We start from the raw sequence: 60,948 nt of genomic DNA on the forward strand, positions 1-60,948 counted from the left end.
TATCCTTGTAAGTTCTGATACAAGAACCTTTTTTGTTTTTTAAAAGAAAATAGAATGTTCACTAACTATATTTTAAGCTGTATAGCTAGGATAATACAGGATCCAATTGTAATCAAGATTATTAGAAAATTCCTGAATGGTCGAGTTTTCGTCGGATCATCTAGAGTCGATGATTCTTTGATTACACATTTTCGAAATACTTGTCGATAAGAAAATATCTAATCTATTGACCAAATTAACGAATAAAGCCTTGAAATTAAATAGTTTAGAATTTCATTTCTCAAAATGGGTACTATTGTTGAATCTTTCCTCTCTAGGTATGGCGTACATCTGAATAAACAACTTTAAAACAATCACTTTGAAATTCGACGTGATGGCCTGCAAGTTCCACTTCCCATTGAAAAGCTGCTTCAACTTGTTCTTGTTCTAACCGTTTGTTTTAATTAAAGACATTATTAAATAATACTATGATACTCCATAGTTAAGACATTTTAATTAGCATAATACCGTACTAAAGTTGATGAAACGACCATTATAATATGATATCATTATTGAAGAGATCAGCATGATATCATAAATAACTGCTAATCAGATGCTTGCAATACGGAAGAGATCAGCATGATATCATAAATAAATGCTTATCAGATGCTTTCAATTAAAGATAAAATTTGATGCATCCACAAATTTAATGTAACCAACTATATTTAGATGCCGGAGTGCATAAATAATGCCAATTAATTAACTATAAAACCAGTATTAATGAGGTATATTTATTTTATCTAGTTATTTACTAGAGCAGTTATGATCTGGAAATAGATCCGGGATAAAACAATTCCCAATCATGATCATGATCATTGCGGATCGGATCATCCGTAAAAGATACAAAATGAGATCTCAATTCCAGTTACGTTTCCCTAACTAGATAGCCCCTCAACAGACTCTCCCAGCCGGCCTGACCATAAATGATATCTTTCTCTTTATGATAGCACTTAAATGCAGTAATTGTGAACACAATTATGTCGAGGCCATCCGAGTGTTCACAAACAATATTCGCATACGTCCTAATTCTAGAATTGTACATCGTATGCGTAACGGGGTGATTATATCGATTCATCGACTCAAAGTCTTCGGGCTTGTCGTTGTCTAGTCGAATATTATCATAAATAATGTTCGTATAAGGAAATAAATCAGGAAACAAGTATAAATATAAAGCGTATGAAGTTTAACGCAGAATGTAAGATGCAGAAATGTAAATGAGACAGATTTACGTGGTTCGGCATTAAGGCCTACGTCCATGGGGTTTGGTGTTTCACTATGTACTGAATGGTTACAAAGATAGTCGAATGACTTTAGAATATACATGGGTTTGCGGAAGTAGGTGGATTACTTACTCTTCCTATTTCTCTCTCCTATCTTCTCCTCTAATTGCTCTCTAAAATGGTCTGCCCCTTCTCTCTTATTGGAGAGGGGTATTTATAGGGAGAGAACGTGGGTCCCATCTCTGAAGTGCCGTTGTAATTTTATCTTCTTGTGCTTTGTGCCCATTACGCAGAGGTCTTCGGTATATGCCGCGGCCTGAGCTTGAACACGAAGGGTTATCCTCGCTTCCTCCACGAGCTGACCGACACGTGTATATCTCTTTGGTATTTAATGCGGGCAGATGGATGTCTGCTCATGTCAGACAAGTGTCTCTTTGTCTGGTCACATCTGTGTCAGCCAAACTTCCTCTCGGCCGTTGATCTGGGATCTTCCTTGGGATTGGGCGCGTTAATATCCAAGGGGTATTATCTGGTGCTCCTATGTGCCATCATACCTCTGTGGTCCTCTGTCCCTGACCGTCAGATCTGCTGACCGATGGCATCTTCTGATGAAATGCTTGCTATCATGTTTTGATGTCTCGCTTCACATGCCTTCCACATGTCTCTTTCTATACACGTGGAGGATGATGAGAGTGTACATACAATTTGCCTCTCTTCTTCTAACTTGGGCGTATTTTGCAATTTTGAAGAAGAATGGTAGTCCTACACGTTTCCCACTTTGCATTAACTTCTCCCGTAACCGCTCCTTGGTACGAGGAGCAGTTATTGTCTTCTCTAGCTTCATAAATTGGAAAGAGAATGTGAAAAAAACTTTTATCCTCTTCTTGTCAGTGTTCATTCTCTTCTTGTTTTCTTGTTCTTTAGTCATTTACTATCACCGTCCTTGTGAGGAATATAGCATTCAATTTTCTGTTTCTTTCTTATGCTTCTTTCGTTTTTGATTGTTGCTGCCCCTGTATCTGTCGATATCTCCGATCCTCCTTTCTTCTACTGCAGTTAGTGCTTGTCGTCCTCTTTTATACAGGTATGGGATTTTCTTATCAGTTGTTCACCATTGTTTTATCTGTATTTTTATCCGTTTGTCTCCTGCTGCTGTGTTCTTGGTTTTGTGATGAAGATCATACATGTCGAAGCATATATGCTTGCCCCTGTTCTTTGTTTACAGCGTCTGTGAGTCTGTGTATGAGTATTATCCCTGGATGGAGTATTTTTTAGTTTATTAGGGTTTCTCATGTTTATCCGGATGAACCACCAATTATGGATTTTTTGATCTTTAGTGATCTCCTCGTATTCTTCTCTAAACTGTTTTTGTGTTTCCTTGTAGATATGTCTGATCGTCCGCGGGCTCCTTACCAAACTTCGCCGTCTAGTCCGCCAAGATCCCTTCCGCGTAGAGATCCTGATAGATCTCCATTTGGGGAAGGTCCTCACAAGTCTTCGCAATATGATCCTCGGGGTCATAGGGTTTCGTCTTCCTCCGGTGTGAAGATTATGCCTTCTAAAAAAGGGGATATGCCGAAGGGTCCCTCTGGGTCTAGGTATGCTGTTAAATGCGCCTCTTCTCGTCCTCGTGAAGATTCTAGGAGTACGCAGGCTTCTCCTCGTGATGACTCTAGGAGTACGCGGGCTTCTCTTCCTCGTAATGAAGTGGTGGATGCTCCGCCCCTTCGTTCAATGGCTCCTCCTTCAGTGCCTCCGCATACATCTCTGCCTCCTCCTCCCGCGGTTTCTTCCAAAGGGAATTACTCCAAGGGTACCATATCGAGAGCTGATCCGTCTACAAATCTTTCTTCTAAAAGGAAAGCTTCGGAATTGGGTCCTACTTCTGATTCCGCAGACGAGGAAAAAACTGTCCACGTGATCCGCAGCATTTCAGTGGGTAAGAAGAAGGTCACTTTCAAGCATATTGATCTTGAGATGTTCAAGGAAAAACATGAACTCCAAGCTTTTGAGGTTCGCTTCTATGCTCCCGACGATGATATCACCTACGAGCTCCTTGATAATTATCAGTTTGACGAGTTTCATCTGTTGACTACGGTTGGAGCCTTCGAGGCGGGTCTTATGTTGCCCTTATATAAGTCGGGTGACTCCTTTTATTATGACGTGTTGGATAATTGCGAAGGCTCTTCTACGAACACTCATAATCGTTCCGTATCACAGCTATATGGGAATTATCTTCGTTCACTGAAGGAATGTTATCTGCGGAGCAAGGGAGAGACTATGATGACCTGCTATGTTCCAAATCCCGCTGAGAGGGAGTGGTACACTCCTCAGAACTTTAACAGTTCTTTTGGGGATTATGTCAACAGCAGAAACCGTAAGCCGTGGAGTGTTAGTCTTCGTAACATTGCTGCTCCCCATGGTGAAATTCGTCTCTTGAGTGAGGTGAGTGACGCCAAGCTGAAGTATGTTCCTGGTACTGAGGGATCTGCTAAACGGAAGCTCTTTCCTACTCGTGAAAGGATTAAGCGTGACCATGATTATGAATGGCATGCTACTGTTATTGAGGTGGTTGGTCCTTGGGCTTACGGATGGATTCCGGGTCCACGTGGTTGGCGTCCTTATGACAATAGAAATTCTCGTGAAACTCCTCCTGCTCGTTATGGAGATTTCTGTCCTTGGCGTCCTAATTTCGTGGGCATGAACTTTCCTTATGCTCTGGATGTCGTTGATGGAGATGAGGAGGAGGGTTCTGGTGCTATCCTTTCATCAAAGAGTGCTGTTGTTGCCAAGGTATAGTTTCTTCTTGTCTTCTCTATCTTTTTGCCCCTTTTTCCTTGCTTGAAATAATTTTCATTTTTGAAGTGAGGGAAAAAATGAGTCTTTGTGGGATGTGTACTGGTTTGTAGGTGTCGAAGAAGAAGAAACTTGGATCCAAGCAATCTTCTACTGCGGTTATCGGTGAGGTTGAGGGTAATGGGGAGGTTATGAGTCCCGTAAACCAAGGGTATGGTGAGGATGAAGACATGTCCAACGGAGAAGAGCGTACCGACACTTCTTACCCTGATGAAGAAGGCGGTAATGAAGAAGAGGTTGCCGCGGGTGGTGATGGTGAGGCTGAAGTTGCCGCGGGTGGTGATCTTGAAGAAGAAGTTGTCGCGGGTGGTGATGGTGAGGCTGAGGGTAATGTTACCGTCTGTGGTACTGGTGGGAGTGGATCTGCCCCTGCTGGTGATGACATTGTTGGTGTGGGTACTTTCCCCGTAATTTCCCCAGAATTCTCTTTCGGTAGGATATATTCCGCGGGGGAATCCTTCGATGTGACTGCCGCCATGGGTCTTGCCGAGGACTTCTCATTGCTTTCCCCACATGATGATTGGGATGTGCTTGGGGACCTTGGAAAAGAATGTACCACTGATCAGCAGGCTGAGAACGCAGGTGGTTGTGCTGAGGTTGGTAATGTCGAGGCTTGCGTGGGTGAGGAGATAACCGCCAAGGGGAAGTCTGCGGTTGAGTCTTCTTCCGAGGATTTTCCTTTCTCGCTAATGCCTGAAGGTGAAGATGCCATTTTGGATTGGCTAAGGAAGAAAAACCTGATGTTCGTCCCTAACCCTGCCCCCGTGGTCACTGGTGAGAAGAATTCCGACGCTTATACTCGTCGAATGATGCAACTGTCTTCTAAAGCCCGCGTTGCTGAGATGTGGAAAAAATATCTTAGAGCTTCAGAAGATAATTTAGTGGTTGACCCTCCCTCATATGTTGCTGATATGATGACCATAGCTGATGGGTACCAGTACGGTTATCCCCAGCAGCGTGTTTTACAGGTAAATCCTTGTACTCTTTTTATGATATCCGCGCATTGTGTTCTTCGTGATATCTGATTCCTTTGGTATAATAATGTTTGTTGATTTTGACGTAGATGATGAGGAGCGAACATTGTAACCATGTTCTATACCAGTTCTTTAAAGCGAAGTCTCTAAAGTTGGAGGCCAAGCTTCGTCATAGGGAAGAGGAACTGTCTGCGGTTGAAGCGGAAATAAATGAACTGAGGGGCCGTCTGAAAGAAAAAGAACAGCTGGGCAATGCTGAGGAGAGTCTTCGTTCAGAGCTTGCTATAGTCCGCAATGAGTTGGAGCAGACTCGTAGAAGTGTCTCGTCCTTCACAGGTTTGTATTTTACGGATTTTTCACTCCTTGTGATTCTATATCTGTATTTTGGTGTTCTGTCTGAGTCTCCCCACCCTATCTTCAGTGGGTGGAGTCCCCGAGTTGATATGGCTTCGGAAAGAAAGGGAACGACAAAAATCCCGTATTGCAGAGTTGGTGGGTAAGTTGAAGAGTGAAGCCGCAGAGTGGAATGCTCGTGCTGATGAGCACAACGCCTTAACAGCTGAGTGGAGTGAAAAGCGAACATTGATGGTTGATATGCAGAATAAGTACAATCATGATCGTTGTTTGTTTAATGGTACGCTGCTATGGACGCGTGACAACCTGCGTGATGCTCGAGAACATGCTTCAAACTTAGAGGCTAGAGTGCGCTTTTTAGAAGGAGAGTTACAACAGGCTCGTTCTTTCTTAGGCCCTGGGGTTAGGGATAGTATGCTGCGTCTTTCCGAGGAAAGAGATAATGCTAGGGCCGAGGTTGGTGCACTTACTAAAGCCCTAGCAGCGTCTCGAGCGGATGTTTCTCTCCAAGTGGAGTCTGAAAGACATCTTGAGATGAATGTGTATCGACTTCATAAAAGGATGGGGGAGGTGAATGATGAAGTCAACCATCTTCGTCACTTGGATTCGATGAAGCAGGTAAATTTAGACGCCAGTCAATTTGCTCTTACGAACCTTCAAACGGATTATAAGAAACTATCCACCGAATATGACTTTTTCGATGAGGCTCGGGACGCAGTTGTCAATGAGTATGAGGAGGCTTCGTCTAATGTCGAAGGTATAACCTCGTTTTATCGAGTGTGATTCTGTTATTTGTTCGTTTTAACCCCTTGGTATTTTTTGTTTTCAGCACTCGAGGGACAGCTTCACGTAGCAAATGATGAGCTTAAAAAGACTCAATCTTCCTTAGTGCAGCAGGAAGGACAAACCAATCATTTCAAAGGGTTGGCCGCGTCTCGTGGGGAAGCAGCGGAGATTTACTCCAAAGAGGCCGAACGCCTATCTGTATTGCTGTCTCAAGCCCATCAGCGGACCGTTGTTATCACTTATAATGCTCGATGTCAGTTGGCTGAAGAGACAAACAAAGTCCTGGATAAGATTGAACTTGGACTTAAAGTCTAACATGGTCTTGTCAAGAACTATCCGCGCCGTCCCCTCCCCGCGCCTTTGCCTGGTTCTTCTGGGCCTTCTTCTGGTGGTAGCGTACCCTCGTCTCGCAGAGACAACCCCGTTGATGGAGCTGTGTCGTCCAAGTAGATTTATTTTATTAGTCATAGGAAGTTGATCCTCGTTGATTATATAATTTCGGATCATTTTTTGATTTGTTTCCTGTTGTACTTTATTTGCCGAGTCTTGTAATCAACTCTTTATGAAATGAATCATCCTTTTGGCGTACCTGCGTCTTCAATTCATCTTTTTATTTTAAAGTATTGTGAAGTGTTAAACTAGAAATAACTGGTTCTGTAAAAAGTTGAGTGTTTGAGTGCGACACCGAAGGTAAATACCTTCGTGATCGTCTTGAGACCTGTCACCCCGCTGGCGAATCCTGGGCCAGAGGATTCCCGAACGGTGGGGGCCGAGGAAGCGTTCTAGGATATGGAATGCTTAATTGAAAATATTTACGTGCACCCATTCCGTTGACCCACTGCCTTAAAATTGATTGGGTATCTCTTTCTGCTGGGTGCCTCCCCCTGGTCTTACACTCATAGACACTGATAGGGGATCCTGAGAGATTGTAGATTAACTACTTTCCCCAATATTGTTAATAAATTTTGTTTACTTGAAGATTTCCCAAAAAGCTTGTTTGATTGATAGGTTGAGGCATGCTACTCCTCGTCCAGAGATAGAAACATGTAAAGCGGTTACGGTGCCTTCTTCTTCTGGTATTCACCACGCAGATGCAAAGCCGCGCTGCTCCTATGGGTAGTACGGTTTGAGCCATTTAGCATTCCAAGGGTGTCGGAGGACCTCGCCTTTCAGATTGCGAAGATAGTAGGAACCGTTTCCCGCAATGTCGTGTATTATAAAAGGTCCTCCCCACGTAGGTGCTAACTTTCCCCATTTCTTCTGTCGTTGATACTGCGGGATTGTTCTTAGCACATACTGCCCCTTTACAAAATTTCGAAGCTTTACCTTTTTGTTGTACTCCCTCGCTAGTCTCCGTTGATAACTTGTAGGAGTTCAATTTCACAAACATAGTCGGTCTTAATTTCTAACTTGTAGGAGTTCAATTTCAGCCGGCCAAACAAACCGTGTATAGAAGGCCTAGCTAGCTAACTACTATAAATAGAGGTCCTTGGTAGTGTTTGGAGATATCTCGTAGAGTTTTTCTAAAGAATGGGAAAGCTAGGGTTTTCGGTCTCTTTGTGAGCTTCTTGTTTTTGGGGAAGGGTGAGAGTATGTTAGAAAGTAAGAGTTCTCTTTGTAATCACCTTTTACGGTTAATTGAATAAATGGTGTTCTTGTCCGTGGTTTTTTTTCCCAGTTTGGAGTTTTCCACATAAATCCTTGTCCTGTGTGATTGTTTATCATTTATCGTTGTTCTCTTAATAGTTTGTTTTTTTCTTCGTTTAATCCCAAAGATCAAAGTGTTGTGGTGAAAATCCCAACACAAACCTCCAACTTTTTACCTGTGGAACCTTTTATCGATGACAAGGGTTTTTGGTGATGCAAGGAGTGAAATTTCCCACGAAATTATGCACTATCAGTAGGGTGTCAAAAACAAGGCCAGACATGTACAATTTGCTCGTTCATCACCTCCAACAGAAACTAAAAAAATCCCCAGTAGTCCAGGATTACTTTTGGCAATTTTGTTATCTCATTAATTAAATTATCCTGCTGATATTGACGTTGTTGCTGATGTTGGTGCAACTACACCAGCTCCAGCAGCTAACGCTGATGTTGCCGGTTCTCCCCTCAATTGCAATTGCTTTGTTTGTTGCAGATTTTCAAGCAACGACAGATGATACCCAATTTTGGAATATCAGATGCCAAGATGGTGATTCAACACAACATTAAAATTGATCTAATGTAGATGCTTACACGTAAACAATACTTTCCTAACATAGAAGATTAGAAGCTGCAGTTCATATTATTGATGCCAACAATGTTCAGTTTCCACAAAGTGATGAGAAGCTCACCTAGTTGTACAATTTTTAGGCACAGCTAAACTAAGAAAATCCAATATACACAAATTAGCATGGTTATACGAAATGAACCAACTACTGCTGCTATTTAGTAGAAAACCCTTACAACTCATCATGGATCATTTAATCAAAGATATGAGATTTTGATTCGAATTCAAGGAGATACCGGGTAGCTAACGATGCATGTAAAGCTGCACCGTAAGGAAGCACATCTACATTGATGGTGAAGTATGGTGAATGCATAGATGCGAGTTTTCCAAGTGTTTCATTTTTCATTCCTATGAAACAGAAGTATCCTGGTATCACCTCTGAGTAAAATGAGAAGTCTTCTGATCCCATTAATGGTTGCATGTCTTTGACGTTATCGCTCCCCAGCAAATCCCCTGCGACATTTTCGAAATGCTTATGTAATACTTTGCTGTTTGCAGTTACGGGGAAAAATATCTTATTCTCTGGATGGAAGTCGACCGTAGCATTGCATCTCTGAACAGCATCTTGTGCCTTGATAACCTGTCACAGTGTCAGTTGAGAGAATCAGTGCCCATAACAGGGAATAAGGGTAACGCTGTTATTGGTTTTACCTCTGCGATTCGTTTCTTGAGTTGCGCAAAGCTTTCTGCCTAGAAGGCTCTAAAGGTGCCTCCAATGGTAACAGAATCTGGAATAACATTGCATGCCCCACCTCCTTGGAATTTTCTAACTCTTATAACCTGAGCAAAATGATGGTTGTGATAAATGAGGTTGATAAATAATTGGGTACCTCCTATTGTTCAAACAGACATGCCGACGCATGAGTCCTACTTCTAGATGCAATCATGAAAATAAACAACTATCTTCATTTGATGGATACAGAAGAAGAAAAAAAAGAGAGTTATACTTGTGTTATCAAACCCAAGGCATACCATTTTTTTTCTTTTTTTTTGAAGCAAAACCAAAGGCATACCTGATTCTAAATTACTAAAATATTCTTAATAACATCAATCTTTTGAAATATACTTTACGGGTGTATTGAATCAGGATTTATATGGATAAAAAGAGATACCAATTTCACTTGAATCTAGTGGATTTATAATGTTTGTTAAAAGAATCATGTAGATTCTTATAGATATATAGCTTTGGATTATAACGGATTGAGTTGGGATTAATTTGTAGATATATAAAAATTAAAATGTATTACCAAATCAAGGTTATCATGCGAAGGTTGGTGGTCGTGGTGGTGGTTATGGTGGCTGGCGGTCGGTATTGGTGGGTGACGGTGGTGATTGGTGTTGGTGTGTGATGGTGGTGATCGATGTTGGTGGTTGGTGGTCGATGTTAGTGGTCGATGGTGGTGGGTGATGGTGGTTGGTGGTGGAGGTGGTCGGTGCTGATGGGTGGTGGTGGGCGTCGTTGGTGGTGGAGGTACACGTGGTGGTTGGTGGTGGTGGTTAGTATTGGTGGTAGTGGGTGGTGGTGGTGGAATTACATAGCATGTTGTGATAAAAAATGAAAACCAAAAAAAAATAAAAAAAAATGTCCATAGAATCCAAGAAACTCTTGTGGTTTTGGTTGAGATTAGTATGAGATAATAACATATATATTTTCACTACAAATATCCATAAGAATCCTAATATATCTTGTTTATCAACAATCCTAAGAAATCTTAATGGTGGGTTTGGATGTAGAATTTTAAAGGTGGAATTCATGGGTCCATGGGATTTGGTAGAATTACGTTTCCCTCTATATGTTTGGTTGCCCGAATCCTTGAAATCACGTTTCCTACGAGATTCAGTTTTCCAGCAAATCCTCCATATGGATTCCAACCCCTCCCCCTAAGATTTGATGGGAAACTTATCAAGTATGGACCCATTTTTTTTAACTATAAATCCCATATATATGCAATTTTAAGACTTAAGGGGAATGCCAAACGTTACAAAGACTTTAATACAAGAAAACTCAATAAATCCTAGGAATTTATATTGAGTTACCAAAAACTCAAGGAATTCACATGATTCCCAGAATTTAGAATCCCATGAAATTATAAATTCCTGGAAACGGTGATTTCTGCAAACAAACCCACCATTTGAATACCTCAGATAATCATGGAATCTAAAGAAATCCAAATTGAATACCATGGATATATAGTGATTACTTACATATCCTAATTGAATACCTAGGAGTTTTTAGGATAGTTAGATATCCATATAAATCCTGATCCAATACACCCCTGTAAGTTTTAACGACAAAAATAACGAAATATAGATACAAATCTCTATGGCTTCTGTATGAGAATCATGTTATAGTAGGTAGAACGATCTAAGTTGCTATAAATATTCTATGGCTTATGCATTAGACAGGTATAAACGACTATTAACACGAAAACATAATGGAACGCAGATACCTGTGAAATTAGTGAATCAATTGTTGGAGAATAACAACTAAAATTGATCTAACAACTAATGAATATAAGAGGTACTTATCTAATTTTTGTGTCGTCTCTGATTCAATTGTTGATGTCCTGAATATCCATGTTAAATACCATAGAAAGAAAAATCTGGTAATGGTAGATTAAGGAACATGTTCAACATGATGTCCTTAAGAAAAGAATGCCCGGCTACACTCAGAAAAAGATGATGTTATAGCCCTACTGGACATCTGCCTCCAAAATACAATAATCTTAACAAAGCTTGAATAGCACATTCAAACTTTATTCTTCTAGAACTTGACGGCGGAAACTTATGAAACGTTTGCACTTAAACCCTAGTACCAACATGGAAGACGAAGAAGAAATTCTCTACATAGGCGGATGCAAGAACGATTTTTTCTCATTAAAAACCCCTAGTCCAAGTCCAAAATATATAAGCTAAACTTATGCCGTAAAAACTAAGAGTTAAATTTGGAAGGTATTTATATTTTTGAAAAAACATTTTATTATTAATTTTTATTCACATAAAACCTTATATTTTCAACAAATCCCCACATGAATGAAAATACGATAAAACACGAAAACATAGGAAATATCATGAATAGTCATAGGTGTCTATTAGGTCTTGAACCTTTGCTTAGTGAGAGGTTACCGGAACTACTTGTTAGCCAGTGAACGCGATGTCTTGAAATGTCCGACGTTTGGTGTAACTCGCGATAACAACCATGCATGATATCTCCAAGGTTGCTGCCAATAAGCTCATGTCGTTGTGTCATTTTGGCCCTGAACGTATCTTGTTTCTCAGAATGCTCTAAAGAATTAGCTCATATTCTCATAGGAAGCGACCCACTTCCTCATTCATATAGGTAAGTTCCATCAAGAGTGTTCACTGCTACACCCCACTTCAATCTTAAATTGAAACTATACAACTCATAAAGACTTATTAAAAGTCATCATTCACATGCAGTCACACTATCACATCTACACCATAGGAAATGGACATATAATATAATTCTCTGATAGCGTTTACCTTTACCCGCCATAAATTAGTTGTCTTATTCGAAACCTTGATCTTGGGAACTCCAGTCAGCAAGGTTGAGTATCCTTTATGGCAAGTTTATTTTATGAGTTTTAGTCTCATCCCCTTGATGTATAATTACAAACTATCTCTCTAGATAAGCCTTTCGTCAAAGGATCACTAATTTTTTTTGTTGACTTCACTAAGTCTATGAGGTTCTCTTTTGACTTCACACGTCTATTGAGACTCTCTTTTTGACTTCATGAGTCAACTAAAATTACTTCATTAGAGATTATAGTTGTCTTACCGAATTACCTATCTCCGAGTATGTCTAGACTTTGTCATTGATCATTTACTTTATACTCGCATATGCAATTGAGTTTCCGCAATGATGGCCATAGGCTTCGGTCACAAAGGAATATCTTCTAAAAAACATCTTAATAGTCATTTGACTTTGTCTCATGTTTGAATTAAAGCACACGAGCTTTGATTTCTCAAAAAATCAATTTCATCATGTCTGTTTTAAGAACTTCCTTAGATAGACACGCTCCTTGAGAGGATACACACATAGGCTAAAAAAATTCCATAGCCTGAAACAACATCTTAAGGTCAGTGCAATATGTATCACATACACAATTTAGGATGTACCTCAAAAATTCCATAGCCTGAAACAACATCTCTTAAGGTCAGTGCAATATGTATCACATACACAATTTAAGATGTACCTCAAGTATCGCAAGTCTCTGACCAGATCATCCCAATAATTCTTTTGAGATAGTATAGCGTATTTGTATACACCTGATATAATGCACATTTACAACACACATTAAACGCATCGAGTTTGACAAATACCATTTCCTTCAGAATTTCTTCTGGTTTCCTTCGATCCTTTAGATCATATCAACTAACTTGGTCTTTCAGTCAAATCATAAATATCACATATTTTATAGGTGGTTGTAAAGCATATAAAAGATACATGTAATATTCACTAGTACATTCATTAAGATTCCTCAAAATTAAGGTTAGTGCAATATATATCACATATTTGAAATTAAATATGTACCTCATGCATTCCAATCTCTCGTCCTCTAGTAAGAGCATCCCTGTGATTTCCCAGGGTATACGCGTACATGCACATCTGTTTTACAACACAACATGTTAGATAGAAACTTTTTTTTTTGGTTACCTACTAATCCTTTAGACCACGTCAACCGCATATTAATTTCCTGTCAAATCTTAAATAACACTGATTTATTAGTAGATGTAAAACATGTTTATCATATTACATGATATACTATAACGGAGGCAATTAATAAGATTAGTATCTAAGCTTATACAAATATATATGTAAAATCAGGTTACATCAGGTACACTTCATTTCTCCAAACCTTATAGTTTGTCCCACATCTGATTAACCTTTCAGGATACCTTATCAAAATCCGTTTGTGTATCATGACACAGTGATACGTGATTAATGTCTCATAATTTGATTTTACTGACATGTTCAAATATGCTAAAATAATTTCCATATCATCATGGCTAGCTAAAAGTAGTCCACAATCACATGTCTCTGGTAACTCATTTACATGAGTTTATGAAGTACCAAATTAAATTAGTCAAATATACGATTTCGACAACAGACTCACTAAGTCAAGTCTATACTAACTTCTTATATTCTTCAAGATTTTTTGACACATTCATCATATACCTCTCACAGTTGAGGAATATGGATTGGAAAATCAAAGATCTCATCCCCGCACTTATAGTGAACTCTAAACAAGCCACAATAAAATTAATTAAAATTATGTATGTTATAAGCACTGGGGTGCATCGAATGAAACAAGTCAAGGGGATTGTCTTGATTTCTCTGAAGAAAGCAAAATCCGACAAAATGTTTTCAACAAACTCAGTATTCCTTGATTCACGCACAAGCAATAATTTTTAACAAAAATTCAAGGTTCAAAATATGCATCAATGTCCAACAAAGTCTACATGTACGTTTTAACCAATCTGCCCAAAAGGCTTTGAACACGTTAAAGGATTCCTATAACTAACAGCCCCCCACATTTAAATTGTCTGCTTTAAAATTATTTTAAGGCTCACCTCTTGCTTTGAGCTAGTGTATAGCAGAAACGAGTGCAAGAATTAATCATCACAAAATGATCCTCATCTCCTGTTGCTAAAATTCTTAGCACAAAAGTGCATCACTATAGAGGTGTACAGCCCAAGTAACTTCTCAATGGCAGTCATATAATATAATTTTTATAAGGATGTTTATCATAATTTACCAATTCTTACTCCATGAGGTTTGCACAACTCAAAATAAAACATGCAACCAGTAGAGGCATCTTTACAGATGGGGATTGGTACCTCACGCGAGTTCCATAGTACCTTTGCGTGATTATTGAAGGAGATGAATTGTTAATCAACTTACTTGTACCGTCGGGTAAGTGTTTGCATGATGGAGGACGCACAGTCGTTGGCACAATTTAGTGTTCCAGTTCCCGCATCCATCGCCTCATCTGCACGCAAATAATTTATCTGACTAACTTACACTCACAACCAAGGTTAGTGAACAAAAATTAGTCATTCAAGAATATGATACAATTTCAACCATTTACGGGGATAGTGTTTACATTTCAAACTCGGCAGTACACAGTACAACACATTTGTCATTTGATGCTCCCAGTCAGGGTGGAGCCAGCCCATTGCAAGGGTGTGCAGTTGCCCCCTGTACATCTGGCTCCAAAGCTCATTTTAAGTCCTTTAAGAAATTCCTTTTTATAGTTAAGCATGTTTTAGCATTTTTACACCCCTAAAATTTTTGGTTGCACCCATAGCAAATTTTTGCACCTCCTTTCCATGATTCTTGGCTCCGTCACTCCCGGTGTTCCGGTCATACTAAAGGAGTTCATCAGCATACTTCTATTTAGCTTGGAAACGACTTATCAATTAAAGATGATAGATGGTCTTATAAGTACGCCTATTGACTTCGATAAGAAATATTACTTCCGTCCCACTATTAGTTGACCTAGTAGTACAATTTAGAAATGGTTTATCTCTCAAACTATACCACGGACATACGTAAATTTTATATCATTGAAAAGCATTTTAAAACATCTACATAACGAATATAAACATGAGTATCAAATTATATAAAATCAATTATTAATTAGACAAAATTAGAAAACGACTAGGTCATCTAATAGTGGGATGGAAGGAGTATTATTTCCCATTCTGACGACCCCTGCCAAACTGAGAGAAACACCATAACAGAAACATTTCACCCGTATCCTTCCTCTGTACGCTTCCACTTCTTCGTATCCTGGCATATTCTACAGTGCTTCCACTTCTTTGGTAAACTAAAATTGCAAAGTATTCAGATAGACCCATTAGCATCTATGAATTTTTACATAATGGTATATATTGTACCATAATAATTCTTTAGTTTTTTAATTACATAATGTATCACCCGACGACAATTTCTCTCCCTCACAGATTCAATGTGATCTTAGGTAAGTAATCATCGCAACAAAGAAGTCTAAACCTAGTGCTCCCAACTGATTAACATTCAGTTTACTATAAACTGTTCAAAGTCACGCCTCAAAAGATCAGCAAGAATTATTTAACCAACAACTTTTGATTCTACAACTCTAAACTAGTTTAGGCCTTAACCGACCACCGACCATTAGCATTTACAACTTATTACATACTAATGTCTCTCTAAGAAATATGTCGGCATTCAAATTGTCTCAACACAAACGACATTTCAGAGAGAATAATCACCTTCCGTATTATATGATCCAGTAATCTTACGTAAACCATATCTCCCATAGTATTGAGCTGATTATAATATAATATTATCGATCAAAGCAAATATATTAAGATGCACACAAACCATGCACGGGTGAATACAAAAACCAAGAACAAAAAACCCACAAAAAAGTGACAAGGAGAATTCTAAGAAAACAACCAAATTTCTAAGAGAAAACGCATGTCAACAAAAGAAGACACAATTTGTGAAACCTAAACATTTTCTATAGTTAAATCGTCGTGGTTTTTTTCTTCATCGCCAAAAATTTCATCACGATTAGTTTTCAAAGATGGAAATTCTAATCCCCATGAAGCTCCAAACTCCACTAGTTTATCCGCGGAAACTTTGTTAGGAACTTTAGATTTAGAAGGCTTTTTCTTTTTTTAAACTTGAAAGAGAATCATTTGGAAGCATACATGTACCTTTAGTTTGATATTCAACTTCATACCAATACCTATAATTGACTTGGGCAATGTCGGCTTTGTGGTGCTTGCTTTTGGGTTTCTCTGAGCTAACTGGGAAGTGGCTACTTCCCCTTCTTCTTCTTCTTCTTCTTATTCTTCCTCTTCTTCTACTACTACTTCTTCTTCAAAACCATGAAACCTGTTGTGGGATTCAAAATCCGGGGGATGGCGGACTCAGTAGGTGAAATGCTTGAAACTTCCGCAACCGGTTGAGAAGTAGGAGTCTGTAAGTGCTTTTAGTTTTTCTGTTTTCCGGTGCCTTTCTTTCTTTTATAAGAAACCCACTCACCAAGAACTTTTTCTTGCTCAAGTACCTTCTCACCATTCACACACATCTTTGAACGGGGATCAAGGGTATTATATGATACTTTGGGCACATAATCAACTATCATTTGCTCCACTATTTCAGACTCTAACCCTTTATCAACAGATGTTGACAGGGATACAGGAACATAAGCAACTTTCAATTGCTTTGGTACGTTGGTAAATTTACTACTAGAATGTCCAAATGTAACACAAGAGAGACATCTTGGGGGTTTCCACGAGTATTCTACAAGGACATTGAATTCCTTTACATCAAAAGAAATTGGGATAAAATCTGGATAATCAAAATCAACTCCAATTTTAACATAGACCCTCGCAAAGCTCATTCTAGTTCTAGCCAATGTATGCTTATCAGCGAGCAAAGATGTACCTAGAGCACTAGAAATCATGTTGATTCCCTTTTCATTGGGGATCTTCCTCAAGTTCATCCAAATAGGTATTTTCTTTATTTCTAGAACTGATTCTTCAATAAACAGATGCCATGGTCGGATCACAAAAATTTTACTTGAAATAAAATAGAACCATGTTCTAAGGCAGAAACTCTATCCGCTTATAACTCAAATTCAAATAAGAAAACTGAACCATCATGAATGGTCATTTGAAATTTACCTTTGTGATTCCACTCCTTCTTCACAGCAGATTCAATGACAGAAAAAGAAGGGCGTCCACCCACAAAGTAGCCCACCAGAAAATTTTCACAGACCTTAATTTCTTCTTCAAAGCTAGTAGCTGATATGATAATCATCTTATCATTACCAGATTGAGGTTTGAAATAAGAAAATTTGCTAGTAGCAAACCTCTTGAGCTTTCCTTATCACTTGGTTTGAAGAGTGACCTCCATTTTCCATTTCTAGGATTTTCAACAACAACCCCTTTTGACATCTCTGATTTTGCAGGAGAGTCCTTCTTATCATCACCGCCAGAAGAGCTAGGTCTCTGATTCCGACCTTCACTGCCATTGGAAGCAATCAGGGGAGGGAAAACAGCAAACCCCAAGCTTGATTCTTCTTCAACCATGGAAGATATGAAGAAGACAATCAATATCCTCCAAACTCAAATCTAAAACCTAAATCCTACCTCATACTTGTAGATCAGAGGAATAGGAAGAAAGGGCACAAAAAATCAGAGAATTTGAGCAAGAAAGGTAGGAGAAATCAAAAATTTAAGAATGGAGAATTTTCGCCTTTTTTTTTCCTCTCGGAACTTTCTCTCTCCTCACTACTGCATCATATGAGAGTTAGAGAAATTGGGTGAAAAATAAATATACAAGATATTGCACATATCTAAGTAAAGTAAAGATTGTTCTTCCAGTTCCATCATTGGATTATTGCAGTTGAAAGACCATAAAAAAAAATTCCTCAGTTCCGCCATATCAATGAAGAGACTCAAGAACTTATTCCTTGCGCAAACGCCAACTGATTTCGATATTCACTGGTCCTCTCTGTAGCATGTATATCAAGTCGGAACATCGATACCCTCGTCTAGATACTGGATACTTGTCATCTCTTTTTCTGATGTCATATCTTTCTCCCAAGTATCAAATCGAAATGTTGCTACACTTGTAAAGGTACCGTACAAGCGATACCTTTCTGCTGACCAAGGAATCGAGCACCTGATCAACTGACAGATGCAACTACGTTATTAGATTGACCCGCCTACATGGTTAGATCATGACACCAATCAGAAACTTGACTTATGGCATACCAGTGCACCGATTCAAAATTAAAATGGATACATTAATTATATACCCCTAGTTTTGACACCCAACAAATATACTCTTATACAATAATAAATATATCCCTATCATTTAAAAACCTTATCCATTTGAAAATAGATTACCTTAATACCCTCACTTATATAATATTTTTTCTTTATTTCAAAATACAATTAATTTCTTTCTCTGCCACCACATATCCACCACCACCGCCAACATTCAACTACCTTTCCACCACCACCACATATACACCATCACCGCCAACATTAAACTACCTTTCCACCACCACCACCACTCAACGACCACCATCATTCAACAACCACCACCGAAATACCACATCCGCCGCCACCATTACCACCGTTGCCACCACCACCACCAACGTCGTCGCTGCCGCCACCATCACTACCACCGCCCGTCACCACCACCGCTGCCGCTGCCGCCACCACCATCTCCAGTTGTGTCAACAACCAAAAGTTGATCCCCAAAACGAAAAATCAGAAAATAACAAAAAAATATATGGTATCAATAACCGAAGTTGATCCCTAAAACAAAAATTAAAAAAAAAAATTAAAAAAAAAAAATGAAGTGGATCCCAAAAGCAAAAATCAGAAAATGAGAAAAAAAATATGGTGTCAACAACCGAAGTTGATCCCAAAATTAAAAAATGTTCGCATTATTTATGGTATCAACAGCCAATGTTGACCCCAAAATATGGTATCAACAACCAAAGTTGATCCAAAAATATATTTATGGTATCAACAACCAATGCTGACCCCATAATATGGTATCAACAACCATAGTTGATCCCACAAATTAATGTACTAAAATTGGTGAACCTGACGTGAATCGAACATGCATCTTCTGACCATAGTCAGTTGTGATACCATTACACCACAGATTCATCTTGAAAAATACAATATAGTTTGAAAGGATCAAGAACTATGAGACCAACAACACACATCTTTTGTACCTGCAATGAACACTGAAAACAAATAAGAACCAAACAATGTTTATTGCAAACAAATAAGAACCAAACAATAACACGAGTTTACGATTCACAACTTCAAATAACTATTGTATTCATGATAATTTCAACAGAATTGCGCCAATAGTAGGTTAAACATACCAAGAGCAAGCCACCTTCTCTTTTCATCACCGATATCAATAGCAAACCACCAACTCCGACTCCAACAACACCACTACTACCGTCAGTCCAGCACCACCACTACTACCAACACCACACAACCACTCCATACCTATCAACCAAAACTTTTAAGTAATTTTCATAAATTTAAAATAATTTTCTTCAATAAAATAGGTCTACATTAATTCTCTCCAATCAAATATTCTCCATTAATTCTCTTGCATTAATTCAAACGTCATCATTCAAGATCTTTACACTCATATATGATTCACGTTATCTTATTCTAATTTAAAGAACATGTTAAGATTTTACTAAGAAATGATACCGTTGCATTAACAAGAACATCGTCACCACGAAGATGATCATCTAAATAGTTCGTTGATGTGATTTGTAGATATTGGTAAAAGTGGTTCGATTCTCAGACTTGTGAAGGAGGTTAATTAGACTTAAATTCTAATACTAAAATAGAAAACTCACTAAAAATTATAGCAAACTCAATCAAAGATGATATCAATACTAAAAGAAACACTGAGGCTAAGATTCCACTATTTTCCAAATTCAAATTGATTAAATCAATACTTATATTTGTGCAATTTTCTTGTTTAATTTGATTCTAAAATATTGCAACAAGTAGATTTTCAAAAGTAATAATTGTAAATACCAAGTATGAAACATCAAAAGTCTTAAAACTAAGCATACTCCATCAAAATAGATCACAATCACTCAAATAAAAATCATATTCAATAATAGTTCAAGGCAAATAATCATATAATTATTGCAAATAAAAAAATAAAATAGAATATACCACTTTTTGTTGGAAAAATAGCTTCTTCTATCGCCTCAGCAATGGGGTTTAGCTCCTCATATTAATCATGATCTCAAAATATGTGTTTGTTGCTCAAAAGATGATTAAAAGAGTGAAAAGTAATAACACAGACTGTTTGCAACAGTGTATTGGTGTTGCAGAACAGCTGTTACAATGGAACTGTTATAGAAAAACTGTTGCTTTGTCGCTGATTTTAAGACCCTAGAATAAGACTGCCCTGAACAGATTAATGTTCTTCAGCTGTTAAACAACGACACTTTTCTGCGACTGTCTACCGAGCGTCAATGTTCTTCGCGTTCTTCTTCTTCAGCAACAACAGAAACAGAGTTTGGTAAAGCTCTGGTTTCTTCTTCTCTGGCTCTCCTTAGGTTCCCAAACTCTCGACACCTCTTCTATATGACCCAAGACATCTATTTATATCAAAAATACCGATTAAATCTCTCCCAAATCTTCCAAAATATCTTTCCTTCTCTTCACGGCCAAGTTGCGACAATTTCTTGTTTTAGGATTTCTACGCATTTATGAGCTTTCCTTTTTATTCTAAACTCTTCCTTAGATAGATAAAAATCTTTGGGAAGGTTTACAGCGCTTTAATCTCTCTAAAATTCCCTAAAACACGTCACACACGTGACTTTCCATATTTTTTTGTTGTGAGAAAAATTCGTCGATTGAGCCCATTCTAATCGATTTAAACACCCATATCAGATTCCTAGACCCATAGTGAGTCCATCCTATGAAAATCAGAGGTTTAATCAACCTCAAACTCCTTCAAATCACGATTACCAAAACTGCTCTTTAACTGTACTTTTTTCCCGCCAAAAACCTGATTTTTGAAGGTTGAAGATGGTTGCCCCTTATCCAGAGTAGGGGTGCGATTAGCAACTTCCTGGAAATGGTATGCCCCTTAGTAATTAGGTTACCCCTTATCCAAAATGAGAGTCCGAATAGCAAATGTCCTCCGGGTGCTTTCCGACAACTTTTCGAGCCAATTTTTTCCAAAAATGTTTATTGGCCAAAAATACCTACAAATAAATAAAACACCATAATAAGTACAAAAATGAACCTAACAACATATAGAATCGAGACAAATCGGACACAAAAATGTGTCTATCATTCGTCACATTGTATACCTGGTTCCAACAAACCAGATCAGTAAAAACAAGATATGGACCTATCTGTTGCCTCTTGTCTTGTGTAACAGATAACAAAATCCAACATGGGGTTTGCAACCATAAAAATAGATAAAAAAGAAAACCCCATCAGGTTTAATAAAACAAGTTCTTCATTTACAAATGAAATTGTACCTTTACCAACAAGATTTGTTTGTAGTAGTATCACTTGCATAAACATCTTGTTATGTTCAATACCCACAGAAAGTTCAAAAATTCTATAAAAATACATCAATCAGGAGTCCAAAATAGTGACAAGAAATATTATTTCTATATCTGGCAAGAAAAATACTATCAAACGATCTTCTAAAATTGAATAGTGACGAGAAAGACCATTTATGTAGCTTGCAAGTGATAATACCAAGCAAACAACTAACTACTGCCAACAATTGTACCACCACCACCAACATCCATCATATTCATAACAAAAAATATAATTTTATGTAAAAATCACAAATGAAATAATTCAGTAAAATCTCCATTTCAAAGAAGTAATAAAATTCAAAAGATATCTCTCACTCTAAATTCCTAACACTATACATAAAATTAACTTAACCAAACTATTAAAAATTGAAATCTGATAGAAAAGACTAACCTCCACCGAAAGATTCATGGTCCGGTAAAACATTAGATAAAACAAGTTCAAGTGTGTCAGCAATACGGTCTTCCTTGTATTATCATCATTTTAGGTTCTTCAAGCCAAATACAGTTGAAATCAACATAAATCTGAATATTTCTTATGCTCTAGATTAGGTTTTCAAATTTGTTTCTCGTTGATTCATCACTAGATTTAAATTTTATAGTTGAATTAAGTAACAATATATCCAAATCAATTTTCTAGGAGGTGGTGGTGATGTTGCTGGTGGTGGATTTGGTGGAAATATAGGAGGTGGTGCTGGAGATGTGGAGGGATTTTGTTTAATTTATTTTCGTAGTGGCGGAGATCGAGATAATGGTGGTAATTTAGGTTTGATCGATTTCTCATGGCAGGAAATGGTGATGGTTGCAGTGCTGGAGGCGTCGATTATGGTCGCGGCGGAGATGGTGGTGGCTGCGATGGAGGTGGGTGGGTTCGATTGATTTCTCTGTGTGTTTTATTAAAAATAAAGAAGAAGTGGAAAGTATATACGATAGAAAGGATAAATATGGAAACGAGAATTATATTTTGCTTTGCAGAATTTCCATGATATCCTTAGGGGTATTTTTAAGGGAAACTTAGGCGCAGACAAAAAAAAAATGTTTTCATTGTCAGACCCACAATTAATTTTAGGTACTGTGACACCCATAATTATTTCCGTGACACCCAAAATTATTCGAAATTATTAAGAATCAATACATAACTCGTTATACATACTATTTTTTCAGGCATAACTCGTTATGTAGCCTAATTTTTTAGGGGTATAATTGGCAACGCAACTTGGATATAACATATCTAAAAATCCGCTCCTTGGAATTTTACCAATTTTATATCGTTGGAAATGTTTTTAAGAATTTTTTTTTGTTTCTTACGAAAAATCGGAGGTGATCATCATTTTAGGCAAATTTTTCGAAAACTTGATACATAACCATTATGTAGCCACCAAAAAGGATGCATAACGAATTATGCAACCATTTTCTCCACTGCATAACAAATTATGCATCTATAACAAGTTATGTAGCCATTGTATTAGTGCGTACATAAAAAATAGATGCATAATGCATCTATTTTCTCGATGCATAAAATATTGTGCAACAATTTTCTCTATACATAATGCACTATGCAGCCGTATTTTCTCGATACATAATGCATTATGCAGTCGTATTTTCGGATGCATAACAGGTTATGCCTCTATTTTCGAAACTGCATAACATGTTATGCAGATATTATTGTACGTGCATGACAAGTTATGCAGCATTTTTTGTTATTGGTTTCAATACTAACAAAAAAGTAGATGCATAACGTGTTATGCAACCATTATGTGGATTGCATAAGAAGTTATGCAACAACGTCTGTAGATGCATAAAAAGTTATGTAACCATTTTCATAGCTGCATAACATATTATTCAACCATTATGCAACTACTTTTAGGTTAAAATAAAAATGTGATAGTCTTCATGCATCAATTACAACTTCATTATTCATGACTAGTCGGTCTCTAATTCGAGAATCGAGATTTTGGAGCAACTCTTCAATTCTTAACTCTGCGAATCTTTCAATTATTCATAAACTCTTTGAATCTCTGTTAACTGAAAGCCCATCAACCTTAAACCTAGCCACTGTACCAACAAATTCATATCGATTTCAGCTCCCCTGTACCCTCATTTCAACCACTGCAAAACAGTAAAGAACTGAACTGCAATCATTCACCATCTCATGCATTACCCGATACCATAAACCTGCAATCAAACTCAACAACTTCTTGCTCTAACACCCACCTGTTTTGTAACTTCACCTTAGCTGGTAAACAACTAAACCAGTTCATTATCACAACCACATCTCTTGTAGCTTCAGTTCAGCTGCAAGTCTCAATAACAAAACAATTCTCTGCTTTCCTTGCTTCTACCAACCCATTATCGTTTCAGCATTCAAGCCATTTGACAGCAACAACATACACCTGCAACTTCTCAAGCAACCAACATCTGCAAGTTGAGTTACAACACCACCAACTTCAGCACTTTTACTATTCAAACTGCAGTTGCACTATAACCTCAAGCCTTTTAGCTTCAACCCAAAATTTAAAAGCACCACTAAACTACCTGCAATCTCTAACTTCATCGCAGACTCATAACACCTCTACAAGCATATCCATTTCACATCCATCGTATGCAATCAACTGGAACTACCAACAAGTCATCTACACTCTCTCAAGAACAACAACTCAACCCCTGTAACTCCATTAAAATAACACCACCATCATAAACAACACATGATAATTATTATCTCATGTAGCCTTCTTGAACCCATCTGCTATCAGTACCATCCACCTCTTCTTTTCTTCTGTGTACTCTGAATCTCGAATTAGGGAAAGATCCATCAGCTCCAAAATCTCCTTCTCAATCTCAGCAATTTTTAGTTCAAAACCAACCCTAACTTCACTAATCATCACTGCCTCATCTTCAATAATCGTCACTGCCTCCATCTTCTAAGCATAAATCTTGGTCAAAACCACCACTGTGCAATTGGTCTTCTTCACTGCTCAAGAATCTTCTCAATATAAGACCCTTCTAGCACAGATTCTTAATCTGCATCCCATCTTCACTAACAACAACAATTTCTTCTTCATCTCTGTCTAGCAATCAATATCCATATTACCAGATTCACAATCATCAACTACAAAACCAAAAACTCATTCAAATCTATTTTCTTCTTCCGCAAAACACCACTACAGAAACCCTACTTGATTTCAATCGTCATCCTCTTCCATACTTAGATTTCAAGAAAAACCCATCTTCGATTCAACAATCAACAACTTGAATTTCCTCTTTCATCAGTGAAACCATATCAAAACCAATTCTAACATCCTTAACGGCAAACACAATTTCCTTCTTGAATGCGAGCATCACATACAAACTGTAATTTTTTATTTATTTGATATTGAATCTTCATATTTTTTTGATAATTGATTGAATCTTCAGATTCAACTTTGATAAAAAAAAATTATTGATTCTTCTTCGTCGAGTTACTGGAAATCGAAGATTAAGATATATGAAACTGTCGAGATCAAGAGAAGAACAGAGAAGATGAGATTCAAGATGAATCGGGTATTTTTAGAGTTTTTAAGTTGGTTTGGAAAGAAGGAAAACGAAAACACAATTTCTCAAAATTATGTGCCTGTACATAATTTTATCACCCAGAATGGGTGCACGCCTGTAATTTTTTGAGTGTGGGTTTCACAGTGACCAGAATATAAAAAATGGGTATGGTAGTAGTTTTCACTATTTTTAAAGAGGCCTAGGGTATTTACGAATGCCCAGTAAAAGTAAGACTATTTATACAATTTCCACAAACCCACAATTAAAATTAAGGTTGCAAATTGGAATATCAAACAGTTTATATGCGAGACAGAAAACTTGGTTTTCCTTTGCCAATTAAAACGTTTGATTTCTGGTATAAACAAGGAATTAGGAGATGGTTAATTTCTATTTCACACTATGCACCGCGTACATAAGCCATTAATAAAGCACACATTAAGCAGTTATATGCTCATCACCGACACAAAAACAGTAAAGTGAAAAACAATCTCTGTATATAAGAAATTGATATATACAACTCAAATTTACGAACCAAACCCAGACACAGTGAGAACACACTATGACAAAACCTGTTTTTCTCTTAGAAATTACTTTTTCTTATATCCCCTAACGGCTGGAAGACTGTCTCATTAAAGTGATAACACGCAAGTCTAGCGGTAAAATATCCCGCCAAAAGTTTAAAACTGCAGATAATTGTTGGAAATTCTTGTCCAACATTGTCACTTAATCATTTTGATGACCCATCATAGTACGATGTGGAGTCGTAAGGGCACATATATAGTGCAACCAAAAATGCGTAAGAACAAAAATTGTCGGGCTTAAATCCAGTTACCAACGGGTACAAAAAGAATATGGTTTACCAATAATTGGTCTAAAATGAATAAGTGAATATGTGTGTAATATTGCATATTCCCCAAGAAGTTAAAGGTAGGTTTGTACGCATAACCATGCCTTAGGAACCATTTGTAACCTTTGATGATATCCTTTGCGATACCATGGGGTATAGGATCCTTTATATTTATCCTATTAAATACGCAATAACCATCAAGTACTTTTGATGTATACTCTCTAGCATTTACAAGGAGCGGGGAGTCCTTACATGTATAATATGTGCTAGTAGTTTTCTAAACGCAACATTACTTGGAAACTATAACTAGTCCAAAATGTCAAAACATCCACGAGAGCCATAAGTCACTTTAATGGTCCGCATTTTGCATGTATATTTTTCTAAATATCACCTCGTTTTATTTGTAATATGGATTGTTTACCATTTGCATCTTAGGATGGTCTCGATCATGTTTTACTGAAGACTTTGTAATTTACATTTGCATCTTAGGATGGTCTCGATCATATTTTACTGAAGAGTTTGTACAATGAGTGATATGCTTTCTCAATTAAAAGAATAATGGGAAGGGGGTTGGTGCATCTATTACTTTAGAAAACACTTATTAAGAGATATGTCATTACTTCGCATTTTTTCAATCTTTTTCCCGTTGTCTCGTCCACTCAAACATAATGATGTATGTATGAGTCCTTTCAATACGAAACATCATGTCACAACCAAAGTGCCTTTATGGTTATGTCAAAGCCTGTATGAGTTAATCCCCAACATTTCATCGTCGGAGTCAATATGGATTCAATAATCCAAACACTATAGTGATTTACATTTTTCACTAGATTGACTCATTAGTTTCTCTAAAATATGTTTCCTTCCAAATACATTAGAGACTATAAAAGATGCAATGAATTAAATTCTCATCACTGTGAGTTTCCACATGATATCCACTTGCATAGGTTTCTTTGGAATTTAACAAGGTGTTATTAGCTCTCGATACATATAGATATTTTGTGACTTTTAATCTTTATTCCATCTTGGAAAGAAAGAAAAATTGAGCAGTGCTTCTCTCGATGATCCAATCATCGTAGCCACATTATAAGGAACTAGTTCAAAAACTAGTGTATATTCCTTAAGCTAGTGGGAGGGAAACCACTATCTCTTAGACATCGAATCTTGATAGACTTAATAAGTGGTGTAGCCTTATTACGTAACAAAAGTGGGGTTCAACTCAAGTACTTTAGAGTGTTACGATTCATGTGGATTAAATGCACATGATGATCCTTATAACTCAAGTGCTTTAGAGTATTTCTGTCTCGTGGAAATGATATACTTTTCATTCCATAAGTACAGACAGTGGATCTAGTTCAATTGAATGAGATAATAAAGTTTGAGAAAGTCTATTTGTAACGCAAAGTTCTTCTTACCATTAAAGTTAATGTCTATAATATGACATTTCTCTAACATACAGTGAGTTTATGGTTCTTTAAAACTCCCTACATGGATGGCAATTGGTTGTTGTTACGATACCCGTATTACACTGCTTGTACTAATACCCATAACAAGGTTCATTCCAACTATTTCAATATTGGTATGATTTTGCACGTCTTACCCTCTTTTCTTCGAGCTTCTTTCCATATTTATCCTTGGCACAATTACCTCAAGTCGAGAAATTTCTTTAACCCAATGTAAACATTTTTGTTTAAGAGAATCTCACATGCCTCCCAACCACTCACATCGGGTTAAATAACTTACTAAAGACCGTGACTCATATTACCTTGTTAACATACTTCAGCATCTACTGTTACTTTAGTATAATGAATGAAGTTGAAAAGATAAAAATGGAAAGATTTTATGACTCATAACACCTTTTGTAAAGCCTTTTTAGACACAAATGACTTCTGTATCACAGGCTCCTTTCATCCAAAAAGTCAAATTCTAATTGAGTTGGTTTAGTCAAAACCCGGTAAACGGTTTGGTCAAGGCCCGGTCCATTAAGTTGACTAGTTCATAGTTAACAAAATGCACATATATGGTCCATTATATATGAAGTACTCAGGCCCATCGATAATAAACTCGAAACAATTATCATGTAGGACCAAATATATTGCTAACCCAAAAATTGGAACTTTCATCATCCAACTGTGGTGATCAGTAACCAATTCTAAACATATCCGATGATGATCAAATTTTTAAAGAAATTTAATCCATATGTTTCCCTAAACATAACACAATTTCAAATTAATCAACGGTTAGATAAAAAGATATACATGACGCCGTATGACTGTTTCAATTCATGTTGCTGTGGACACATCTGGAAATATCACGTACGTTTGACTATTTTCCATGGTTGGATCTTTATGAAATTTTTACAGAGCGTCAAGAAAGACAATATGTAAAGCATCCTAAAAGTAAAGCGTAACCAAACAGTGGGAATTCTTGATAACTAAGTTTTATTACGCTGTTATAAACTAAGGTTTTTCTGAACGCAGACAATTTCATTAAGATATGATTTTGGAAATTGCATCATATTTCGATTTGATTAAAAATTTTGTAGAATATGTAATACCTAATTGGGTTGAACATATTAAAGTTTCTTGAAAATCTATCGGTGAAATCTCTATGTTTTATAGTCATACATTCGTGGAATCCTAATATATACCATGAAAACGAAATTTTTCTTTGTTCAAAACAAATACCTGGTAACGCATCCATGATGATAAAAAACTAACATAAGAACCATGCAAATCTTCATGAAAGAAAACCATGAGCAATCTTGAACGAAAAAAATTAAATTTGCACAAGTTAGTAGAGTCGTGCTTGATAATGTGTTGAAAATGGAAGAACGGAAGAAGGAGAACTCTTATTGATTAGGTTTAAGCCTCTATATATATGTTATGAGGTGAACCTGGTTACATATATATGGGCCGCACATACATGGGCCCAAGGCCTTACAACAATGATTAATCTTTATTCACATAAAACCTTATATTTCCAACATCATCTTCACGTGAGACAAGGTTTTCCAAGCTAACAATTACACTTGATACGGTTACAAGACAAATTGCATGCTGAGGGATCGCTACATGACCCACCTTTCCACTAATTGTTGGAGAAAAATGAGTTTTAATAAATTTTTCTGGTCTTTGTGTGGTTTGATCTTAGGACCTAAGGGTTCTATGGATGCTCACTCATTTCATTGAGTGAATGAGTGTCTCTTTAGTCCTACATTGGGTATAATAGAGAAGGGGCTCCACTATTTAAAAATGTTCTCATGGAAATGTTGTAAAACAATGTGGGTGGAGAAAGTGGGGCGAAAATTACATGTTTCGACCCATACATGTGCGCATAAACCATGCACCAAGTCACGTATTTAATAGAATTTATTTTTGCAAGTTTTTTCTTAAGGAATTAATTCTAAAAATATTTTCTTAAGAGTTTTATTTGTGGGAAATTCCTTTTACGAGTTTTACTTGTTTTTGAAGAAAACAAATACCTAACCTGATTTGCAAGTATCTTCTCCTATAAATACAACTCGAAAATATGTTTTCAAAACAACCGAAAATTCTTCTTTCATTCTAGGATTTCTCCATACGTTTTACTTCCATCCCTGTTGCTAAGTTCAAGTTTGGGTAGCTTACGTTGTGCTAACACGAGCTATATCGGGCAGTCTTATCTTGGACACATCTTCGCTGTGAGGGGTTTAACATTACTCATCTCGAGTATACCCGCGAACTAATATTATAAGGACAACTTGTTGAACCTGTGATTCTGCCTTCGTCAAGTCTTTTCGGTAGAGTTGTTTTTGATTCAATTTTTCGCATATTATTTTGATACATCTAACGTGTTGTTAATTGTTGCAAGATCCTAACAATATTAACACATTAGTATTCCTTGCAATGATGTCAACATTGGAAACAAAGATCAATGTTGAAAGGCCACAAAAGTTTAACGGAAAGAATTTCAAGAGATGGCAATCAAAGATGTTGTTTTTCCTGAGCAATCATGATTTGGACGCAGTACTGCAGGATCCTCTTGATGTTTTGATGAATAAAGAAGATAATATTGATGATGATAAAGAGTATTATACAAGGGGTGACTATATAGCTAAAAATCATATCATGAATGGTTTGGAAGATGCGATGTATGATTTTTACAATGTTAAAGATAACTTGACTGCTTATGATTTGTGGACTTCGTTAGAAGAAAAGTACCCTGCTGAGACTGCAGGAAGCAAGAAATTTCTGATAGCAAAGTTTATGGATTTCAAGATGACGAATGATAATCCTGTTGTTGATAAATTCCTTGAATTTCAATAAATCATTAACGATATTCTTGCTGAAGGTATGGTCATTGATGGAACGTTTCAAGTATCTGGGGTAATTGAGAAGTTACCATCTTCTTGGTCGGAGTACAAGAAAAAGCTAAGACATGAAACTGGTGACATCAACATGGTTGAATTGGTAAAGAAAATTCTAGTGGAAGAGATGTTGTGCACCAAAGACAAGAACGTGTCATCTGCAAGGGACATGGCTAACATGGCTCATATGTCTGAACACAAGTCATCCAAAGCTGGAAAAGGTGACAACAACAATCGCAACTCGAAGCATGGACATAACAAGAAATGTACGTTTCGTAAACAAGAATCTAGCATTATTAAAATTAAGGGTCCTTGTGGGTGTGTGGAAATACTGGTCATATGGCATTTCACTATAGACATCATAAGGATAAGAAGAATAATGCTAACTTGTTTGAGAAGATCAAAGACGAGTTTTCTGTTGTGGTGTCTGAAGTTAATTTGATGACCAATGTGATGGATTGTTGGGTAGACTCTGGAGATACCAATCATGTTTGTGGGAACAGAGACCTGTTCACCTCCTACCATAGGGTAGGTGAAGGCGAGAAACTCTATATGGGTAACTCATCTGCATCAGAGGTTCTAGGAAAAGGAAAGGTCGGCCTGAAGCTCACATCTGGAAAGACTCTCACATTGAATGAAGTTCTTCATGTTCCAGACATCTGCAAATATCTTGTTTCTTGTTCTGTTTTAGATGATAAGGGTTTTAAAGTTACAATTGAGTCTGGAAAACTTATAGTAACTAAGGGCAATGATTATGTGGGTAAGGGTTATAAGACTGGGGGTCTATATAAACTTAATGTAACCTGTCCTGAATTTAAATTGAATGATTCTTCTGCTTACATGTGTATGTCATTGAACGTTTCTCATGGTAGACTTGGTCATGTAAATTATAAATCAATGCATAAACTGGCTAGCTTAGGCTGCATACCCAAATTCACTTTAGATAAAAATCATAAGTGTGAGATTTGCATAGAATCTAAGCATGCTAAGAAATCATTCAATAAGAATGTCCAGAGAAACTCTAAACCCTTAGATTTAATCCACTCACACCTAGTTGATATGAAGTCAGTTCAAACAAGAGGTGGTAAGAAACGGTTTACTACTTTTATAGATGATTGTACGAAGTACTGACATGTTTACTTATTTAGAGGGAAGGATGATGCCTTAGAAGCCTTTAAGATATATAAACGTGAATTCGAAAACCAATTGAATACTACCACTAAAACTATTAGGTATGACCGTGGTGGTGAGTATGAAATTCCCATAGGATATTTTTGTGAAGAACATGACATAATACATGAGATTACAGCCACTTTTTCACCTCAATCCAATGGTGTAGCTGAAAGTAAGAACCGTACCCTTAAGGATATGACGAATGCCATGTTGATTAGTTCAGGATTACCTTCGAATTTGTGGGGGGAGGCTATCCTCTCATCCAATTACATCCTGAACAGAGTACCCTTTAAAGGATCAGATAAAACTCCATATGAGTTATGTAAAGGTAGACAACCATCTTATGATTACTTCAAAGTGTGGGGGTGCTTGGAAAAGGTGGGCATCCCTCCTCCTAAGAAAAATAAGATAGGACCCAAAATCGTTGATTGTGTTTTTATAGGGTATCCTGAGCATAACAGTGCTTATAGGTTTATGGTTGTGAATTCTGAATTTTCCGACATAGGGTTGAATACTATTATGGAGTCTAGGGATGCTGAGTTTTTTGAGAATGTTTTTCCTTTAAAACGTGAATTTCGTAAGAGATGTATTGATGATCCCCTAGACTTGCCTTCAACTAGTCAGTATTTACCTTTAGAGTAAGATGAACCAGAAGTAGAACCCAGAAGAGGTAAAAGGGACAAAACTAAGAAAACCTATCCTGGTTGCAATACATACCTAGCCGAGTCTGATCTTCAGATTTATAGAGAAGCCATGACTTGTCCAGAAGCTCCATGGTGGAAAGAAGCTTCCATTATTGAAATGGATTCCCTTAGAGAAAACGGTAGTTTTGAACTTGTAGATTTACCTCCAGGGTGTAAGGCCATAGGTTGTAAATGGATTTTCAAGATAAAACGTAAGATAGATGGAACTATTGAAAAATACAACGCTAGGATTGTAGCTAAAGGCTACATACAAATAGAAGGTATAGATTTCTTTGACACATATTCACCAGTGAGTAGAATTAGCTCCATTAGGATGTTAATTGCTATAGCTTCTGTCCATAATCTATAGATACATAAAATGGATGTAAAGACAACGTTTCTTAATGGTGATTTAGATGAAGAAATTTATATGAAACAACCTGAGGGCTTTGTAGTTAAAGGTTGTGAAAATAAAGTTTGTAAATTGGTTAAATCTTTGTATGGATTGAAACAAGCACCTAAACAGTGGATTGAGAAATTTGATCATGTGATGATTTCTAGTGGTTTTTAAAATTAATGAATCTGATAAATGTATTTATACTAAACTTGTCAAGGATGCCTGTGTGATTGTATGCGTGTATGTTGATGATATGTGATGTAGTTTTGAAAGTGGTAGTAAAGTTCGTTCAACTCGGACTTGATAAGATTGGGTTCTAGACTTAAAATAAAAATAGAAAATATATATACAAAAGATTTGTCACAATGTCGAAAGAGACTGAGACTCAGGATTCCACCAAATTCCATTCATGTGATTCAAATAATAATTCCAATCAATTATAGATCAAATATTAAAAATATGGACTCTTATTCTTTGCCAAAAAGTAGATTATTGAAAAGCAAAGATTGTAAATCAAAAGCATGATGTATCAAAAATACATAGACCAAGCATACACCATCAAACGAAATCACACTCATTCAATAAAAATCATAAATCGATTAAAAATCAATGCAAATAGTCATAAAAGAATTATTAGAATTACTACATGCGTGAAATAAGGCTTCCTCCATCATCCCATTCTTTGGGTTTAGCTCCTCATATTAATCAATTGCTCAAAATACATGTTTATATCCCAAAAGTTTATTAAAAGATGAAATAGTGCTAAAGCAGTGAGTTTAAGACTGCCAGAAAGGGTCACAGAAGAAGGATAAATTAAAAGTGCTGCTACGCTGTTGTTTTAAGACCGTCATACGCTGGTCGTAGTCACTTTTGAAGAACGACTGTCAGTGAGGGTCTGTTCTTCGTGTTCTTCAGCAGCAGCAGCAGCAGAAAAATATTTTGATCAAACTTTGATTTATTCTTCTATGGCTCTCCTAAGGTTCCCAAACTTTCGACACCTCTTCTATATGACCCAAACAATCTATTTATATCAAATAGACCGATTAAATCTTTCCAGAATCTTCCAAAATCTCTTCCTTTCTCTTCACGACAAAGTTGCGGCAATTTCGTGTTTTAGAGTTTCTACGTGTTTCTGAGCTTTCCTTTTGATTCTAATCTCTTCCTTAGATATATATATGAATCTTTCGGAAGGTTTATAACTCTTTAGTCTCTCTAGAATTTCCTAAAACAAGTCACACACGTGACTTTCCATATTTTGCTGTTGAGGTAAAAACCCGTCGACTGAGCCCAAGTTAATCGTTTCCAACACCCATATTAGATTCCTAGACCCATAAGGAGTCTATCCTATGAAAATCAGAGGTTTAGTCGACCTCAAACTCCTCCAAATCACGCACAACAAATCTGCCAGAGATGTTTCTCTTTTCCCGCAAATTTCAAAATTCAAAAGGTGAAGGTGACCTCCCCCTAGTAATTAGGTTACCCCTTATCCAGGGTGCTGGGGTCCGCAGAACACTTGTCCCTTGGGTGCCTTTAGTAATTTTTCTGGGATGTTTTCAACACTTTTTCGGGGTTCCTCCGGGGTATTTCTGGGGTGTCTCTGGCATACTTCTGGGGTGCTTCTGGTACGTTATCTACGGAGGTTCAAATACCACATTTTGAGCCAATTTCGCCGCAAAAGCTTATTTCTCCAAAAACACCTACAAAGACATAAAATAACCAAATAAGTACAAAATCGAGCACTAACAATATATACAATTGGGAAAAATTAGACACATAAATGCGTCTATCAAATACCCCCAAACTTATTATTTGCTAGTCCCGAGCAAATCAAAACTACAAAATAAAATCCTAACTCACTGTCGCAGGCATCGTCGATTGCATTTAGCGTATGAAATAAGCCTTTAAACCCCTAGGTGTCCCTAGTGGACGAGTTATAGTCTCGGGAGGGCTTACTAAAGATATACCCACAAAAACTTAATACTCCAGACCCTAGCTATCTACAACGAACCTTGGAAGGCACTAAAGAATCTCCTTTGTTGGCATACTTATTGACTACAAGAGGAAGTACCCTGATGCGAAATTCCAATTGATGTACACGAGTTTGCACTCAAGCATACTAAAATTCATATATAAGTGACAGAGCTCTACTCAGATAGTTGCACTATGGACATCATATTCGGAGTCAAACTAATCACATGGAAAGATTAAGAAGATGGATATAGAGAAAAACATAGATGGTTTTGATGTTTACTAAGTGAACGGCGTTTCCCATATCTGTCTGAAGGCCTCCGCAAAAATGAACCTATCCTAATGGATTGAGGTACTAGTCTGACTAATATCAACACACTGGCATATACAAGGGAACCAGTGGTCGATAACCTAACTCTAGGTTAACACAACTGGCATATACAAGGGTACCAGTGGTCGACTTTATTGAATTTATTCCTTTTGGTCAAATGGTCTGGTCTCAATTTTTTTTTTACATGGTATCTCAACCACTCTAATTAACCCTAGCATTGGTAACAACTTGAATCGTGAGCCCCACCAAATCACTTAGAAACATATTTAAAAAGAAACCTAAAAACAGAAGTGAAAAGGACTCAACGAGATATGGCGAAACTACCATGTTATTTCCAACACATGAGCTCTGTGCTTTTATGAATAGACTCTTTAGATGTTTCCATCTAATCAAATTGGTTCCTCAACTCCTACGATCAAAATGCTTCCATCCACTTAGATTAGTTAGTGCAATCCTAAATAGGCATAAATTTCTAGGTTCTGGAGTTTATTTATTCATACTGCAACTAAAAAGTTTCTCCCGTACCCTCAAACTTAAATCAAACATTGTCCTCAATGTTCTAAAGATAAAATTAAAAGCATGAACAAGGAGAAACTGTTACCATTTGAAGCAAAAGATATAAGGAAAGATATTACCATGTTGCATGAGATTGGGTTACCTCCCAAAAAATGCTAAATTTAAAGTCTTCAGCGAGACGTCAAATACCACAAAATGGCTGATTACCTTTCAAATCATATATCAATAGTCGAAACAAATGTGGGTCAATAAAAGCAAATAAAATTTCCACAATTATCAGACAACTGCACCAAATCAGAAAGATGAACAAACATAGCACATCCTCATCCAAGGTTTCCTGCAAGACAACTGGGTTTTTCTGTTGTGCCCATTTGGGCTTCATATGAGTGTCTTGACAAATTGACTCATTCGAACAACAAGTCTTTAGATTTCCTCCTGGACAATATCAGGAGGATCCGGTTGCGGAGTCGGAAGTGACTCAAGTAATACCTCAGGTACACTAGGATCGAATCCCAAGTTAGGGACTTCTAGTGGAGATAATTGACCATTACTACCCCCAAACTTAGGGTAGTCAGTATTCTCGGACAAACCTCTAACTATTGCTCAAATTTCTGGATCCCCAGAGTCTTTAAAATACTCAAGAGATTCTTCTAGTTCATTACCCCCAAACTTAGGGTCAACACTACTCTCCGTAAGGCCTAGCACTATGGCTTGAATCTCAGGGTCCGTAGAGTCTTTAAAGTACTCAAGAGCTTTTTCTAGTTCAAAAGTTTGGTCACCTAACTGACTTAAGAGAATTTCCTCATCAAGTTCATCTAAGAAATCACCAAATAAAGTGTCGTCCCAATTATCCTGAGTTAGATCCTGAACTAAAGTGCTAATCATATTCACTTCCTCTAATTCGTCAGAAGGTTGTCTATTAACATTAGAGACATTTAGTTCAGTGGTCATATTACCAAATTACATGTTCATAAGTCCGGTCCTACAGTTGATGACTGCGTTAGCTGTGGATAAAAATGGGCGACCTAAAATCACCGGTATTTGAGCACTAGGATCCTGAACAGGCTGAGTATCTAGAACAATAAAATCCACTAGATAAATAAATTTATCAACCTCAATCAGAACATCCTTTATGACACCACGAGGTATTTTGACAGACCTATCATCTAATTGCAATGTCATTTTAGTCGGTTTCAACTTACCAAGACCTAGCTGGTTGTATACATGATAAGGGAGTAAGTTCACACTAACTCCTAAGTCAAGCAATGCCTTATCTACTGAATAATTACCGATCACACAAGATATGGTGGGGCATCCAGGGTCTTTATACTTAGGGGTTGTTTGGTTCAGAAGGATTGAACTTACCCGACCAGCTAAAAAGGCTTTCTTATGGACATTAAGCTTACGTTTTCGAGTACAAAGGTCCTTAAGGAACTTGGCATAAGCATACATTTGCCTAATTGCTTCTAATAAAGGGATGTTAATGTTTAGCTACTTAAATATCTCTAGTATTTCGTTGAAAGTCGACTCTCTCTTTGCTGGAGATAACAACTGTGGATATGGGGCTTTGGGTACAAAATGAGACCTGTCGGGAACCACATTGGCATCACTAGAAATTTTATCAGTTTCTTCAATTAGTGGCTCCTTCTGGGGCTCATCTTGGGAAATAGAAGGTGGATCTACAGTATGTCCACTATTAGGCATGGCTACCTTATTGTCTACCGTTTTACCACTCCTATGGGTTGTGACAGAATTCACTTGATTAAATGGTTTTGCACCTACTTCATGAACTCCCCTAGGGTTGGGGGTAGTCTGACTATGGAGCCTTCCGTTATCTCTCTCACTTAAGGTCTTAGCTATTTGGCCGACTTGAAGTTCTAGCTTAGCAAGGCTCTGAGCATTAGTTTGAAAGTTATGCTTGGTTTCCTGCTGAAAACTAATTTGGCTCTGTGCTAACATATCCTGAGTTTTTGCTAACATCTTAATAGATTCCTCTAAGCTAGTCGTTTTATTTTCTGGGCCTGATGAATTCTTAGTGTAACCAAAATCTGGGGCAGCAATAGAATTACTAAACTGACCTAGACTCTGGCCCTTAGACCATGAAAGGTTCGGATGGTTTCTCCAACTAGGACTATAGGTTTCTGAATATGGGTCAAACTTCTGACGGTTATCAAACCTAGTGTTATTATAGAGAGCATTGGCTTGCTCTTCATTATTATGGCCTTCCCAAAAAGGCTCTATTCTACCACTAGTATGGACCAATTCTAAGGCTTCTAACCTTTTTGCTATAGCAACAATTTTGGCATCTGATTCATAGCCTCCTTCTACCCTATTAACGTTTCCTATACCTAGAAGAATTGTTTTCTTGGGTTCCCTACTATATTACCATTGCTGGGTCTTTTCAGCGATTTCATTCAAAAATTCCATCGCCGCATCAACAGTTTGGTTTTCAAAACCACCAGTGCATAGAGACTCAACCATGGTTGTTGTCGAATAATCTAAACCCTCATAAAGGATTTGAACTAGCCTAACCTTTTCTAAACCATGATGAGGACATTGGGCTAATAAGTCATTGAACCTTTCCAAATACCTATACAAAGATTCTCCCTCTTGTTGAGAAAATGTGCAGATTTGCGTCCTAATAGACGATGTTTTGTGCCTAGGGAAAAACTTGTTCAAAAAGGCAGATGTAAGTTGTTCATATGTTTCTATTGAACCGGAATCCAAACTATATAGCCACTATTTGGCTTTGTCTTTTAAGGAAAAGGGGAATAACCTGAGTTTCAAAGCATCATCATCAAGGTTTCTAATTTTTAGGGTACTACAAATTTCCTCAAAGTCCCTAACATGGAAGTATGGGTTTTCATTTTCTTTCCCTAAAAAGATTGGGAGCATCTGTAGGGTCCCAGACCTAAGTTCATAATTTGCTTCAGTTTCGGCTAACCTGATACAAGAAGGACGAGTATTCCTAGTTGGGTTCAACAAAGCTTTCAAAGTTTCCATTGCTGGCACTATCGGGATATTTGGGATTCTATGCAATCACAAAACAAGGCTGACTCAACCAAATCAAACCTAATTTTCTAGCAAACAAAAAGAATGATGGTTCCACTTAGATTGTTTCTAGACCAGCTTCTATTTTTTCGAAAAGAAACTCGTTACAATCTGAGCAAACCCCTCTGGAATCAATCCGAGTAAAAGTACGTTGAATCGAGGCGAGGGAAGCTCAGTGGATCTTTGATACCCAAGGCCTCACCGGTTACAAGGCGGAGCAATCACACATTCAACTCACAGAAACCATCATGAACTTCGAAGTATGCTCAAAAGAGTATCCAATATTTTTCGAACGACTTTCCTATTAAGCTCGTTACCCTATAGGTCTCGTTCTAGTCAAAATTTTAGGCTTAGGTTCGCGTTTGGTTTCGTTTTCCTAAGGCGGGCAAGAAGAGAACGGTGATGAAATCCGAACCCTTATCTTGTATGGCAGTCCTTTCCCTTTACTAGGAAACTAAAGCAGCCATTTTCAAGTCCTCAGCATATATGCAAACGAAGGAATACAGTAAACCCGCTGACAGGGGATTCGCGGGTGTTTCGAAAAACTTACCTCCCGTACCAGACGGGCGAAGAACCGCTGAAGTCGACTCGGGCCATGACTCCTATATCATGTACGAACCCGAGGGGCCGAGGCGATATCGTAATCACCGTCCTTCTCTGCATACAGTTTTTATTTAAACCAACCCTTCCGTAGGGTTTAAAAATAATAATGTCTCAGTCCAAAAATAAAGTCCAACAAGTGTCCAAAAATAAAAAGAAAATATACAAAAAATAAAACCCTATTTACAGTTTCTAAAAATAAAAAAAAATAACTATATACAAAATCTTCTTCTTCACTCCTTTTGGATTCCTCTCTTCTTTCCTTCTTTGGCGATGCTTTCCTTTTATAGTACTTTTTTCTTTCCTTGTAGCTTCGCTCCAATCTAAAAAGAATCGAAAAATACCAAAGGCGTAAAAGAGAACAAAAATTCTAAAAGAAATAAAATAAATCTTAAACCTAAAACCTAATACAAATTCGCGTCGGCGGCGCCAAAAATTGATGGTATTTTTAAAAGTGGTAGTAAAGTTCGTTCAACTCGGACTTGATAAGACTGGCTTCTAGACTTAAAATAAAAATAGAAAATATATATACAAAAGGTTTGTCACAATGTCGAGAGAGACTGAGACTCAGGATTCCACCAAATTCCATTCATGTGATTCAAATAATAATTCCAATCAATTATACATCAAATATTAAAAATATGGACTCTTATTCTTTGCCAAAAAGTAGATTTTTGAAAAGCAATGATTGTAAATCAAAAGCATGATGTATCAAAAATACATAGACCAAGCATACACCATCAAACGAAATCACACCCATTCAATAAAAATCATAAATCGATTAAAAATCAATGCAAATAGTCATAAAAGAATTATTAGAATTACCACATGCGTGAAATATGGCTTCCTCTGTCATCCCAGTGTTTGGGTTTAGCTTCTCATATTAATCAATTGCTCAAAATACATGTTATAGCCCAAAAGTTGATTAAAAGATGAAATAATGCTAAAGCAGTGAGTTTAAGACTGCCAGAAAGGGTCACAGAAGAAGGATAAATTAAAAGTGCTGCTACGCTGTTGTTTTAAGACCGTCATCCGCTGGTCGTAGTCACTGTTGAAGAACGACTGTCAGTGAGGGTCTGTTCTTCGTGTTCTTCAGCAGCAGCAGCAGCAGAAAAATATTTTGATCAAACTCTGATTTCTTCTTCTATGGCTCTCCTAAGGTTCCCAAACTTTCGACACCTCTTCTATATGACCCAAACAATCTATTTATATCAAAAATACAGATTAAATCTCTCCAGAATCTTCCAAAATCTCTTCCTTTCTCTTCACGGCAAAGTTGCGGCAATTTCGTGTTTTAGAGTTTCTACGCGTTTCTGAGCTTTCCTTTTGATTCTAAACTCTTCCTTAGATATATATAAATCTTTGGTAAGGTTTATAACTCTTTATTCTCTCTAGAATTTCCTAAAACAAGTCACACACGTGAATTTCCATATTATGTTGTTGAGGTAAAAACCCGTCGATTGAGCCCAAATTAATCGTTTCCAACACCCATATTAGATTCCTAGACCCATAAGGAGTCTATCCTATGAAAATCAGAGGTTTAGTCGACCTCAAACTCCTCCAAATCACGCACAACAAATCTGCCAGAGATGTTTCTCTTTTCCCGCCAATTTCAAAATTCAAAAGGTGAAGGTGACCTCCCCCTAGTAATTAGGTTACCCCTTATCCAGGGTGCTGGGGTCCGCATAACACTTGTCCCTTGGGTGCCTTTAGTAATTTTTCTGGGATGTTTTCAACACTTTTTCAGGGTTCCTCCGGGGTATTTCTGGGGTGTCTCTGGCATACTTCTGGGGTGCTTCTGGTACGTTATCTACGGAGGTTCAAATGCCACATTTTGAGCCAATTTCGCCGCAAAAGCTTATTTCTCCAAAAACACCTACAAATACATAAAATAACCAAATAAGTACAAAATCGAGCACTAAAAATATATACAATTGGGACAAATTAGACACATAAATGCGTCTATCAATATGCTTATACTAGGTACAAACATGGATGTTATTAACTCCACTAAGAAACTGTTGAATGAGAACTTTGACATGAAAGACTTAGGCCCCGCTGATGTCATATTAGGGATGAAGATTAGAAAAACTTCTAATGGTTATAGTCTGAGTCAATCTCATTATGTTGAATCTATACTTAAGAAATATAATCAGTTTAACTGTAAACCTGTGTGTACTTCGTATGATTTTAAGCGTCATCTCAAGAAGAATAAGGGTGTAGGAGTTAACCAACTTGAATACTCGAGAGTCATATGAAGTATGATGTATTTGATAAATTGTACGAGACCATACATTGCTTATGCTGTGAGTAGGTTAAGCAGGTGTTTGGGGGTGAAAACGATTTCTGCTGATTTTGGTAATTTCGGGTGTGTGGGTGAGAAACGAGTTTAAACCCTAAAACAATGTACTGCAAGGGAGTACTTTAGATTCGAGAGATCAATCTGTACAAATCCGTTCCAAACCAAGAAATGGCCATTCCAGACTTGCTTCGGTCACAAAGTGAAGGAGAAGGGTTGGTTTTGGAGATGGAAGCAAAGAGAGTGTTGAGACCAGAATAGTTGATTCTGGAAGAGTAGTTGTTTCACGACTTGTATCGGAAAGTGGGAATCTAACAGATGGAAATCTAGCAACTATTTTCTGAGTGTTGTATCCTCCTGACCTGAACATGTTGTTCGGTGGAAATAGGTAAGACCTATTTATACAAGTCGAAGTGAAACGTACTCTGGTCTCGTAAGAATGGAAAACGGATGAGTAAATGGGAGGAGGTGGTAACCAGTAACGCCTGGAATTGATGTTCCATAAAAGAAAGCGTTTCACCATTACTCCCTGTTTTTACTAACCGCCTCACCCTTATGACACTTTCTTATAACGGGCGTAGTGTACGCCGCACGTTGTAAACCGCCAAACCAATACCCAATGAGCGTCCCCCAGTTTGTGACATGTGTTGATGTCTCGAGTGTTTTCGTGGAAAACATGTAGCATGTTGTTGTTCGGAAAGTTTAGCTTGGGAGACTTACCGGCTCGTTGGTGACCTTCGACGGTCGAGATTTTACATCTTGAGAGGAAGGTTAGCCGTTGATTATTCCAACCCTTCGTTTGGTATCCAGTAGCATAAACGCATGGAAGGTACGACTTTAATATGGCCTAGTTTAGGCGCGGCCAAAAGTTAGGGTTTTGGCTTTGTTTGGGCGCGACCAAACTAGGGCTTGGTGTCGGGCCAAAGGTTTCCATGCATTAGCTGGTAACCTTGGACGGCTAAGATATGCATCTTAGATGGAAAAGTGGTCGTTGATCTTTGCAAGCCTTTGTTTTGGTAGCCTCATAAGCAAGGTCATCATGGTATGGCGCGACAAGGTGGTTGGCATGCCTTGGCGCGGTTTGGGCGTGGCCAAAACAAAGGTTTTGGCGTTGGGCCAAAGGTAACCATGCGTTGGTTGGCGACCTTGGACAGCTAAGATTTGCATCTTAAATGGAAGGATGGCCGTTGATCGTCGCCAGCCATTGTTTTGGTAACCGCATAGGGAAGGTCGGCATGGTATGGCGCGGCAAGGTGGATGGCATGCCATTGGAACATGTGGTGTGGCCGACATGCCTTGCCGTGGTTTGGGCGTGACCAAAACTAGGGTTTTGGGCCAAAGGTTACCATGCGTTGGTTGGCGACCTTGGACGGTTAAGATTTGCAGCTTAGATGGAAGGATGGCAATTGATCATCGCAATCCTTTGTTTTGGTAACTGCATAGGGAAGGCCGACATTCTATGGCGCGACAAGGTGGCTGGCATGCCATTGACACATGTGGCATGGCCGGCATGCCTTGACGCGGTTTGGGCGTGACCAAAACTAGGGTTTTGGAATTGGGCTAAAGGTTACCATGTGTTGGTTGGTGACCTTGGACGGGTGAGATTTGCATCTAAGATGGAAGGGTGGTTGTTGATTGTCGCACGCCTTCGTTTTGGAAGACGTGAAGGGAAGGCCGACATGGCATGGCTTAGGTGCGGCAAGGTGGATGGCGCGGCATGCCATTGGCACATGTGGCATGGTCGGCATGCCTTGGCGTGGTTTAGGCGCGACCAAACTAGGGTTTTGGCGTTGGGCCAACGGCTACCATGCGTTGGTTGGTGACCTTGGACGGATGAGATTTGCATCTAAGATGGAAAGGTGGCCATTGATCATCGCACGCCTTCGTTTTGATAGTCGCATAAGGAAGGTCGGCATGGTATGGCACTGCAAGGTGGTTGGAATACCATTGGCACATGTGGCATGCCATGTCCGGCATGGTATGCCATTGGCACAATGGTGTGGCCGACATGGTTGGCATGCCTTGGCGCGGTGACGTGGCTGGCATGGTCTTCCATTGGCACAGTGGTGAGGCTGGCATGGTTGGCATGCCTTGGCGCGGCAGCATGAGAATTAGGGTTTGGCATAGATGATGTCAGTCTGTGTTAAGGGTTCTACCGTGGAACATGACCCATGCAAAAAAAAGGGTACCCCGGTAATTCTTACGTAGGCATGCTGATCGATTCAATAAATGTGCTAATGGTCATAGTGACGTCATGTCAGATGTACAGTTTTACGATTTCGACCCTAAGCTAAAAACCACCATCAACATTAAGTCCCCTGCTTAGCTCGGAACAGGAGCATTGTTGCGAGGTAAGCATAAGATGGTGACAGGCGTGGAAAAAAATCCAAATGACAATCGTGATAAGATGGTCAGGAAAGTCCGACTAACCTTTTTTGAGAGGTAAGGAGAGTTCATGATCCTCATGTTTGGCGTCCTTGTGTAGATTCTATTTGTGGTGTAGACCGTGAAGTGGTGAGATGAAGATCGTCCGCTTAGTCTGGCCATGTATCACCTTGGCTGGGTTAGGGAACATCATGACACTGGCTTGGTGAGTTGTTGGTGTTGGAGCGGCAAGTCATGGCGCGGACGTATTGGCATGGTGCGGCCAAGGCAATGGCTCAGACGGCTTGGAATGGTGGGGCCAAGGCAAGGCGCGGTTTGGTGAGGCTAAGCATGTGGAAGGCTTGGCGTAGTGGGGCCAAGGCATGGTGCGGACGGCTTGGCATGGTGGGGCCAAGGCAATGGCGCGGTTTGGTGAGGCAAAGCATGCGTGGACGACTTGGCATGGTGATTTGTCTTCGCAGGCCCGGTTGCCTCTTTTCCTTACATGACTCAAATAGGAAGTCCTTTCCTTATTCAAACTCCCAAGTACCACGCCTATAAAAGGGGGTCGTCTTTCCTTTTATTTCACACCTTTATATTGTTATTTTTTTTATTCTGGCCGTGAGGTAACAGTAAAGCGAACGAGCAAATCCCAGGTATGTCTTCCAACACTTCCTCTTTAACTTGTTTTTCTTGTTTTCTTGTGTTAGTGCAAACCCTAGATGTAGGCGTACCTTTTCATGAACTTGTAAAAATATTGTTCTTTTGTGTTGGTATGAATCCTAGACGTAAATATGCTTTGCGTGAACTTGTGGTAACATTTAGGCGTGAATACCGTAGTAATGTTGGCCGCCTCAATTACTGTGCAAAGTAAGCATGCATAAGCTAGTAACTGTCATTCTCTTCCCGTGAAAACCTAGCTCCTAGGGTTTCCTCCCTTTTCCTGGTGTGGCCGTGTGTATTGTTCCCATGGTGGGGCGCACCTCCTCGTCCGGGGGAAAATTTCCTGTTGCAGGGTACGGCCTTGGCATGAGGTGGTGATGCAGGGTCTATCAGTCCCCATTTCTTTGATCACGCGCATTATGAATTTGAAACAAATTGGTTTGCGTCCAGGATGGATCTCCTGTGTCTGATAAAATAATTTCCATGCACTTTCCGTAATAATTTTTCTTCGTATTGTTCCATTGTATTTATTTCGAAGGTGAAAGTAGCGTGAGAGAATTTCGTTAGGATGTTATTTGAGAAAAGCTCTGACGTACCGGAAGATGTTGGCAATTCCAAGCGAAACATAGACGATGAGTTCTTTACAACATCCTCCACAATTAGGAAAAATCATCCCAAGTATGTGTCGATTCTTCTGACTGGTCCAGAAAGTGAAGGAGAGGCCCAGTCAGTTTGGCCTGGAGGTGTAATAAGGTTTTGTCTTCAGAGGAAAGAGTATTCTGCTTCTCCCGTTGACTTTTAAAATCTGTCTGAGTCCGTTGCGTCCCTTTGAGAAATGGATGCGAATCATGATGAGCCATGAATGTGTAAAAGCTAGTTTGACCAAGGCGCAAATTATTGATGTTGTCGCGGCTTCCGCAGTGCTTCAAATTAGGAAAGATATTCCAGGCTTGGTTTCTTTTATTTCCAGATGGTGTCCGGACACTCACACGTCCATATGCAGGTGGGGTGAAATTACTATCTCTTTAGAGAGTGTGGCCGTCTTGCTGAACCTTCCCGTAATAGGAAACCTCGATGTTAAGTTGTCTTCAGATGAAGAAGAAATGCGTTCCACTCTGGTTGCGAAATCAAAAGGATTCGTTCAGAAAGAAAACGTGACGAGGTGCTTCTATGGCTGGTGGGTGTCTCAATGGTTTCCTGATGAGTTGGAGCCAAATCAGAAAAAATTGTACACTTCATGTCGCAGCGTTCTTGGCTCTTTGGTTATCTAGAGATATTTTCGATGACGGCTCTGGTAAGAAGGAGATAAGACAAGAACTTATCAATTTTTCCATAAAATTGGCAAAAGGTGTTGTTCTCCCTATTGGCAGCTTGTTTCTTGGTTCTCTGTACACACACTTGGATCATCTGGTCGCGGACATGTGCGCTTCAAATGGCTACATGAAAGTGGATTTGTATATTCATTCCGGCTTTCTATAAGCGTGGTTGTGGGAGCACTTCTAAAGGTATGCTCCAAAACCGTTGGATGTACTTCCCGACTCTTGGGGTGGTTCTAGGATACTGTGTGGTCGAATAAGCGCCCAAAGATTGGTTCGGACCTGGTTGGATTCCTTGAAAACTCGCACATGGTCAATTTTCGTCCATGGGCTCCGGTGCGTACGTCCATAACTCAGATCAATACCTTTTCTCCTGCTCCGAGCATGTATTTGTCTTCTGATAAAGAGGATATGAGTGTTGGAGAGATGGTGTTCATGCGAAGTTGCACGCCCGGTCATGTGCCGTCTTTCTTTCAAGGATCTTGCAAAGAATTTTCTTACAATATCGATAGGGCGGCTCGACATATGGGTTTTGACCAATGGGTCCCACTCGTTCGTCAGCCGGTTGTTCCAGAAGAATCGTTGCCAATTGTTCTCGATGCTAGTGTTTTTGTGTCGGGTAAAAGTATCCCTTTTCCTCTCGCGGAACGAAATCCATCAACAACCTCCAAATATAACATATTTTGGCAGGATGAGTTTCTTGCAATCCATGGATTCGCGAATGATGTGGTAGAAAACCGTCGCGGTAAGCCTTCTCCTGCGGTTTTAGCGAAGCACCCACTGCTGAGGGATCCTTCTTCGACCTAGAGAAAATCCGTTAGCCAGAATGCAGATAGTCCCCAAGTGAAGGAGCGAAGGTCTAAAAGCCGTGAAGACAGTTCCGAGTCAGATTCGACAGCCCTACCGACTTTCAGTTCATCTAATATGCGGGTACGTATGCTTTTTCTCTTGATTTTAGTTGGATCACGTATATCCTTGTTTATTTTCTGAGTATCCGTCTTTGTATCTTGCCCAGGGTCTCAGCAGCGTGAACACCTTTACCAAACTTGCAAGTAGTCAGAAAACATCGTTTCTCGAGACGGAGGGTGGTGGTGATGAGCCTATCCATGGTGATGGGGAACCCGAGAAGGATGAAAGTTCAGAGTCCAGTGATGGCGAGAGTAATTCTTCCGACAGCAGTGATGAATCTTCCTCTAGTCGGTCTGAAAGTGAATCAGTGAGTCTCCCGCACGTTTTTTCTTCTTTCCTCTATTCCTTTCTCTTTGGAAAATATCTAATCTGTGATATCATAGGGGGAAGACGTTTCTGAAGATGGCCCTGAGACGGAGACTGGCGGAGATACAGATTTGTCTCCAACTGTGACAGCCACACCGGACGACCTTGAAATGGATGTTGATCGAGATGAAAACGTCGTTGTGACTCATACAATGGAGAGTACTCCAGTGGCCGCAGATGCAATTGTCTTTAGGAATCCCTTGTCGGTTGCTGATGCAGTCGCGGGCACCACTTTCAACCCTCCATATTTGGTTCCTCATCCGGATCATGTGTTGATCGGGGTATTTAGCGTGCCATCCAAACACGAGGCGCTATACACTAGGATATGGGAAAGCTACGAACATATCGCCACGACCAAGAAAATTACTAGTCGATTTGAGTTGGTTAAGCGTGTGGAGGAAGCTTTGTCTTCAACTGACGACATGTGCAATGTGACTGGTAATACTGTTTCTGAGGATGTAGTCTCGAGATGGAGGTTCCATCGTGACACGTGTGTAAACTTCGAGTTCAATGTTCCTTGGTTCGTTGAAGGTTTCTCTGAGGTTGAAAAGTTGTTGGCCGAAACAGTCGAAGGTCCTTCTGCGGATATGGTGAATAAGTAGGAAGCGGAAGTCGAAAAGTTATCCAGGAAGCTGAAGTTGAAGAGGGCGGCTCTCCAAAGCACGAAAGAGGATTTTGCCAAGAAGATCAAGCCATTGTTTAAAAACTTTCGTTGAACACATTTCTGTCTTCTGAACTTCTTATTTTAGTTTTTTTTTTGAAAGGCGAATGAAACGCCTAGTTTACGGTTTTGATTTCCTGGATTTTTGGTTTGACAGACAAATGTTACCTTGAGGGTTTTGGATTATTATTTGGAACGAACTGTTTTTAGAATAATGGTGCTTTTTTGTTACAATTGTGGATGGTGCAAACATCCCAGGAAAGCCACTGAATCGTGAGCATTGCTTGTCGACAGAGAGCATGAGATGAAACATAACATGGCTATTGGTTTCATCATTCCCGTGCATACCTGAAGTAGTAAACCACGTATTTTATCTAGGCAAGACTTACTCGGTTTTTGGATCTTCTGGTAAAAAAGGAATCTCCCGGATGTAAGACCGAGTTTTGTGGGAAACATCGCCATGACTGTGGAAAGTCCTCAGTCATTCCTTGTCTTGTTGCCGATCCATGGACGGATCGTTTTCTTCTAAGCCCTCGGAAGTCCCCAGTCGTCCCTTGCCGTGTCACCACTGGTAATCGAGCCACCTAGTAGCCGAGTCGTCGATTCCTGAACGGATCGTTTGCTTTTACTGTCCTGACGTCTGGGTCGAGGTATGAGATCGAGGATTGAAAATTGACATCATGACCAGAAGATCAACCTCCCACTTTGGTCGCCAATTGTTTGAGGGTGAAAACGATTTCTGCTGATTTTGGTAATTTCGGGTGTGTGGGTGAGAAATGAGTTTAAACCCTAAACAATGTACTGCAAGGGAGTACTTTAGATTCGAGAGATCAATCTGTACAAATCCGGCCTAAACCAAGAAATTTCCGTTCCAAAATTTCTTCGGTCACAAAGTGAAGGAAAAGGGTTGGTTTTGGGGAGGGAATCGAAGAGAGTGTTGAGACCAGAATAGTTGATTCTGGAAGAGTAGTTGTTTCACGACTTGTATCAGAAAGTGGGAAGCTAACAGATGGAAAGCTAGCAAATATTTTCTGAGTGTTATATTCTCCTGACCTGAACTTGTTGTTCAGTGAAAATAGGTAAGACCTATTTATACAAGTCGAAGTGAAACGTATTATGGTCACGTAAGAAATGGAAAACGGATGAGTAGATGGGAAGAGGTGGTAACCGGTAACGCCTAGAATTGATGTTCCATAAAAGAAAGCGAAAACCATTACTCCCTGTATTTAATAACCGCCTCATCCTTATGACATTGTCTTATAACGAGCGGAGTGTACGCCGCACGTTGTAAACCCCCGATCCAATACCCAATGAGCATCCCCCAGTTTGTGACATGTGTTGATGTCTCGAGTGTTTTCATGGAAAACATGAAGCATGTTGTTGTTCGTCAAGTTGATCTTGGGAGACTTGCCGGATCAGTGGTGACCTTCGACGGTCAAGATTTTGCATCTAGAGAGGAAGGGTAGCCGTTGGCATGAAAGCATGGCCGGTACGGATTTAATATGGCCTAGTTTAGGCACGACCAAAAGTTAGGGTTTTGGCTTTGTTTGGGCGCGAACAAACTAGGGCTTGGCGACGGGCCAAAGGTTTCCATGCGTTAGCTGGTAACCTTGGACGGCTAAGATCTGCATCTTAGATGGAAAAGTGGTCGTTGATCCGCGCAAGCCTTTTTTTTGGTAGCCGCATAGGGAAGGCCAGCATGGTATGGCGCGGGAAGGTGGTTGGGATGAAACTGGCACATGTGGCATGGCTGTCATGCCTTGGCGCGGTTTGGGCGTGGCCAAAACAAAGGTTTTGGCGTTGGGCCAAAGGTTACCATGCGTTGGTGGGCGACCTTGGACGGCTAAGATTTGCATCTTAGATGGAAGAATGGCCGTTGATCGTCTACATCCTTTGTTTTGGTAACCTCATAGGGAATGCAGGCATGGTATGGCGCGACAAGGTGGCTGGCATGCCATTGGCACATGTGGCATGGCCGGCATGCCTTGGCGCGGTTTGGGCGTGACTAAAACTAGGGTTTTGAGCCAAAGGTTACCATGCATTGGTTGGCGACCTTGGACGGCTAAGATTTGCATCTTAGATGGAAGGATGGTCGTTGATCGTCGCAAGCCTTTGTTTTGGTAACCGCATAGGAAAGGCCGGCATGGTATGACGCGACAAGGTGGCTTGCATGCCATTGGCACATGTGGCATGGCCGGCATGCCTTGGCGCGGTTTGGGAGTGACCAAAACTAGGGTTTTAGCGTTGGTCCAAAGGTTACCATGTGTTGGTTGGTGACCTTGGACGGCTGAGATTTGCATCTAAGGTGGAAGGGTGGCCGTTGATTCTCGCACGCCTTCATTTTGGCATCCATGAAAGGAAGGCCGGCATGGCATGGCTCAGGCGCGGCAAGGTGGATGGCGCGGCATGCCATTGGCACATGTGGCATGGCCGGCATGCCTTGGCGCGGTTTGGGCGTGACCAAAACTAGGGTTTTGGCGTTGGGCCAAAGGTTACCATGCGTTGGTTGGTGACCTTGGACGGCTGAGATTTGCATCTAAGATGGAAGGGTGGCCGTTGATCATCGCACGCCTTTGTTTTGGTGGCCGCATAGGGAAGTCCGGCATGGTGGTTGGAATGCCATTGGCACATGTGGCTGGCATGTCTTGGCGCGGTTTGGCGTGGCCAAAACTAGGGTTTGGGCCAAAGGTTACCATGCATGGTTTGGCGACCTTGGACGGCTAAGATTTGCATCTAAGATGGAAGGGTGATCGTTGATCATCGCACGCCTTCGTTTTGGTAGCAGCATAGGGAAGGCCGACATGGTATGGCCCAGCAAGGTGGTTGGCATGCCATTGGTACATGTGGTGCGGCTGGCATGGCATGCCATTGGCGCAGTGGTGCGCTAGAATGGTTGGCATGCCTTGGCGCGGAGGTGCGGATGGCATGTCATTCCATTGGCGCAGTGGTGAGGCTGGCATGGTTGGCATTCCTTGGCGCGGAGGTGCGACTGGCATGGCATGCCATTGCGCAGTGGTGCGGCTGGCATGGTTGGCATGCCTTGGCGCGGAGGTGCGGCTGGCATGGCTGGCATGCCTTGGCGCGGAGATGCGGCTGGCATGGCATGCCATTGGCGCAGTGGTGCGGCTGGAATGCCTTGGTGCGGAGATGCGGCTGGCATGGCATGCCATTGGCGTAGTGGTGCGGCTTGCATGGTTGGCATGCCTTGGCGCGGTGACGTGGTTGGCATGGTCTTCCATTGGCACAGTGGTGCAGCTGGCATGGTTGGCATGCCTTGGCGCGGTAGCATGAGAGTTAGGGTTTGGCCTAGATTATGTCAGTCAGTATTAAGAGTTCTGCCGTGGAACATGACCCATGTAAAAAAAACGGGTACCCCAGTAATTCTTACGTAGGCATGTTGATTGATTCAATAAATGTGTTAATAGTTATAGTGACGTCATGTCAGATGTACAGTTTTACGATTTTGACCCTAAGCTAAAAACCACCATCAACAACAGGTATACTTGTAATCCAGGGCAGAAACATTGGGATGCACTTATTAGAGTGTTAAAGTACTTGAAGTACACAATGACCTTTTGTTTGAATTACGAAGGGTATCCGGCCGTCCTTGAGGGATTTTGCAATGCAACTAGATAACAGACTCAGAGGAGTCTAAGTCTACGAGTGGATATGTATTCACTCTAGCAGGTGTGTCTGTATCTTGGAAGATTTCCAAACAGACATGTATAGCTCGCTCAACTATGGAGTCGGAGTTTATTGTGCTAGATAAAGCAGGAGAGGGGGTCGAATGGCTAAGAAACTTTTTAGAAGATATTCCTCTCTGGCATAGGCCTGTAACAGTAAACACTCTTGATGGAACTCACCTATCTGAATGTGGAAGTGGGGTCGCTTCCTATGAGAATTGAGCTGATTCTCTAGAGCATTCTGAGAAACAGAATATGTCCAGGGCCAAATTGGACAAAACAACACGAACTTAGCAGCGCCAGGAGGATATCATACGTGGTTGTTGTCGCGAATTACACCAACGCTATCATTTCAAGACTAGGTTCACTGTTTAGCAAGTAGTTCCGGTAACTTCTCACTAAGTAAGGATTCAAGACCTCACAGACACCTTTGCCTAAATGGTATTTTCCTTACTCTGATTTTTTCTTTTTCCGAGATTTCATTCATGTGGGGAATTTCTGGAGAAAAATGAGTTTTAATAAATTGTTTTGGTCTTGGTGTGGTTTGATCTTAGGACCTAAGGGTTCTATGGATGCTCACTCATTTCTTTGATTGAATGAGTCTCTCTTTAGTCCCACATTGGGTATAATAGTCAAGGAGGTCCACTCTATAACCATGTGTTCATGGATATGTTGTAAAACAATGTGGTGGAGCGGATGGGGCGAAAAATACATGTTTCGACCCATACATGTGCGCATAAACCATGCACCAAGTCACTTATTTAATAGAATTTATTTTTGCAAGTTTTTTCTTAGGGAATTAATTCTAAAAATATTTTCTTAAGAGTTTTATTTGTGGGAAATTTCTTTTACGAGTTTTACTTGTTTTTGAAGAAAACAAATACCTAACTTGATTTGCAAGTATCTTCTCCTTTAAATACAACTCGAAAATATGTTTTCAAAACAACCGCAAAATTCTTCTTTCATTCTAGGGTTTCTCCATACGTTTTACTTCCATACCTGTTGCTAAGTTCAAGTTTGGGTAGCTTGCGTTGTGCTAACACGAGATATATCGGGCAATCTTAGCCTGGACACATCTTCGCTGTGAGGAGTTTAGCATTACTCATCTCGAGTATACCCGCGAACTAATATGTTAAAGATAACTTGTTGAACCTGTGATTCTTCCTTCGTTAAGTCCTTTCGGTAGAGTTGTTTTTGATTCAATTTTTCACATATTATTTTGATACATCTAACGTGATGTTTAATTGTTGCATGATCCCAACACTGATTACCACCCCAACCCCCAAGCAAGCAGAGCCCCATGTCTGGAAGCAGCCGAGCCAATTGGAAGGTCAGATGAGATGTGGAACCCAAAGATAACACCAATGTTGTCTAAGACTCCCTCTTCTACCATTTTCTTTGCTCCCCAGCTCCTTCCTCGTCTGGTTGAAAGATTAGGAAGACAGTTCCCGGTCAAAAGCACAAACTAAACTTACGTTTTCAACCTAAGAAAAATTAAGTGTATAGTATCCAACCAGAAATCGTACAAATAAAGCTATGCGAAGCTGCATTATGTCAAGAAATTAGCTATCCAACGGGATTCGCGAAGGTATGACATCAAAGTAGTTTTGAATGGTTGAGAAAAATTTGTTTAATCTCAATGTGATCGAAGCCGAAGGATTAACTTTAGGAGGTGGGATACTGGCCAGGAAAAATGTGAAAAAAGTAACCCACTGCGCACAGATATGAATTATATGTTAACGTACAATATCAAACCTGAACAATTGTATAATCTATCTTAACCCAATTAGGGTACTAGAGGCAAGTATTTATATTAAGCATATTGGACTTTATTTTACAGGACACTTACATAAGACCGATAATACATGTATAGACTATACATGGACTTCCATTCTACACCCCCCCTCAAGCTATACGAGGTGGTAAACATCGTGAAATATTGCTAAACAGGAAATGAAACCTTGTTGTAGAGAGACCCTTAGTAAACAAATCCGCAAGTTGATGTTCTGTCGCTATATAGCGAAGAAGTAAACAGCCTGATGAGATACGTTCTCGTACAAAATGGTAGTGAATCTGGATATGCTTCAAACGCGCATGTCGAACAGGATTTGTAGCGAGGTATGTAGCACTAATATTATCACAGTATAGAGTTGTTGGCCGCTGTAAGGAAGAACTAAGATCTTGTAGAAAATACTGAATCCATGTAAGCTCAGCGGAAGTAGATGATAATGCACGATATTCAGCTTCGGTGCTACTAGTAGAAACTGTTGGTTGTTTCTTAGAACCCCATGAAATAAGTTTGTTACCCAAGAAAATACAATGTCCTGAAGTAGAGCGAGAGGAATCAGGGTCACCTCCCCAATCAGCATCAGAGAAAGCCGTAATCTCCATAGAGTTATTGCGCCAAAAAGAAATTCCATGACCAAGTGTACCTTTAAGGTAACGGAGAATTCATTTAACAACCATAAAATGAGCTTGAGTTGGACGCTGCATATATTGACTAACCTGATTAACCGCATAAGTAATGTCAGGACGTGTCATATTTATATATTGTAAGCCTCCAACTAGACTACGATATAGTGTAATATCGGAAAATAATGGAGCATCATTGGATGATAGTTTAGAACGCAGATCCACTAGAGTAGAAACAGGTTTAGAATCTGTAAGATCGACTCTTTTCAAAAGATCCAATGTGTATCGATTTTGAGTTAACACAAGACCATCCTTAGTCCTCGTATCTTCCAAACCAAGAAAATAATGCAAGTCTCCCAAGTCAGTCATAGAGAATTCTGTCTAAAGTTTAGGTAAAAGAGAGTTAATACATGTAGTATCACTTCCGGTAAGGATGATATCATCGACATAAAGTAATAAAATCATAATTCCTGCACTGGATTGTTTAATAAACATATAATTATCTGAATGAGAAGACTTGAATCCAATGGCAAGAAAAAAGGAAGCAAATCGATTAAACCACGCATGAGGAGCCCGTTTTAAACCATATAAATCCTTGTGCAATAAACAGACATGATTGGGATAACTAGGATGTACAAACCCATGAGGTTGTTCCATATAAACCTCCTGGTAGAGAGAGCCATGCAGAAATGCATTCTTAACGTCTAGTTGCTTAATAGGCCATGAATGAGTGATTGCAAGACTGAGAACTAAACGAACAGTAACTGGCTTCACAACGGGACTAAACGTCTCATCATAATCAATACCATATTGCTGAGAATATCCCTTAGCAACCAACCAAACGTGCTTTGCGTCTATCAAGAGAACCATCAGATTTTCGTTTCACTCGGTAAACCCATTTAGAATCAATATTATTCATACCAGATCGTCGAGGGAAAAGAGACCAAGTACAATTGTGCAAAACAACATTAAATTCTTCAAGCATATCTGCCCACCACTCTTTGAACTTAGAGGCAGCAGTAAAACAAGTTGGTCAGAAGGTAGAGATGCAAACTGAGCTGCAAAACACTGTAAGATAGGATATCGAGTAGTAAAACAACCTTTAAAGTTCCTAGGTTGAATAGTATGATCCTTGAGACATGTTACCATCGGATGAGCATTAGTAGTCGACTGAGGAGGCTCTTGTACAGGAGGCAAGTCAGCTAAATGCGTATGCACAGTAGGAGAAGATTCTAGAGAAGGAGAGAAAGATGTTGATGTGGGAGAAGATATGGGTGATGCCGAAGAGGGAGTATCATAAAAAGAGAGACGTCCAGGAGATAATGGCAAAGAAGTAGAGTGTATTGGAGAAGAAAGTAAAGGAGAACTAGGAGAAGTAGGTGCTGAAACTGGAGATATGTGATGTAGTGAGGGAATATGATGTGGTGGAGATGAAGTGATAGAATCAACATCTATAGAGCGAGAAGAATTTATGGGAGTTGACTGAGGAGGATGAAAATGTGTGGCTGAAATAGGATTTGTCCAAGTTAGAAGAGTAGAAGTAGACGGATTAGAGGAAAGAAGAAAAGGTTTAGAACCAACATCAGTTGGGTACGGTAAAATTGATTCATCAAAGATAACATGATGAGAGAGATAATTGTTTCTCTATGATAGCTTGGAAGTTGAGAAAGCAACGAAAGACTTGTGTTTTATCATATAGAAAATAGATCCAAGAGAAGAGAGAGCATTCATCAACAAATAGAAGAAAATAAACAAAGCCACAATTAGAAAGAAAAGGCGCAGGACCCCATAAATCTGAGTGTATAACAGCTCCAATTTTATTTGAATAAGTATTTCTAGATGAAAAGGGAATACGGTGGTGTTTAGCACCTACACAACTAGAGAAGATAGACTTAGAAGAAGAAAAACTAGAATCAAACAATAAACGCGACTTGAGAGAATGAAAAGTAGTATCATTAGGATGTCCCAAGCGCATATGCCACACAGTAGGACTACCTCGAACACCAACAGTAATAGCAGATATGGCTGGAACAGAAGATAATGGAGAATCGGAGTAAGCACTAGGGAAAATAGCATACAGTCCAGCTTCATTCTTTACCTTGTACGAAAGAGCTCTCGTTAGTCGATATTGAATGCAAAAACCATCAGGGTCAAAAAGAAAAACACAGTCAGAGTCACGAGTAAGTTGCCAACAGATATAAGATTCTTAGCAAGCGATGGAACATGTATTGTGTTTTTCAGTAGCAATTTGGAGGAAGGAGGGTGGAGAGTAATGTCACCAATTCCTGTGATAGGTAATAGTTTACCATCACCAACTAGAACTTTATAATTACCATTATAATCAAAAAAGTTTGTCATATGAAAAGAATCCGATGTCATGTGTGCAGATTTTGTAAACATTGAAGATGGGATTCATGATGTAGTAGTAAATCATGAAGTTCAGTAAAGGTAGGAAGAGTAGTTAGATCTATGACTATTGTGTAAATATTAGACCAATCAGCACCCAAGCCACGTAGAGTTGTGGAGACAAGCTCAAGATCAGACACTGGTTGAAGAACGGCTTCCAACGAATCAAATATTTCCTTAATCTTCAGAATATACTCAGAGATGGAAGAGTTACCCTTTTGAATAGTTGACAGGTTTTCTTTTAATTGAAGGATATGTACCGGATTGATTGTTGCATAGGTAGAACTAAGATATTTCCATACTTCTCGAGAATTTCCACGTCGTGCACATTCAGATTTCATAGGATCAGTAAGAGAGTAGTTAATCCATTACATGATAGTTTGATCAATAACTTCCCATTCTTCATAAGCTGGATTCGGAGGTCTAGATTGAGTTTCTTCATCAACAAGTTCTTTTGATGGTATTTCATGAGAATCATCAAGATACTTATATAGCCTTTGCGATTTGAGAATAGGTAAAATATGATATTCCCAAAGAAGGTAGTTGATCTGTCCAAGAGGATGATTTTGGTGGAAGAAGGAAAAAGGGTGATTTCTCAAACAGGGAAGAAGAAGAGGTAGACATAAGAGAGCCTACGCTAGCAGAAACAGATGCAGAGATGTACTCTGATTAGAGGAAATAGTGCTAGAAGTAGAAGAAGAAGATGAAGAAGATGATTGAGCTGATGAAGACATGTTGAAAGAAAGAGAAGGCTAGGGTTTTGAAAAAGAAAAAGAATGTTTTAAGACTAGGATTTTAGAAAGATCGTTCCGGTTCTTGGTACCATGAACAATTATATAATCTCTCTTAACCCAATTAGGATACTAAGGCAAGTATTTTTATTAAGCATATTGGACTTTAGTTTACAGGACACTTACATAAGACCGGAAATACATATGGACTATACATGGACTTCCATTCTACAAAACCCCAGAAAAGGATATGAACTAGAGTAAGTTAATACTTCAAGCGTGGAAAAGTTAATCCAGTTTTATAATAAGACTGTAGATGTTGTAGCTGAATGAGGAAGTCGACATTTTAAGCCTTGTGAAAGCTAACAAAGAATCTAGATATTTGACTGATGATTTATATCATCGTGGGGTCTTTATCTTCCTATTTGTCTATCCTAAAAACACATGTATATACACAGGTAGCAGGGAAGACAATAAAAATCACTCAAAAGATCATTATACAGGACAAAGCAGCGTAAGACTAGCTTGGCACACTTCTGTTAATAAATGAAAGAATAGTGTCAACAACTTATTGTTAATAATGGAGATACGAAGATGATGTTTAAGTGGAAATGTCCCTGGTTTAGATTATTTATCATTTGTTTCGAGCAGATGAATTAGATTGATAGTAGATAACACAAACTGGTTTGAGGCGGTATAAGACTAGATTCAACATTTCTCAACCACTATAAGATCGGACGTTGCTGAATGTTATCTCATAGTCTAGTCATTTATCGACTCTTTTCCACCTTTATGATTATTTGTGTAGGGCTAAGTGAGATAATAATGTTATCATTTTATTATACACCAATCTGTCTCTCACAAAAAAGTCTATTCTGATAGATAAATCTGTCTCCCACAGGAATATCTACGAAGTTTTGTTCCGTCTAATGATAAACCAAGATGCGCATGAATCAATTGATAATATGGACTTATATTGCCAAAGAACAACCTATAAATATCAATCATCACAATAACTTAACTATATGGTAGTAGACAAGTTATTGTGGAATCATAAAGAATGAGACGAAGAGCTTTGTGATTACTTTTTATATCTTACCTATCGGTAAGGCTGCACAGGAACCGGTCAAGAGTACCTGTACAGGCCTGGAACCGAACCGGTATCGGAGTAACCGGTACAGATAACAATATTGAAAACGAGAACCGGTGTAGGAGTGAGTACAAGGATAGGTTTTACACCAATTCCCAACATGTACCGGACCAGAAGACCGATTTTATCTATAGCCGTTAGATTAGTAAATCCTAGCCATCTATGCTAGGTCGTATTTATCATATTCTTCCATCCATCATATTCTCATTCCACTTCTTCTTCTTTTCTCTCGACTTACACCTGAAGAGTGAAGAACAACAAGCGGCACAACCAATCGTTCACTTCTTCTTCTTCAATCAACAATAAGAAGTTTAGGCAACACATATGGAAACAGAAACCAATCAATCATAATTGATCTGAATAATTATTGAAACAGGTTATTATTGAAACCCAAATGCTATTGTAGATCAAATCACATGCATCATCATGTATCGGTTTGTAATTAAAGTATTTACAACTTAGAATTTTTAGGGTCTACACTAAATTTGGGGGTTTGCTGTTAATTTGATAAATTAGAGGTTTCAATTAGTCTTCAGTTTTTGAGAATTAAATGGTATAATCATATGTAAGGCTTTGGTGTAATCAATTAATGATGATGAGAATAATAAGAACATGGTCCGGGAGTTTGATTTGAAATGGTGCAGATGGAGTTCTTTCTAGTGATTTTGGATAGTTAAGGTTTGAGCTGTCATATCAAAGGAAATTACAGGGGATAATCTGTTTGGACTTGAGAGGAATCATCGTTTGATAAGTTTTTGTGATTGAATTTATGATGGGTATGATGTATCATTGAATCTCTTCTGAAATTGATGATATTAGGGTTCACGGGGAGGAAGTCAGATGGAGGAATTTGTGAAGAATAATTAAAATAAGGGTTTGGATGTTTGAAGGTCAACAAATGTTAGGGTTTATGGGGAGGAATCAAATGGTATGCAGTGTATAGAGGAGAAGGAGATGATTCAGTTGCTGTTCATATGAAGAGAAAGAGTACGGGGTTCTTTTGTGACTGAACAAATGATGATGCAGTGGAGAAAAATTGTTGATTTTTGTACAGGTAAAAAACCGGTACCGGTCTGGAATCGGACCGGTCTTACAAGTACAGGTACCAGTCCTCAAAATGAGGTACCGGTCAACATCATGTACAGGGACCGGTTCCATAAGAGTACCGGACCGTACCGGACCTTGTGCAGCCCTACCTATCGAAGATAAATCTCGAGCAAATATTAGAGAAGATATTACTCAATACGATAAAAGAAGTAAGATCATAATACGCAACTACAAAGAAAATAGTTGGATCTAGCTTCAGAATGCCAATGAAGTCTTTAAGTTGTTAACCTATAATGGTTTTAGGAAAAACCTAGGTTAAAGGAGAATCGACTCTAGCCGCAACTAGTATCACACAGGATGTGGGGATCAGGTTTTCCAGTTGTTAGAGTTCTCTCTTATATAGTCTTTCAAATTAGGGTTTGCTTACTTAGAAACAAAGCATTCAATATTCACCGTTAGATGAAATCTTGATTTAAGATTCAATTTAAGTTTTCTTTAAACCGAAGCAATATCTCTCCACCGTTAGATGGTCTTAGCTTGTCATAGACAAATGAAATATACTTTCATTTAGATATGGGTCACCTAAATGTGTATATTGAATTGGCTCAATACTAGTTAACCGAAGTTAGCCATATGAACATTTTTCTCTTAACCACATTCATCTAACATATTTAGATCAACTATGATGATCAATCAATCATGAAATATAATCAAATGAATCTAATTGTGTTTCATAGAGTTGTTCAATTGCTCACTATCTCATAAAGAAATACATGAACCAATTGAATCAAAATCGGATTGATTTTTAATCGTACAAAGTACTAATATAAGAATCAATTCATGAACATTAAGCCACGGTTTGCAATGATTGCATTCCTTTTTATATAAATGTATTTGTTCATGAGTATGTAATCATACTTAACCTATTTTAGAACTTTAACCACGAAGTTTGGAAACGGGTACACAAACTTTAGTTCTGGACTTTGGTCATGTACAACAGTTCGCAAACGGGTGCGCAAACTGCCGTTCCGGACCTAACTCAGGTAGAACCATTCCCATACGGGTATGCAAACTTGGTTACCGGACTTCTCAGTTAAAACCGTTCGCATACTGGTATGCAAACTTGGTTTCCGGACCTGAATCATAGCAAAAAGGTTTGCATACTAGGTACGCGTACTGTAATGTATCCATACATGGGTTTTAGTTCTAAACTCCCATTTCAATCATTGAAACAATCTTAGAAGACGACAATGGCTGTCTCACACATACCATTAGCTTATAAGCAATTTTCAAGTGATCGACTAATCAACAAAAAACTTTCCAAGTCGATATCAAATGATTGTCTCATACAAATCATGTAAGATGTTTCAAGGAAATTTCCACATGATCATCTTTTGACTTATAATTTAGTTTCCAACAAATAAATTATTTCCAAATAAACACGTCAAGTATAATGGTAAACGTAGCTAAAGCAAAAAACTACCAACACATATTTCGAGAAAAAGATAAGCGAGTTAAAATCAGCTCCAAACCTCAAATGTGTATAATATGAAAGTCTATATAGTTATACGACTTTGTCTTAATAGGAGATAAAATAGAATAGGATAGATGTATGAGTGATAGATAAGTTTTAGTCTCCACATACCTTTTGTTGATGAAGTTCCTCCGAGTTCTTCAGTAGATCTTCGTCTTCAGTTGTAAGCGCCGTGAAGTCTAAAGCTCAACTACATAATCTATCCTAGTCTGAAACTCCTATAGGTAGACTAGAAATCAAGACTATAGTTTTGATCAACTAAATTTGAAAAACTAGCTTGAGATAGCAACGCTTGCGAGTTCGACCGAGCAGTGCT

The 60,948-nt window shown here is 38.9% G+C and overlaps 1 pseudogene; it reads right to left on the reverse strand.

The window, feature by feature from the left end:
* Positions 1 to 8,691: 8,691 nt before the first annotated feature.
* Positions 8,692 to 53,743, reverse strand: LOC113351263 (annotated as a pseudogene).
* Between the last annotated feature and the right edge of the window lie 7,205 nt (positions 53,744 to 60,948).

Source organism: Papaver somniferum, chromosome 2 (genome assembly GCF_003573695.1).
Source record: "Papaver somniferum cultivar HN1 chromosome 2, ASM357369v1, whole genome shotgun sequence".
Taxonomy (NCBI): Eukaryota; Viridiplantae; Streptophyta; class Magnoliopsida; order Ranunculales; family Papaveraceae; genus Papaver; species Papaver somniferum.